The 72,089-nt window shown below is 41.1% G+C and overlaps 2 protein-coding genes across 2 annotated transcripts; one reads left to right on the top strand and one right to left on the bottom strand.

Moving 5' to 3' along the window:
* Positions 1-22,958: 22,958 nt before the first annotated feature.
* On the top strand, positions 22,959-66,523 carry LOC117539281 (activin receptor type-2A-like). Its single transcript, XM_034205326.1, is given in 13 exon segments — positions 22,959-23,596; positions 23,599-23,636; positions 23,813-23,892; positions 41,142-41,349; positions 42,524-42,657; positions 44,699-44,853; positions 54,813-54,956; positions 55,541-55,684; positions 59,644-59,789; positions 59,888-60,002; positions 60,628-60,766; positions 60,861-60,991; positions 61,164-66,523. Coding segments are annotated over 13 exon segments (1,701 nt in total). The 5' UTR covers positions 22,959-23,524; the 3' UTR covers positions 61,359-66,523.
* Positions 66,524-67,192: 669 nt separating this feature from the next.
* On the bottom strand, positions 67,193-71,647 carry orc4 (origin recognition complex, subunit 4). Its single transcript, XM_034205327.1, has 14 exons — positions 71,571-71,647; positions 70,330-70,403; positions 70,168-70,244; positions 69,669-69,759; positions 69,474-69,549; positions 69,186-69,271; positions 69,052-69,100; positions 68,823-68,974; positions 68,557-68,730; positions 68,397-68,483; positions 68,074-68,182; positions 67,889-67,984; positions 67,735-67,802; positions 67,193-67,632 (listed from the first exon to the last, which is right to left on the bottom strand). Exons 2-14 carry the CDS (start codon positions 70,384-70,386, stop codon positions 67,450-67,452), a joined length of 1,305 nt encoding a protein of 434 aa, XP_034061218.1. The 5' UTR covers positions 70,387-70,403; positions 71,571-71,647; the 3' UTR covers positions 67,193-67,449.
* Between the last annotated feature and the right edge of the window lie 442 nt (positions 71,648-72,089).

Raw genomic sequence — 72,089 nt, 5'->3', positions numbered from 1 at the left:
CCTGTGCACAAATGATTGCAGAGAAATATCCACGATGGATGAGCATGTCTGCAAGTGAAGGTGGAGGTTTAGTTTGCAACCAATGTTTGTCAGATGTTTTGTACTTAATTTGTCATGGATTACTTTTTTGCCTGTAACAGCTGAGTTGTAGGCAACAGGTAAAAAGAACCTACAAACACAAAAAAGACACAGTTTATGTATGTGCTCGACCTTTTTTCACCATAATAATGTGATATATAATTTGCATTATTAAAGGGGCCCTATTATGCAAATTGTCAGGTTTCATTTATATGTATTACCTCTACTGTGACATGTCAAAAAGCTCTTTATTTGTACTGCCTGTGCTGCAGCACCTCTTTTCACCCTCTGTCTGAAACCAGAGCCCAGTCTGCTCTGATTGGTTAGCTGGCCGGCTCCGTTGTGATTGGTCAACCGCTTAGAGATGTCTCGCCCCCAAGTCTTTCACAAATAATGACCGCTAGCCAATAGCAGTCACCATGTTACAGAAGTTAACAAAGGAGGTCAATGGAAGTGTTTCAGGCAGATTTTAGCATTTGCAGACCATTTACATGCATAAAAACCTATAGAACACACTACAGGAAAGGGAAAAAACCCAACATCATCATAGGACCCCTTTAATTTTCTTTATATAAAGAAGAAAAACACATAATTACAATTGCTGAATAAAAATGTGTGTTGATTTCCAGTACCCACAACTTCCCCTTTTTTTTTAACTTTCTAGTTTCCACCATGCATTTGAATAACTACATCATCTCCATGTTGGATTATTATGAAACACAGAAACTGTCACATTGACTGTGGTTGGAAGCGCTATTGAGAAAATGTTGATCAGCATGTCGGCTGGCACCGGTCCTGCTCAAATCTGTTCGGAACAGAGCGAACACACTTTAAATCGGCAGCATAGGGCGCTGTAGTATCACATTTTCGCAGGTTTTACTCCTCAAACAGCAGGACTCTGTCAAATGCAGTTTCAGTTACATGTTGGCGCTGGAGAGATACAGATTTCAGCATTAACTGAGTGGTTTTGATTAGTTGAAATGTGCTCATACCACCAAGGAAGTTTGAATGTTGGCAGTCTGCGCTTCACAAGAGACTCACACATTTTGGGCTCGCTGTGAGCCTAACGAGACGTTAATTGTTTGGTGATAATTTCCTGGGTTATATAATTTGTTGTGTAAGTTGTTGGAGGAGGAATTGTTGGATTTGTACCATGTGTTGCATCCAGAAATCTCTACAGTTCCTTCAAGAGTCTGTGGGGCAACTATGGCAGGAGAAATTGATGAACACACACATGTAGATACACAAACAAAGCTTTTAGCGTTAGCAGGGTGCTAGTATTTGCTGTATGGTGGTGGGTCAGGCCAAGACAGAGTGTTCCTTCTGAGGTGAGATATCACACAACTGAATCAGATGCATAATGTGAGGCTGAGGAAAAAATATGGAGAGGATTGGACTAAAAAAAATTCTACATTCTTCTTATTGTCTGCAATCCATTATGTGTTTGTATCACAGCCTTATCTTATTTCTCAGATTCATATAGCTCCATTGTTGTCCAAAAACTATTCAGAACACATATACTGTCGTTTTTATTTTACTCACACCCGCATACTCTGTCCTGCTGTACCCAAAACCCACCAAATGTGCATTAATGTACTGGTTAAAGTAGTCTTAATTCAGCGTAAAACTAGAAAGCTGTAGGATTGCCAGTTTACGCCAATGACTTAGCATTTAGCATTAAGAGAAACTATATGTTCAATTATATTTATAGGTATGACGTTTCTTTGCAGACCAAACCAGTTTGTTGCCAGTAGGTGCTTTCACACCGGTGTACTTTTCCCAGAAATAGTTCCGATAGTTCCTGGGATTTTGCGTTCACACCAAAAAGATCTGGAACTAGAAAAAAAAATTGCGAACCTTTGTCTCCCCAGGAAAGTCCCTGATCTCTAGCAGGGACTTTCCTGGGGAGAAAAACGTTCGCAATTTCTGATTGGATGGGCGAATTGCAAACCACGGCCCGTAAAACTCTGAAAAGTTTTTGTGAAGCCGCCATTTTATTTGCTCGCATTAGCATTATCAGCATTAGCCCAGTGCACCAACGGAGAGAGACTAACTTATGACAACACAAAAGAAAACATGGGAGCGGTGGAGATGAGGAGGTGTCGGAGTTCTGGCGATTTACTCGGAAGGAGAAGCCAGTCCCCAACTACGGGGACTTCCGGCCGGGGACTTCGGGTGGCGCCGTGAAGTTGTTTGCGGCCTGCCAGTAAACCCGAAGAAGAAGAAGAAGAAGACGACTTTTTTTTTTTTGATTTTTAAAACAAATTTTATTTGCATTTGTTTTAAACATACACCCACCCTGCAAAAGAGTCGGAACAGAACTAATACATTACACAATAAAATAAATAAATAAACAGATTTTCATGACAACCAAATAAATATCATTTGAAAATGTTTTACCCATTTAAAAACATCCTCTTTTACACACTTTAAAAACAAAAACTACACCTATCCTTTAAAACTTCAATATTAGAGAGTCATTCTCCCCCAGCGAGCACAGAACCTGCCCAACAGCCCACACATCCAGAAACCCCTGCAGATGATTGATCAGCGTATATATAGTACGCATGCTCCACCCTCAGACGCGCTGCCACCAACCCCCTCAGACAGAGCACTGCATCCGTCCATCCCACTCCAGCAAGTTGGTTCTTCCTACTTTTCCAGATTGCTAATTTTGCATTAGCAAACAAGAAATTCATCAATAGTAGGGTTTCTTTCTTTTTCAGGATGTATTTGTGGCCATGGACAAAAAGTGGTATGGAGAAAACCTCCCCGAACCCTTCCACCCACCCCTGTAACATTTTTTTAAGACCAGCCAATCGGGGACAGGACACGACTAAATGCTCCAATGTTTCTGCCATAAAACAGAACGGACAGCCTCCCCTTGTGCCTGGGTCAAAATGAGCTCTGTATTTGTTAGTGGCTATTGCACCGTGTATAATTCTCCATTGGATGTCAGCCATCCTTTTCTCAACCGGAGATTTATACAGGATCCGCCAGCTGCCCTGAGGGGAAGAGCCCAAGCCAAACACATCCGTTTAACACCTTTACACAGCTAAGGTATAGCTTCTTCCCATTGCAGGAGGTGAACTTTGCAGGTGTTAGAGTCCCCAGTGATAGCAGGAGACCATCCTCCTCTCTCCATTCCCCCACCGCAGGACCCACACTCAAGGCAGGAAAAACATAATCATGTCCCTTTCTCCACTGGTCAGCCAGATCTGCATCCAGAGCAAAAGTCCGGTGGGATGGCGACAGCGACTGCCACACCTCATCTACCAAGTTCTCCAGAACTCGGGTTGATCGAATGCCCGTCACCTCAGCCAGTTTTTCTGTGGAGACCCCCGTCAAATGGCCAAGTTTTACCACTCTTGCTTCAATGAACGCATTTTTTAGGGTGGCTGAAGAGAAAAGGGTTCCAGAAAGAAAACCAGTGTCAAACAGTGGTTCCTCAAACAGCCGCATCCCAGGCCGGGGGTCAGGTGGTCTGGTAAAACTCAGAATCTTCCAGGCATTGATGACTGAGCAGTAAAAAAGTGTAAGTCCAGTTATCTTGTACGCAGGGGGCTTCAGCAGAAACAGGTGTTTATCAAAACCAAAGCCCCCTGCCCTCCAGAGCAACAGCCGGGCCATAGCCAGCCAGCAGGGAGAGGCACCATACAGCAGCCGCTGAGCTTCCTGCAGTCTAAAAGCAGCAGTCCTTGCAGTAATGTCCACGAGGCCCTGGCCCCCCTCCACCACAGGCAGGTACAGGACCGATGCTGGCACCCAGGGATGACCCGACCAGAAGAAATCCACGAGGAGCCGCTGCAGTTGTTTCATGAGGCCCGGCGGTGGGGTTAACACCTGGAGTCTGTGCCACAGAGACGAGGCAACCAGATTATTGGCTACAAGAACTCTTCCCCTGTAGGACAGCTGGGGTAGCAGCCATTTCCATTTGGCTAATTTTGCTTGCACCTTTCCCAGCAATCCCTCCCAGTTCTGTGCCACCATGTCCTCAGACCCCAACCAAACTCCCAGGACCTTTAAACCCTTGTTTCCCCAGCCAAGGTTACCAGGAAGACTGGGCCTATTTTCTAGACTCCACTGACCTACCAAAACTGCCTCACTCTTCTCCCAATTAACTTTGGCTGAAGCAGCCTTCCTATACAAAGCTAAACTGTCCTGTAGCTCCTGGATATCTCGCTGACCCTGGACAAAAACACTGACATCATCAGCATAAGCTGATACAACCACCGGGGGGGCCTGAGCTGACTCTGGCAGACACAGGCCCCTCAGACGGTTTCTAAGTCTGCACAAAAGCGGCTCGATGGCAATACTATATAATAGGCCTGAGATAGGGCAGCCCTGCCTGATCCCCCTTTTAACTGGTACAGGTCTGCTCAGCCCTCCCCCTACCTTCACAACACAACATGCATCACTGTACAAACACTTCACCCAGGACAAAAAATGCTCCCCAACACCAAAAGCCTGCAATGTGGCAGCCAGAAACGTGTGATCCACACGATCAAATTCCTTCTCCTGGTCAATAGAAATAATACCAACATTTATATTATACAGTTTGCAAACATTAAAAGTGTCTCATCAAAAACAAATTGTCCACAATTAATCTGCCAGGGATGCAATATGTCTGATCAGTACCGATAAGAAGTTCGATAAAACACTTCAGTCTGTTAGCTAAAACCTTTGACAGTATCTTATAGTCCGTACATAGAGCCACAGGTCTCCAATTCTTCAGCAGGGTTAAATCTCCTTTCTTAGGCAACAGTGAAATCACTGCACGCCTACAGGAAGCTGGAAGAGTCCCTTTCCCAAAGGACTCCATCAATACTTCCAGCAAGTCATGTCCCAGAATACTCCAGAAATGTTTAAAAAAGTCTGCAGGTAAACCGTCTATGCCCGGAGCCTTGCCGGAGGCCATCTGTGTCACCGCAGAGGTCAATTCCTCCAGCGTAATGTCAGAGCCCAGGGTGTCACTTTCGGCTGGACTCAGCTGTGGAAGACCCTGAAGAAGTTCATCAGCAGCTTCCACGTCACAACCTTCGGCTTTGAACAGGTCTGTGTAGAAGGACACTGCATGCCTCCTCATCTCAGCAGGTTCAGAGGTGACCTGTCCATCGGGGAGACGCAGACATACCATCTGCTTCCTTTGGCCCACAGACCTCTCCAGGTTGAAGAAAAAGGTGGTTGGTGCATCAATGTCTCTCATAGAAGTAAAACGGGCTCTGATCAGAGCTCCCTTGGCCTTCTCCTGAAGAAAACAGTTAAGCTGTTGTTGTTTTAGGAGGGACTGTTCTATATTTCGAGCAGACACACTCTCTAACTCTCTGATCTCCCTCTCTAACTGCTCTATAGCTCTCCTAATGTTTGCAGTGGAGTAGGCTGTATACTGTTGGCAGAACACTCTAATCTGAGCCTTTCCTACCTCCCACCACTGACTCAGGGAGGGAAAAGACTCTTTCTTTGATTTCCAGTTGATCCAAAATAATTTAAAATTCTCGCAAAAAGTCAAATCTTGTAAAATGTTAACATTAAACTGCCAGAACGATCTCGGTTTCTCTGTGTTGGATCAAACCAAATCTAAAAAAACTAGCTGATGGTCTGTAAAACCAACAGGTTGGATGTGACAGTTCACTGCACGAGTAATAGAAGAAGCAGACATGTAAAATCTGTCTAGCCTGGCTGCACTGACGCCCCCATCTAGCATTCTCATCCAGGTGTATTGTTTAACAGAGGGGTGCTTCGTCCTCCACACATCCACTAAGTCAGCCTCTCTTATCACCTGTGACAGTAAAAGGGACGACTGAGGATGCGGCTCCCGTCCTATTCTGTCTAAAGTGACATTAGTGCAAGCGTTCCAGTCCCCCCCCAGTATAACACACTCCCCCTGTACACTAGTGTCTAGCTCGTCTTTTAATAACTGAAACACAGATACACGTGCAGGGCCCTGATTGGGTGCATAAACATTAATAAAAGTGAAAAAGAACTCTAACAGTTCCACTTTCACCATCAAGGCTCTACCTGCCACTATCTCTGTGCTGGATAAAATCTTAACATTTAGAGAGGGGGAGAAAAAAACAGCTACTCCAGCACTAAGGTTTGAGCCATGACTGAGTACATACTGACCCCCCCCACCACATTCCCCAGTCCGTCTCATTCAGGCTATCACTGTGCGTTTCCTGCAGAAATATCACATCTAATTTTTTCTGATTAAAGACCTCTAACACTAAAGCTCTTTTCTGTGCACTTCTACCCCCGTTAATGTTTAAAGAAGCAACCCTTAAAGCCTGCATTAGAGGAAGGAGATAGAGAAAAAGAACAGACAGGTACACACAGCAGAGAGGAGACACCCAGTGTTGCATGATCATTTTGAAATTATTTAGACATTTTCAGTTTCCCCCCTTTTTTGCTTCCTTTCGTAACTTTTTTCATAGTAGTTACATGCTTCCTGAGACGATAGCGTCTCTTTTCATCCAGCAGGTCTAACCCTACAACTTTCTGAAGAGTGCTCACTGTATGAAGAAACTTGTTAGTGTCAGGGAAAAAGTCTCTCACTTCCACTGCCTTGCCAAAGGACTCATCTAAAAAGACATTAATCTCTTCCAAAGAATATATCTCTATGTTCTGAGAGAGACTATCTGCAACTGAAACACAGTCAGAATCCCCCTCACCGTCTGTGTCCATCTCTGTCACCTCATTATTGTCTGCAGCCTGTTGAAGCTCTTTTTGCCTCCCAGAACCAGACGGCAGCTCCTGCTGTGTGCCAACAGCCTCCACCTGTCCCACAGCCCCGGTCCTCACCTGTCCTACTACATCACCTCCCACCCGTTTACCTGTTTCCACATTTTTTCCTCTCACACTCACCACACTCTCTACAATCCCTGTTTCATCTCTCACGATATTCATCCCTACTTCATCCGCAGCCCCTGGGGCCCCGGCGGGTGCACCAGCAGCCCCCGCGACACCGGCCTCCGCGGCCGCTGACCCAGCGGCCCCGGCCGCCCCAGCGACCGGCTCGGCGGCCCCGGGCTCGGCGGCCCCGGGCTCGGCGGCCCCGGGCTCGGCGGCCCCGGGCTCGGCGGCCCCGGACTCAGCCGCCCTGGGCTCAGCCGCACCCGGCGGAGCGGCGTGCCGTCTCTGTGGACATGCAACACGTTTGTGACCCGACTCTCCGCACTCAAAACATTTTACGTTCCCTGAGCTCGCATAAACCATATAAAAACCCTCTTCGTGCCTCACCCGGAAAGACACATCTAGTGTCTGAGTGGGACAATTCAGAAACATGAACACCTGTCTCCGCAGAGATTGGACATGTTTTAGCTTTTCATCCTTACACCCCAGAGCAACAGTGCGGAGAGTACTAGCAAACTTACCGAAACGCTTCAGCTCCCGTTCCAGCGCCTCATTCGGGAGGCTGAGCCACCAAACGCACTGCGCGTAATTAGAAACTAAAAAACAGCATTGACAATGATTGAAAGGGCAAAAAGAAGGAGAGAAAGCCTTTATAAATGATGCACCACGTTGGATATATGCAACTGATCGATGGCTTTAAGACGCAGGTAAATACTTAAAGAGAAGAACAAGTAGAATCCAAAGAAAATGAAAGAGAGAAAAATGGCACCTGCTTGTAGAATACGGATACTAATAGATTGTTTTCTGAATAAGATGTCAGCATACAGGATGCAAAGAAGATCTGTGTTCATCCATGGGCTTGCTGGGATGTTCACTATAAAGCCCTGTTTGCATTGGAGCAGCGTTATTTGGGGATTTCATGTAAGTCATGATTTATCCCCTAATCTCTGCAAAAGGTCAGGGCTCTCCTCCTATGAATCATCCTGATGAAGAGGCTGGAAATGTCACAATTTGTTCTCTTGGAATCAAAGAGCAAAGGAAATAATGGATAAATGGATATGTGAAGTTTAATCAAACAAGACAGAGTATATTTGCACACGGGTGTCTATATTAAACAATGCTATTTGCACCCGGGTGTCTATAGCCACTTTAAAAACGCCTTTTTAATAGTTACATTATATAATTGATTTACATTCTATATTGCCACATACACACACCTTTTCAAATATACAATCCTTTGCATCACTTTTTTTTTAACTACCTGTTCCTTGGAATCTTGTGAAAAGAAACTATAATTATACCATAAAGATAATGATTATTTGCATCAATATTGAAAACATGATTATTTATTATGATTACTCGTTGGTGCAAGTGACAAAAATAATGTGAATGCACTAACACGTTGAAATTTCACATTCACATGTTGTGCTACAGTCCTACAAATTAGGGCGGCACAAGCCTGTTCAGCTTTGAAGAAACGATGTGAAGATGGGATTTTTGAAATGCTTGTAAGTCAGCAAGAAATATCTTTCCAAATGTCGAACATAGTTTAGTTAGATGAAAAGACTACAGCTCTGATCTTGACACCACCAGTCACCAGCTTCATCCAGTCATTATATGGTCAAGAAATTATTACTTTTTCAAAATCTCCAGATAAATGACTTTTAGATTCTCAATTTTGCATGAATTCTGGTGTTCTGTTTGATTCCCAACGTCAACAACAGGTTATTGACTGCACCACAGCTCTGATGGCACATAGCAAGGGGCAGCCAAGGCTCATGGGTATTGTAGTATTTAGAGCCACCTGCCATGCCACATTTGGGGGAAATTAACTGTCAACATCTATTAATGCATGCATGGGAAAACCATTTCTACAAAAGCTGCTCCTCACTTCTCATAAGATAAAGATGCATTTAAAGGGTCTCTATTATGCTAATTTCATAATTGTATATTTTGCCACACATGCTTCCATTCAATGTTCAAAAATGTATTTTTTTCATACTAGAGATGTCCCGCCCTTTAGCCTACAGCCAATAGAAGTTCAAGTGTTACGGAATGATGTCACTATGTTGCGGAACGACTGCAATGGAGTGTGTGGGAGAGGAACTCCATCCAGAGGGAACTTTGGGATGTAAGCTTTTGAAGACCATTTACATGCACTAAAAACTATATAACACACTGTAGGAAAGAGAAAAAACCCAAATAGCAGGGTCTAACTCTAAAAACTAACCGTGTCTCTATGAGTCATTCATCTTTGGGAAAGTGTCCCAAATGTTTTTATTTCTCCATTAGCACTGACAGCTGCATCTAGCTTTGCAAGCACAGTGAAAGTAATCTCGATGTTTTTTGGCTTTGCACTTTACATTTCCACCTTTGACAACTTGTACAAGTAATGCAAATGATTTTGTTGGAGGTGGGAGTGACATTTGTGCAGTAAGAATCAACTGATGGCACGATAGATGTTTCAAAGTTTAAACAAGTCCTGTAAAGGTTTGCCCTGGGGCATTCTGCGGAATGTAGGAAATCACTAACTGAATTAAAAGTTTAGAGAAGGAGAAGGAAATAAATCAAACTGCACGGCAGGATGTTGTGTTTGAGCGTTGATATATATAACAAAGGATATTGTCTTTGAAGTGTGTGCTGAATGTGCTTTAAAACCATCTTCTATAGCGTCTCCTGTTTCATTTTTGATCTATCGAACACAGACAAAGAATGAAAACAAATGACTTATTATGCAGCTGACATGGGGATCTTATCACACTTTTTCACCCAATAACATGATGAGTTTACTTAGCCTACAACAATCCCCACAGTTATAACATATCACTGGAATATAATTATCCCTCATATTGGTGCAGGAGAAATTGATAAAGCCGTCCTGCGTCAGCGAGGCCGTGTGAAAATGAGCTGCACAGAGAAAAGAAAGTACATTGTGTAATATCACCCCATATGATTCATGTAGTATTTCTGTCAGGCTCTTGGCATGATGCATCAAGTCCTCTGCTTTCTATTCTGCAGAAAGAGTCAATCTCATTTCCAATCTTCAGCCTTGAAGGAGGAGAGGCCTTGCAAGGGAACTGAACAGCATGTACACGTTTTGTTTTTTAAAAATCTTCAGATATACAAAAACATGTATTGTCAGTCCCAGATACGCAGCATAGGCATCATTCCATTCCATTAAGACGTGCATTTATCAGGAGGTGAATATTGACAGCTTGAAAGCTATTCTTAACATTCCTGCCACAGGAATAAAAATCCGTCATCCAGACATTGTTTCCAGGAAATTAATGGTAAATGTTATTGATGTTATTGCGCTATTACCTACGAATATCTATTATGTTAATGGTGCTTTGTTTTCAGTGTCCTGTCTTTAGTGTTTTATTGATTGTGTGCGTTGCTTTTAGATCTGCTTGTCGTGCGGGCCACATCCCAATGAGCTGCTTAACAATTTGAAATTTAAAATCTAAGAGGGAACAATGGGACACATAGAACTAATATTTTCAGGGGGTATCATGTCTCAGAGTTGTCACACCTCCACACAAGATGTCCATCGTCGTAGAGAAGGTGGAGGAGGAAGAGGAAGCTGCACTCTTCCTCGTTTTTGATAGTGCTGAGGCGAGGAGCAGATGGCGCGAGAGATTGGAAACATCGTCTGGAGTCGGACAACCCAGGGCTAATGGCAAGCTGTGCTGGCAATGTGTGAGAGTGTGTGAGAGAGTGTGTGAGGGCTTCGAATTGTCCTACTGTGCATAGCTGGCTTGCAAAAGTTCATTACTATATGTGTGAAGTTCAGAGTCTTTAGCTTTTGAAATGTCACCATCAAGAGTTGTTCAAGGACGCCAATGAGGAGGAAAAACAACCAGTCATTATGTCTGTAAGCCTATTCAAAATTCACTCTCACACCAAAAGCTTAGGCGCTTTGATTAATCATACTTTGGAGGATTCAAAATAAGCATTTAAAGTGTCAGCGTGTGCGACGGTAAACAAGCCAGAGCAAGTAAACGAAAGGCAAACAGAGGTAATTTATGTGTCACCGTTAAATCCTCCTCCTGTGATGTATACTCAAAACCTTTCTAAACCAAGAGAATCACTTCAATAGAGTCAATTTGTGGATGGATTTCAAAAACAAACAGCTCCAACTAAAGGTTCCTTTCTAAAATGCATTCGATAGGTGAAGTTCTAGAAGGCATGCACAAACACCATATTTCCTCTTTTCACTTTGAGGATTTGTTCGTAGTCTAAGGTCTATCTCCAAAAGAAAATACACATTCCATATCGTCTCATCTCAGCGTTCTGGCTTGTTGTTTTAATTTAATTGCATTTCCAATGACAGCATGGGTCGCCTTTTTCAAACGCCTTGTTTAGGTTTCTCGTGATTAATGATCTGTTGCATTCGTGAGAAGAATGATCGTATTGGGTAGGGTTGGAATATTTCTTTTTCAAACCATGATCATTTCCATGCTGAGCTTTTGCACACAAACGTATTCTTTTTACCAATAGACAAACTAATGCATGAAAGAAAACAAACTTTCAGTGGTGAGAACATGTTGTTCTTTCAGATTAAAGCCCTCAGAGGCTGCAGATTGACATTTTGTTAAGCAGCTACGGTTTTGCTAACACTTTACTCCTTTTGTACATTACTAAAGTGTTTTTCAGGATTGACACCAACGCTTTTTTGAAACCTTTTCAAACATGCAGAACTGGATATGCACAGTGGTCACAGCAGATCATAAAACACTAGGTGTTTTTTTATTTAGAGTGACAAGTTTGAGATAGCAATCTCTTACCCAACCGCAACAACATGCATCAGATACTCAGAGGAAATGCATGAATCAGTGCGGGAAGCCACACTCTGATAACTAAGAATCTGCTGGTATCCAAAACAACCTGATAGGCAGGTTCCTTACTGGAAACAGAACCTCACAATATGAATCATCATTATCTCATTTGTTAAGAGTAGGAAACAAATCAATAAACAACCAAACTTTTGCTTTCTCTGTCCCCTTTAAAGGTTGCCTGAATCTTTTTAGCCTGATAGTGTGTGTGCCGTCTCAGGAAATGCCGGGACAGCTGGGAGATCCCGGGGAGATAAGTGGCGCCAAAGGCACCGCTGATGTCACCGTCTCTGGACCCAGAGCCGCCCCCCCTCCCCCCTTCACCTCCTGCACTCTGACACGAAAATGCCATGGAGGAGTTTGATTCCAAAACAAAGTAAAGCTGCTCCTTCAAGCTCAAAACAATCCGTATTAAATTCAATCCAATCCAACATTAGATATAAGCACATTTAAAAAAAACTAATGTAAACACACGAGACAATAAAACTATACTTATGTTGTACTGTTGGATAAGCCTGCAACTTGATTTTTATTATCAACAACTTGCTGCAGCTATTGTTCAAATGACAAATAGTCCTACTTTGCAGTGCTAAATGTGTGAGTTTAACATTAGAATAAGCTTTTTATGCACGTGCACAATTTTTTGTGACCTCAAGAAGCTTGAAAGCTACTGTAATATCCAACCTACACATAAATAAACAACATTTGCATGTACACAAGGGATAGTAGGGCATAACTGCATATAAACACATATCATTAATGCATGGCAGAAATCAGAACTTGGACTGGTAGAGACTGTTTGATGCAACAACATGAATTTGATGTTATTCTCTCATATTTCACAAATGATTTGACCATGTTTGTATTCGAAACATAGTCCAAGCAAGTTCTTAGTAACAATTGTTTGCAGGGAAACATCTATATTTCTGCGTGTTGCTGAAAATAGTTCAGTCAGTTGAACTCAAAAACATACACAGTTCAGTGTGGAGTGGATTTTTTTTAAAGATCTACCACTAAGGTTGGCTTTGTAAATGTTACTTTATACTAGTACAGGTGATGCTTATGTGTATACCATGGTGTGTATACAGAGGCCACATTATTGCCTGTGTTCAACTCCCACATGGGGCCCCAGTGCATTATGGGAGTGGGGGGTGGCAGAGCGCAGCCATCTGCTGCATGATAACAGCAACATTTTATCTCGGGAGAGAAAGAGTGAGGCACACAACAGCAAAAAGGGAGAAAGTGAGCAAAGAATAAAGACAGTTCATATGAAGAAAAATCATAACTACAAAAAATAAAAAAAGTTGCCTTAGATTTGACAGAGAGACAAAGAGAGACAGAGGAAGGCCTTGGCAGAGCCTTTACAGCTGCTGAGTGCTGTCACATTGCTCAGAAAGGCCAGCACTATTATCTATGACCACACACACACACACACACACACACACACACACACACACACACACACACACACACACACACACACACACACACACACACACACACACACACACACACACACACACACACTGCAGGGATTAAGGCAGCGACGACACTTGAATAGACCTCGCAGCGCTTGATTGGACACAAACAGGAGGGAGTCATTTATCTCCAAGTCGTGTAAACATGTGTTCAGCGAGTTCCTCCTGACAAGTGGAAGAGAAGTCCAGGCTGACGAGCGACTGTGTGCAAAACCACACACACAGTATTTTCACACATGTACACAGCGAAGACACTAATGTGTTGCTGTAAGAGCCTTCTGTGATATGTTTGCCTTCAACAAGAAATACATTAAGATGCCATGGTGCTCTGAACAATCAGTTTAACTGTGATTATAAAATAAAATCAGTAGTGGACTAATTAACCAGTCAATCGGCAAAAACATATTGTTTGTCGGTTAAGAATGTATTTTTGCAAAGTTGACAGATGATGCTGTTTTTAGCCCTATTGTGTCAGAATAATAAGAAATGTTGTGATGGGGTTTACTTTTGACTTCATCAGCTTTAAATGAGAATTAAGTTCCGTCTTTTATGCAAAAACAATAGAATATGCTGTTTTAAGCCTCTCAAATATGTATAATATGCACATACATATAATATTAGAGTGACTATCATCACCGTGAACTCTGAGGAACTAAAACTGACCTTTTTTTTCCAATGTTGACCAGGGGGGGTATACTACGAAGCAGGATTTTCGCTTAGCCGGCTAACTTCAGGGAAAACTCGGGGTTTCCGGTCCTACGAAGCTGGTTCTCTTTTTAGCAGGCTAGATCTCCATGGTAACTTATGCGGAGCGGCTAACCTGCCCCGGAGCAGGTTAGGTTGCAGGTTCCAGGATAAGTCACCATGGAGATCTAGCCCGCTAAAAAGTGAATCAGCTTCGTAGTACCGGAAATCCCAGAAGTTATCTTGCTAAACGAAAATCCTGCTTCGTAGTATGTATACCCCCCATGTTAGGTTGCAGGCTAAGAGCTCAACTCAGTGAAAGCACTGCCTGCTGACCAATCAGAGCTCAGTGTGCGGAGTTTAAAGCGATCAAGTCATATTACAGGAGAATGGAAATACAGAAAGAAAGTTTGGGGCTCTCTGCTGGAACTGCTACCCCCGCGACCCGACCACGGATAAGCGGGAGAAGATGGATGGATGGATGGAAATACAGAAAAGCTGCCGTTGCAGGAAAGACGGCCGGCAAAAATCACCGACTGTGTGAACGTGAACATTAATAGAATATCACCTCCCATCTTCAGAGCGATCTGACTATTATAACATTAGCGTTAAGAAAGCTTACTTAAATATCTGCCACAACATAAGTAACCGGATCAGAGTAACATTAAGTAGCCTACAGTCCGCGGCATATCACTTCATAATATATCATTTTCCTTATCTGAGTCAGCTGAGCCGTATCTGGCCGTGCAACACTCACAGTGTCACATAGCCTACTGTATGCAGAAGTATTATTTTAAGCAACACATTAAGTTGACGAAACACTCGAGACAAATGTAGGCTAATTAAAGTCAGATCCACTCGTGTTTTAGACGGGGCCGTGATATCATAAACCTGTTAATGTACGCATTCAAACACTTTTTTCTTTTACCAGCTGTATTCACCTTGCAGGTGCAGCTATGTGGCTTTTATCCTGGATAAAGTGTTTAAGTCATGGATGTTTAAAGTTTAACTTCTTCATATGTCTAATATTATAGTTGACTTTTAATTCAGGAAGTATACGCTGAGCTGTCAGTATGCTTCTCCATGTTTGTGATTGGTCGAATGCTCCAAATACCACCCCTTTCAAGTGAACGCGCACCTAACTAGATAGGACACGGCTGGCTTGAGCGATCCACTTGATAACCCGCGTCGTAGTACCGTTTAGCGAGAGCGCGTATGTTTTGGATTAGGCCAACCGGCTAACTCAAACATATCCAGGTTAGGTTGAACCAGGGCCCCTGCTCTCCCAGTCTTCAGTGTAAACAACGAGTATTAAACAGTTCTTTAAACTTGTTGACCCAACATGACTCTCTATTTGGGACAGCATCACGTCACAAAAGCCCGTTTTAGAAAACGCTGCTAGGCAGAGAACAGAAATAAGCGAAGAGGGGGTCAGTTGTCCTCGTAATGATTTCATAATTGACCTTCCTTCCTGACCATGTGTGATCTTTTGAACATGAGGAAACATCTCATGGCAGGCACCCTTTTTAACTTGTGCTTCTTGTTACTGCAGTCTTTTATCTTGCAGGTGGCAGGCTTACTGTGCGAGTAATTTCTATTAAAAGAACAATTAGATTTTATTTTTTTATTGCACAAAATGGCTGCCTACTTTATTCCTTTCCTAAAAAAGCTTGGATAAAATATGAAAACATACCAATGAAGCCCATTTTGTATTTTTCCTATTTCATCATTAGATATGTGCACTTAAAATCAGAAGACATGATACGTGTTTTATTTTTCCATTTTCTATCTGATTTTAGAGTAACATGTTTCCCTTTAATCTAAGGTTTTCCTTAAAGTAAGGAGATGCACAGGTGTACCCAATGACATTATTAATGGCTTCTGCAGAAACAGCTGGGGGAGGGTCATCAGTAATATTAGCTGCACCTGTGCTTCACTGCTGTAATATAAGGTGGAATGACTGATGGGGAAATACAAATTAATCTAACACTTTCAACCTGAAGTACAGGAGAAGGGAAAACCTTTAACAGTTTTAGTTGATCAGAAAAATATTAGAACATTACTAGAATTTAAAATCACTTCATAATCGTTTTGTTGCCTCTCAGAAAAACCTGTTATTTTGTAAATACTTTATGACATTCTGGATCTTTTAAAGACAAGCAATGTGCTTATGGTTTCTTAATCATTTTGGCAGGCATTGATTCAGTGTTTAGTCTCTTAAATTCCTAAAATCTGCTTTTAATAATGACCCCCCCCCCCCCTTCAAAGAAGCTCTGGTTTTGGAGATGGACAGCTGCCAGTTTCCTCCCCAAACCTTGGCAACACCTTGTCTATAAATGTTTGAGGGTATTGAGTTACATTCCCCAAATATCCCGCTTTCATTGTGGGATTGCATAAGAGTCACGTCATGCTCGGGGCATGCAGTTTAAAGTCGGTGTTATTTTCAAACCAGCCTGGTCATGCACATGCGTATTTCTGGGCTACTGCATATTACATTCAGAGCTGTCAGCACCAGAGAGGGAAATAAAGAGGAGAAGAAGACATATTTCAGGAGAGACAGTCCACTGGAGAACTTTTCTTGTACTAAACAGAGCATTTTTACCATTTAATACTGCTATTTTTACTTAATAAGAGTACTATTTCCACCTCCACAAACTTTAAATGCCTCCACATAATTATAATCTTCAAGGAAAATCTGCCTTCAAAGTGTTATTTAATGGATGCGAACTGGAGAAGAAGATGTACAGTATTCACATAACATCTTGGCAAAGGTCAAGATTTGCATATCAATTCCAGGCATTGATTTGTGCGAATAGGACATTGAGCTCTGAACACAAAGAACGAAAAAAACATTTAATGGCGGAGCTCACAATAAATGTGTCCTTCGTGGAGTTTATACCATTCAATGTGCTTTTCTTCACCGTGCGTCATCGTGTGGTTCAAACGGTTCAATACGTTCATCAATGATAGAAAATAGTCCCTCCATTACCGCAGTTTTTTTGTTGTTGGTTCGAGCACAGAAGGTTGCACGCTCTTTTTTTTCCAACGCCTACTTGTCTACAGCGAGATGCATTCATAGAAGCAGTGCCATGGCTTTCTTGGTCCTCTTTTGTAACTGATTCTCTTTTTCTCTCAGATCGAACCCGTTGATCCCACCTTTCCGTGCTCAGGCAGTTCCTCTCACTCCACAGCATGATGTTTGGAGGCTCGGCCGCTGACAGCACTTTCATCTCAGGGTGTAAAAACAGTAGCTGCTGCAGATCAGAGCAGGCACGCAGGGGATTAACAGGACAGTGATACCTGCCTCTATGACATAAGCGTCAACTGTCAGCAACCATTGACGATGTAACTGTAGATTGAGCGTTGTCTTTCTTTCCTACATCCTGACCTTGAAAACATTTTCTCCACATGGGAAGTAGTGCAGTACAAATACTTTGTTATTGTAACTTAAGTACAAAAATACCTGTACTTTCTACTTCTTCCATTTTCTAAACAGGCTGGTTCCTTTAGTTTGAATGTGTGTTTGGTGGCGTGATCATTATTATTTAGAGTCATTGCGTGCCTATTGATTTGAACACGATCCGTGTATCCATCATTTCCTGGTCTTCTCTAAAGAAGAGGGACCAATGAAAACGTTGTCATGTTGCCGTTGTTCAGCATGGAAACATTCATTAGCTAACAATGACATTATTGTTCTATTAATATAAAGGGAGGTCAGGTAAAACAGCTGGTAGTTATGGGTACTTTTTACTTAACTACATTTCAACGCCCATACTTCTTTACTTTTACTTGAGTAAAGAAGTTTAGTTTAGTTATTTTTAAACACGAGTATCTGCACTTGAATAAAGGATGTGTGTACTTTTGCCCTCTCTGTCCTCATGTGCTGCGTTGGACAGCTCCAGGAATGAAGGCTCATTTTTAACTCGCTAATGCCTCCTCTTCTGCGGTTTGCTATGAGTTCGTGCGAGGATATGGCACGCAGCTGGGTGCCAGATGAGAACGGTAATTAGGCTGGTATCCACCGGGCTTTGGTTACAGGTGCAGAGCTGCCTGCAGGGATGAACAAAGCTGTCAATGGAAAAGATCATTCATGCTGAAACAACAGAAAGGAGGGGAGGGAGAGGTTGGTTGGCTCCTGCTACAGAGAGCCAGAGCCAAGACAAGATAAATCGCTCTGAGTGGCATCGCGACAAGCCCAAAGCAGGCGTATAAATCATTTTCCGGGGCGCTTTAAGAGCAAAAAGAGAGGCTTTGATTTCAGCTGGAGAGCCGACACCGGCCTCGCTGCCAGGCCCATGAACTACCTGCTCATTCCATTGTTTTTCATCCACAGATTCAAATTAGAGGCTTCCGATGTCATGTTCACTCTCAGTGGAGCAGACATATTATACAGTGATGCTGAACAATCCCAGAAAGGATCGGGAAGCTTATTGGACTAAAGGAAATCACTGCCTCTTTAATTTGACTGTGATTCTATTCATACTGCACATTTCTTGCAAAACAAGTCAGTGGTCTTTTAAGTATCATTAACAACAACTTGTGGTAGTGACATATTTCCGGTGATCATTAAAGTGTGTGTGCTCTACGAACAAAATCATGTACAGACTTCTGTGCAACAGTGTGCTTCCAACTTTGTGCCAACAGCTTGAAAAAAGGCCTTTTCCTGTTTCAACGTGCCTAAGTAGCTCCATAAAGAAACGATCTTAGAAAGTACAATAATTGCCTCGGCATGTAGGGAAATAGAAGTATAAAGTAGCAGGAAATACTGCTCAGCATCAAGGTATGACCACAGGAAGTCACACAAATGAGAATGTATGAGTGTTTATTAACCCTCTGCTCCTGTGATGCAATCAAAGAAAACACTGAGAGTAGATTTCAAAAGGCTTTTTTGTTTTTGTGCACATTTCACCTTTGAAATTACCTTCTGCATAAGCGACAGGACGTGACAGCCCGATGTGAGCTTTGTATGGGAAAATTCATCTCACCATTCATCATTCATACATCTTTAAGTGTCCACTTGTCCTTGGTGTTGTCCTGCAGCTCTCTTCATCACACACACACACACACACATTCACATGTTGCAAACACACACACGCTCTCTACCTTCAACTATTCACCATGCTCGTCGTTTTAGATGTATTTACATCCTTTGTTGCTCTGCGATGCACTTTGCAAGCAACCTGCTTTTTGTTAAAAGCACTTTGTCGATAAATTTGACTTCCCTCGACACTCAATACTGAGTCCATTAAGCTGCAAAGCCACGGGGCTACTCTGTGCACAAGGGCCACTGGTTCCAGTAAGGTATATCTGCTGAGCTCTCATTAGCAAGCATCATCATACGTAATTCTGGCACGTGTAATGCCATTAGAGGGGATTTGGCATCTGATAGTTGAGTAATGGGATTAGCTGTGCGGTAAATCTCCAGGGCCAGAAGTGGAGGTCTTCCCCACTCAAAGGAAGACAGAGAGACGCACAACCCAACCAGCCTTTTCCATGAGCGGAATGCAAGTCATCCCTAAGTCTGAATACTAACTGAGGTTCCGCTTCTTTACATCTTACAAAGCTCACTTAATTAAGGAAGAGAATTTATCATTTCATAAAGAAGTAGCTGACATGTTGCCCAAAGTGTTTATACTTGATCTGATTTAAAGATGTCTTTAAATGGGGATGATGGTGCACATTTTACAACGGTCTCCTCTGGAAGGAAGTTGATCCTTCTCGCTTGAAATCATTCAAACTAAGAATGAAGAACGTTTTTGGGAGGTTACAGAAGTAGCCAGATACAGAACACATAGTCGGTATATGGTGAGGGTTTTCAAACATATTCTTCTGACTGAGTATACTGGCCCCTTTTATGCCCACAGTCTAAGAACTAGTGCATGTACGGACTTAAGTTTTAAAGCCACAAATCCTTAATACTGTAGTATTAATCTTCCTTTTGTGTTTTTAAGCCCCTCTTTTGTTCCTCCTAGCTCATTTCCCCCCACACGTACACATATGTATTGCCATAAAATGAACTAACAGAGACATATGCATGGGTTTATTCATTACCTTATTCCACGTTACAGAACGTCATTTACATTGGACAGTTACAGTATGTACATTGGCTTTTAATTGGTTTTTAAGTTGCAACAATTTCCTTTGATACAAACTGTACAGAAATGTGAAATAGATGTTTTTATTCCACCACATATGGAGAGGTTTCTTGCATATATATATATATATATATATATATATGTTGAATAAAGATTTTACTTATGCTTGGGTTCAATTGCACTTAACTTAGCTTTGTTTCTTCTTTTAAACGCTAGAACTCATTATTTACTTCCACTTTATATTCAAGTGGAAAGCTTTTGAAACCGAATAGCTTCTCATCTCTCTCACAATCAGCCATTTTAAGTGCTGAATAAGAAATCACTTCAACATCAGGAAACTCTCCTTCTATGTATATGTGTACCTGCATCACTGCAGCTGTATGACGACAGTCCAACACTGCGTGGAGACTCAACAAGGCTCAGGAAGAGAGAAGCGTGTGTGCTTAGCTATCAGTGTGCCGTGCTATAAGATGTAAGCTCCTGTTATTTAGGTTGCATGACAGTGTACACACGCTGCTAAACAAATTAAGGTGGACAGATTAACAGAGAGAGGGCAATGTACTTTCTCTAAGTATTAAAAAAGCTTAAAATATTGTGCAGTTCACTTTATTTATCCACAAGTACTCCTTTATCCTGCAGGCATTTCAATATATATATAATTATAAGTTATAATAATAAATAATGAGATGCAATTTTTAACTCACTGTCATATGATTATAGGCAATGGTGTTACACTTTCAAAAATTATGTTTAAGTTTAATAAAAAAGACATTTTAATTCAGACGTAATTTTGCTTATTGTGATATATACAGTAATCTTAATTTGTATCGATTTCAACTCCATGCAAGGTTTAATTCTGCAGATTTCCTATTTATTCCCGAAAGATAATAGCTTACAGTAAACCAATTTCTGATGATATGTTTTAGGTCTCCTTGATTTATAATATCTGTCAAGGAAGATGTGTTAAAATAGATGCATGACACAGATTTTTAAATGAAAATTGATAGATACAATTATCTTAAAATCCTCATTCATGACTACAATCCTGCTACTTTTGCTTTTTCAAATCCTGCAGGGTAAGTGAAGAGTGAAGAGTTCGTGCAGGGTTCAACCAGAATTCCTGTTATTGAATTAGTTCATCGCAAGACAAAGGAATGTAACAATGAGATGTAATCTAATCATACCGTGATTGGAGACCATATTGACAATGCCCTTATGTGTAATCAGCTGTGTTTTGGATGCATGTTTTCTCCTTGGTATGATAAACATTTCCCGGACAGAGGCGAGGACTCCTACTCGCCCTTTCCACAAAGAAAGGTCAGTTGTGATGAAGGTTCAAAATCACTGCCAGGGGGAAATCATGTACAGGAAATGAACTCAAGCTCTAACCACTAAGAGCTGCAGGTCCGTGTGTTCTGAAGATGAAACACTTCAATATAGAACAGGTGACTCAGCTTCCAGCTTGGCAGAGAAATCCCTGGAGACCTTTGACCTCCTAATCGTTTAGCAGCGCTTATGGTTGGAGATCTGCTCCAGGCTATTAGAGAGATTAGTGTCACGCAGATTTGGGAATGGGCCAGGCCTATATCTGTACTTCATGGTATTCTCAGCATTTATTACTGAACACCCAACAAATGTTGAAATCTGATACATGATCATATAGTAGCACATACTGTTACAGCGTGAGGCTATTTGTAGGTGCAAATGTATGTGTTGACCTACATAAAGTCTCAGGCTACATATTGTGAGCATGCTGATGAGTAAAAATAGACATTTTGTGATGTAAACCTCATGAAACATCACTATAATTGGCTATGGATGCTGTTTAGGGTCTCCCATAGCTGTTGTTTATGTGTGCTGTATATTGTGGTTGGGAAAATGCATATGCCAATACAACATGATATTATTAACACATACACACACTTTGTAGCCTGCAATAACACTTTACTTGTATGTACAGTGTATGTTATGTTTGTTTTGGGGTATTCCTTATTTTTTGAAAAGATGACCGCCCCTCTTCTTGCAACAGCACACGCCATAGTGCAAAACGAGCCGCCTTCCAGAATAAAAACAATCCATAGCTCCTAAAGCAGATTCATCAAGTAGTTTGAAATGAGTCAAGCTCATACCGGAAATGGAACATTTTCGGCTACAAAATGAAGATAAACAAATGTGTAATAATTGGCAATACTAAATACAAACGGCAACATGTTATGAGTGCAAATTAGAAACAATTGTGTTCTCTCCTGAAACTTCCCACACAGCTAACGGGCAGCTCAGTAAACAGAAGTGCCACAGAGAAAAGGGGGTGTGTATTTCACTCGTCTCGGAAGGCCATTCTCCTGTCTTGCTTGGTGGTGAAATGGTGAATAATCACGTCGTAGAATATCCCACCAGCCTTCCACAACATTAGAGTCAATATATATTTAGCTAGCAACTAGATGCTGAAGTTTGCACTACCAGCTAGCATCTCCGTCCAGACACCATTTTCGCCAGAATCCCTCCGTACGAAGCTCTAGTAGTCTGGGAGTTGGCTTAATATTTAATTTTGAGTCGCTATATCATTTAGTGAAAGACATTTTTTTAATGTTTTAAAATTTGAACTCTCCACTCCATAACTGCACTTGCTAATGTTGTTACTTGCTAACAGCGTTGTTGTACGCTGTTAAAGAAGAAAGAAAATAAATAAAACAATGCACAGTTTGTAATATGCCCTACATCTCATTGATAATGAATCTATATTTGCTTTTAAGGGTAATTTGTGTGCATGCCTTGTTAACATGCTGCTTTTAACAAAACAACTTGGAATCAATCAAGTATATCTAATCTAATTTCACATTGCATTGAGACATTTTACTTTGAAATACTCTACCGGAAGCTTCATACATGAGTTTTGTTGACTTGACATTGGTCAGTGACGCCATCTTGAAATTGTCCCGACCAGAGGAGGCGAGGAGGAGACGGACTTGGGAAAAGCAGCTCGTCCTAAACTCGATAGCTGCATTAGCTACACGGATTAGTGGCAGCTTTAGGGGTTATTGCAAACATATGATAGTGTTTCCACTTGTTCATTCAAGTCATTTCGACGGGAGAAGGTTGTTTGGCCCACTTTGGAGAGGGCTAACACGGTGGAGGGAGCCTCGATTGTTTCCCTGTTGGAGCGGACAGAGCTGCCCCGCCACTATCGGCAGAAACGGAGGTTTACACACGGAATATAACAACAAAATACACGTTTTCAGCCTCCCGTTGCCGCGGTAGGAGAATCTAAATGATTATTTCAACATCGTTTTAAAGCTATGCGATCGAGGGTGTCGAGGAGAAGTTTGATGGGAGAGCGAAGTGCGCTTGATTTCCAATCCGATGGATGTTAGCCCTGCCCGGCTGTGGCTTGGCTCTCTGCTCCGCTGCTGTGAGAATAACACAACAACAACAACAACAACAACAACAACACCACGTCTCTTCATAACAATGCTGCACACACAAGTATATGACAACCCCGGCTTGAATGCCAACAAGACAGCCTCCGTTGCTTGTCTGTAAACCTGGAAATACCTCCAACCATCCCCTCTGCTTCTTCTTCACCCCTCCTCTTCCTCCCTTCTTCTTCTTTTGGACTGGTAAGGCTTGCATTGCCTGGGATTTGTGGATTTAGCCTCGATATTGACATTTTGAAGATGTCCTTTTTGCACAGACAGAGCTCGGTGGAGCAGCAAGATATTTAATTTGACTCTTGAATTTGAGATTGTTGGGCTTTTTTTTAGTTTTTGCTTCTTTTTTAAAATTCTCTTTCTAGTGAGAGGATCAGATTCGGATGGAAAATGGGAGACGCCACCAAACTGGCCTTCGCCGTTTTCCTCTTCTCCTGCTCTTCAGGTGGGTGTGGAGGGGGGGGGGGGGGTAATGCATGGTTTACTGACAGCTGTTGAGAAGTATATTGTTCCCTCTGCAGAGTTGCAATGCTTGTTTTTATCTGTGGAGAATGCAGTGCATAGGGGGAAATCTGCCACTCAGAGTATTATGCATCCTCCATGTGTGTCTGTCTATACATTGTACATGTGTTTAAATATCAGTAGTGAGCCCAAGCTGGGGCATGGGGACCTCAATTGGTCCTTGAGGGGCCTCTCATGGGACATACCAGTACGAATTGGGTTTTAAGCTAAATTCCATTACATAACTACTCTATCCTCTCTGTTATTTTACAAGTTGCAGTATAAACAGATGTGCAATTAATAACATTAGTCAATTCTAACATCAGATGAATAAAGATGTGGAGTGAAAATAAAAAGTGGTTCAAACCTAAGGGGGTGGTCCACAACCTGTATGATAAAAAATAACAGTGGCAACTTTGCATTCATAGCCACTTAATAAGCTTTTTATCTTTGATTTGTTCATAGCTGCTAAAATATATCTGCTCAAAAGGTCATGGACATGTTGGTTGGTAGGTAATCCAGGTGTAGGTGGGTTTAACCTTTTTTTAATTGTTATACAACACACAGTTCAGTTTAAGCCACTTTTATACCATGTGTAATTTTAATCGCCACAGCAGAACCATTTTCACCCTTCATGTTGGAGAACATTCTTTATTTACCCCTTTCCCAGGGGTGGATGCATAATAAATGTCAGTGGGGTCAGTGAGGTGATAATAAGCTGCAAAGGGCTGTTTTTCCTGCACAGCACAGACAAATATGGTATTTTTTCTGTTACTCAATGCCAAAAGATATTAGAAGTAATTATGTTAGAAATACAAGAGGGCAGCAGTTGATTGTCGCAGCCCTGTTCCACCAGAAATAAGACAATCTATCCTCAAGGTGATGTGAATAACCAGGCACTGGTGGGTCGGTTTCACAATACATCAATGTGATGTTTACTTCATTACTTGCTGAAAAGGTGAATAATGGTTTCACTATGCTCCATCTGTTGACTAGGCGATGATTGACAGGAGGCAGATTCTAACGCAACCACAGATTGCATGAGTTGAAAGATGAACAACATTTGACCTGGAGGCAGCATTCTTATTCTTGTGTATAAACAGAAATGAGATTACTGGAAAAGTGCATTATTATTAAAGAGGACCTATCATGCAAAATGCACTTTTTGATGTCTTTTATACATACATATGTGTCCCCAGTGTGTCAGGGACCACAGATATGGTTTTTATATATCTGAGACCCATAATACATGCCTAAAAATAGCATAATAGGAGACCGTTTAACAGATAAGGAAAACATTGTACTGTCTGTTATGTGCTTATGAAACTTAAATCTGTATTTCTGTGCTGCTTGGAAATGATCTATCTTGCTTATAAAATATCCAGTGTGTAAAAGTAGTTCCAATTAAAGGCTTAGAAAGGTAAAATACAAATCTGAAGTCGCAGTGGAGTTGTCCTTTTACAGCGAGCCCAGGGGTGTCTTTGAGGAGAAATTAAAAGGCTTCTCAAATACGGTAATAGTTAGGGTTGGTTGAAGTGTAAGTGCTGTCTTTATTTATTTATTGCACAGTGCAGCAGATGATTATTCCGCTCGCTCATTACTGTCTGAAGTGGGGAAATGAATGGTTCCTACTTGAGGTGGTATAATAATCCTCGATGAAATCCAAGTTGAATTGGAAAAGCTCAAGACGCCACCAAGAAAACCTGCGATAAGGGAAAGGCTCTCAGCCCACAGTGCTTCATTTGACGAGGAGCCAAAATATTCAAGATAACATTGAGATTTAGATTCAAAGACGCCGAAAACCCTGTTTGTCGCTCTTTGGCAACTAATAACTCAAGTGACACTGTCTTTTTATGAGGTTATGTAATGCTATGTTGCACAGGGAGTAAGACACTATACTGGTCCTTAACAGCAAGGAGTAAGTGCTTTATCCTCCAGTTTAAAATGTTATCAAACAGACAAAAGCAAGCATGCTTAATCAATTAGTCTATTGACAAATTAATTAGCAAAAATGGTGATCGATTAGCTGTTGTCTCGGCCTCTTGGACACAAAGATTTCCTGTTTCAAGTTATGTTACAGTTCATTAAATATATTTTCTGTTTGCACAAAACAAGCAATACGTGAGTATCACCATGGCCTATGGACTTGTTATCTTTTGACTATTTCCTGACATTTTACAGAGAAAACAATTAGTTATATATTGACCAAGCATGTGGCAGATTAATCAATAGTCAATTAATTGTTGCTTGCAACCGTGAATAGTTTTAAGAAACTGTGCCCAGCTAATGTCAATTTCTTTCTGAGGCATACCTTAACACTTACCTACTTATGTAATCATGAATCAATAAGACATGTCATTGTTAATAAGTGTTACGCGATACATGGAGTTTCTGGATATTTATTAATACTCAAAGTGTCTTAATTAAGCCTTAAAACCAGACGGGGCTTTTGGAATGGAGGGTGTCTGTTTCCACACAGAAAAGGCATAGATGTGAAATGTGACCTGGTTTAATGTTGCGTTCGGCAGCTGCCGAGTGTTTTGATCAACGCTGGCATGTGTAAATGCTGCCGTAACACATGGCGGGTCAAGGTTGTCTGCCAATGTGTCGATGTGACAGGATAGTAAACGGGTTTCATGTGTGAGTTTTGCTACTTTGGGCTCAGTTTTGAAACTCCTGCTGAAACTAGAAAGAAATACATTTTCATTCTAACTGATAAAGCCACACTGCAACAGGCGGACGTTGAACCCGGGTCATCTGTTTGAAATGCGACCTCTGCCTTAGATCTCACGTGGGCATAAACTGCAAATAGGTAAATATTTACTGTGCTGCCTCAGGAGTTATGGCAGTTTAGATCCTCTTAGATTCTATGGGACTGTGAGCTAGGAGAAATTGCGATTTAAAGATTGTGTTTATTTAAGCCTTGATTGAAGGGTGTCTTACGTGAATCAAAAAATAACCCATGTCATGCTAACAAAGTGAATTATTGTGTTCTCTAAAAGCCAGCAATATCTGTCATTTGATATGGTTTTAAGCAGCAATATGACGTTTGACCCTTTCCCTAATGATGTAATGAGTATAATTAGTCTAAGTTGAAGCAACAACACTCTGGCCTGTGTCTCCTCTTCATGATCTAAATGCAGCTCAGAGGTCATACCCGTGAGTAAGTCATGTTTTGCCCGTAATCTGGGGGGAAATGGCTGTTTAGGTTTCTGTATACATCGTAGGGCTGTGCAATTAATCGTATTTTAATCGCGATTACGATTATGGCTTGCGACGATTATGAAAACAGCATAATTGACAAAATACGATTATTTTGCTGGGTGCGCTTCGCCCCTCCCTAAAAGCCCACTCGGCCACGTAGGAGTGATATGTGTTGTGAGTGTTCAGCGCGAGCGAAGATGTCAGAACAAGAGCAGCAACTAGTTAAAAAGAAGGGTACAACTATTTCCACTATTTGGAAGTACTTTGGCTTTCAGGAGTCCGACGTGGAGCAAAACAAAGTACAGTGCAGGATTTGTTACCAGGTTGTGTTGGCACCACACGCTAACACAACCAATCTCTTTAATCATCTGAAATACAACCACAAAGTGCAATACGACCGGGCAGTAATACAACAAAAAGCAGATGCCCGCTCGACTTCATCCACCACATCATCACAGTCATCGATTCAGGACGCATTGTACAGAGCAACGGCCTACGCGACGAGCTCGCAGAGACACAGAGATATTACAGGTGCCATTACATTTCACATCGCTAAAGATATGTGCCCAGTTAGCACTGTTAGCAACCAGGGCTTTAAGCAACTTGTCAACACGTTGGACAAGCGTTACGCGATGCCGTCTCGGTATTATTTCATTCGGTATTATGTGACAAATGCCGTGGGGATGTTGAGAGAGATGTGGCTTCAGCTGACTACTTTGCTACCACAACAGACCTATGGTCTAGCCCAGGGGTGCCCAACCAGTCGATCGCGAGATGTGTCTAAAAATAGAACAACAATATTCTGTTTAATGTCCTGTAACATAATCTTCCTGTGCCAGAATAATGCACTTGAACGCATCAAAGCTTTGTGATTGGCCGGCGTCACCCCATGTGTCGGGGCGTGGCTGAGGGTCTTCAGTACAGGTGGCAATATCGTCACCTGCCTGCGCTCATCTCTGAAACCAGACCATGTAAACAGGCTGGTGTTTATTGCAAAAAATCTTTAAGAGATGACATGAGCAGCCCTACCAGCATTTGCCATGGTGGCCTAAACGTTTTTATTTGGTCTTAAATTGTAGTTCAACATTTATTTCCTGTTACTTCTGGACCATGACGGTTGGCCAGCCTTCAACGTTTAACTGAGTGGAATATGATGAATATGTTTTACCAAAATGTTGGCTATATGTTAAGGAGTTTTCAGTAGGTTGTGACAGTGCACTGCAACATGTTTGATTTCATTTATTTTGGTCTAATTTATTTTTATTTATCATATTAATAATCTATGTTTATATGGTTTTGGAAGTGCGCTCCAACATATTTGTTGATCTTGTTTATTGGTAAAATATTATTTGTTTTAAAGTTCAATGAATAATCGTCAAAATAATCGTGATATCAATTATTGACCCAAATAATCGTGACTATGATTTTTGCCATAATCGCACAGCCCTAATACATCGTCCTCTGAGATGATAGATGGCGAGTCTTGTGCTCTTCCTTCACATGTGGCCTCCTTTTTTGTACACTGCAGCAGTTTCACACAGACATTGATCCTCTTGCACACCAGTGTAAGGTTACATCGATATGGCGAGGCTGAAGCAGCCCCGGGTTTTAAAAAAAAGAAAGAAATCCTCAGCAGCAGATGTGATGATTCAGTTTCAGCTCTGCTTCGTATCAAACTTGAAACAGGATCTGAAATCAGTGATCAGACCAGAGTCTCTGTTCCGTCCCATTGAGCTGGGGTTAACTTACATTATCCAGTTTCTATAAATGGGGGAATTGTTTGACTGCAAACATTTTTGTTGACAACATTTTTGAGCAACGCGTATCTGTGTTTGTCTGAATAGACCCTGACCTTTGACCTCCTTGCTGTGAATAGAAAGAGATAAAGATAGCTTTTCCTCCAGCATGCAATTCATTATCAGATTCTCAAACTAAGCATTGGAAGAAAAATGAATACATTCTGGTTGTTTCTTTTAGCCAATTAACTATTAAACTGCTATTCAAATGCGACTTAGTTGTTCCTGGCAAAGGACACCCTTTTTCACAGGCATGGTTTATTATTAGAAGACATTTATAGCCTTCTTTTTATCCTAGAAACACTAGGTTTGATAAAGACTATCTGTGCTTTACTTTAAATTGCCCTTAAATAGTTTTTAAGATTACAAGGTCATTGAGTTGATAGTGAAATCAAAGAGTAGAAAGTGAGAACCTCTCCATTTGTGAAGCCTTTGTCAGCCATTCTGAAAACATTTGCATTTTTTATGGCGGGTGTGGTCTGAGTATATAAAAACGGTAATTTCATTTAATGTGTCTTTGAATTGAGATGGGGACGCTCCGATCGATCGGCTGCCAATCGATATCGGGCGATATTCACTCTCTGCCGATCGATCGGTGTTCTCTATAAATGCCGATCGGGAGAGCCGATCGCATGACGTAAAATTATGACGTAAAAATACATGACACTTTTCTCTGTGCGCGGCAAAACAAGCTCCCCAAAATGGCTACACCAGTCTGGCACCCCCCCACTCGATCTGATCGGTATCGGCCGATACTGATTCCGACGATCGACCCCAAAATTGGCGATCGGAGCATCCCTAATTGAGACAATTTTCACGGTGACTTCTTACCATCCTGTGCCCTCTGCTGCAGCGTTTTGGGTGTTTTTTGGACTGGTCTTTGTCCTATTTTCTCCCCTATCTATTTCTAAAATGTTCTCATGCATAATGCATAAGCCTTCAAAAACACAGGTGTATTTGTTAAGGCCAGATGTAGCCTCGATTTCCCATTGGGCCCAACTAGTCAGACTTCTTTGCAGGGCCGTGTATCATTCTGTGCTTTAACATCATAAAAACTAAAGGGCCGTACTAGTTCATGGTCATGTTCATGTTAGTAAAATGGTAAACAGAAACAGCATGTTGCCAGATCTGTGCCGGAGGAATTATGACCCTCCTAAAATTAGACCTTGGCCAGGTGTTTTGTGCTCTGTGCCCACGGCAAGCTACTTTTTCGTGTGCCATAGTCTTATAGTTGCATTTATTCAGTGGAATCAACTATGTGTGTAAATATGCACATACGTGTGGTTGAAAGACAGTAGAGTGTTCAATCGTTAAAGTTGTGTTTTTAAAATTGGCTTTAAAAAATTGACTTGGACCCAACATTGGGCCAAATACATTTCCTTCCAACGGAGGAGGCTGTTGCGAAATCATTTATTTTGATCTCCTTATCTCTATTATTTTACATTAGACTGCATTACTACATCTAAATCACACTGGAAAAAAAGAAAATGGCGTATTCAACCTTCGTAAAGTTCAGTCGCAAACACTATTCCTCTTTTTGATTCCCTGCTCACTGAATTATTGGAAATCATTCAACTGATGGTCAATTGATTGCCCTAGTTTATCATGTGTGAAAAGCATGGTAGGTAATCTTTTTTATAATTACACAATGATGTTTCAACTGATTGTAACGGCCTAGGGCTTCTCTTAAAGCACACTCACCACATTAATGACTATCTAAACTTTCACTACAATTAAGAATCATCAAAATACCATAATTGCTGTCGAGGGGATTTTCTTCGGCAGCAGCTATTGTTGCAACCTGCTTCTGGTATCACCGGGTTCAGCATTGCCACACAGGACAAAACAGAGGTTAAGTAATTAGAGGAAATCGTTTGGGTTTAGTGTAGTTTTCTGAGGCTACAGATGCAGTAAATCTTCCAGCTCAAAGCCAATGCAAGAGATTTCTTTTTGCAAATGATGTAATGCACTGAATCTTTTTATTACAGCAGTGATCGGACTGAAATAAAATACATGTTTAATTCAGCTTTTCCTCCTTGGAGGAAGCAGAGATGTTGACAATGATTAGACAGTGTAAGACAGTAAGAGCTACACTGATACTGATACATCTGCTCAATACGGTACTTATTCATCATAATAATCAGACTCCATTATTCTCCCGGTTTGCCACTAAGGAGTCTTTTTTGTTGTCTGTACAATGAGTGTAAATGAAATCATACTTACGGAACATGGATGACTATAATACTGATCTACGACTATACCTGAGTAATTGTCAGGTCTTAGGAGCGTGAGGGTCAACCCCCCGTAGCTAAAAGGTCACGTGTTTGACATCCGCTACAAGCATTCATCCTGTCACTGCCTGCGTCCTTGAGCATAACCCAATCTGCTCTTCTTTTTGTAAGTCACGCAGGATGAGAGCATCAGCTAAAAGCCTAACATGTAAATGCGGTCCGAGCGCACCTCCTAAATGGGAAGCCGATGAATTGCCCGTGTAACCATTACTGACTCTAATGAGAACAAATGACAGGGATTCCAAGGTTGAAAAGGCAACGTCACCTTTGGTGTGTGTGTTGTGGCGATTAACTCAAGATATTTAGATCAAACTATTCAAATATACACGAGACTATTTTATTTAAGTGTGGTCCAGATTGGTCTTTTACTGTAATTAATGCATCCTGCAGATGTTGCTTTATGTGCTTGGGAGCGTTTCAGTCTAGACAGGCTGGCTGCTCAGACTGAGAAGCCTGGCTTTGATCCTTGATTAAAAACTGCGAGCTGTACATTCATCATGCTCTTGTTTCAGGCTCTCTCGAGGGTCCTCGCCTGCTTTGCGCTCCCTCCTTCCTCTTCGTCTTCGCCCGTCTCTTGCCAACATTCCTTATTGTCATGAAGGTCGTGCTAACCTCTTATCACCAATCCCACTAAAGGGTAATGGTGTCTCGCACACACTGTTCGCCTGTGATATTGGGGGTTCTGTTATCCGGCCATTATTGTTGCTGTCCCTTTGTGTTGCTATCTGATGAACCTCAAATGTTAGGATGCTTCGAGAAGCAGCCATATGGTGTGCAAACACATCAACAGGTATTTCGTCTGACATTTATCGCCCCTGTTATACACGTTTACAAAAATTGAAAGAAGAAAAAGCCAGAAAAATTCAATAGGGATGTCTACAGAAAATATAATGGAAGAGTAGCTACTCAATTCACCTTGAATATTTGGCTTTTCAGCTTTTGTAGCCGTCTTGTCTTTTGACACTGGCTGCTCACTTGTAGCTCAAACCTTTTATATGAGGGGATTTGTTTGGTCTTGAAACTCTTGGTTGTCTGACAAGTTTTTTCTTCCGAGCAGTATTGACGGGAAAGAGAGTTTTGAAATGTCAGCAGTCACTGAGTCATCTTCGGTTTGAAGAAAACTTTAAACCCTGCCGATATTATTTATTCCCTGCATGAAGGGAGTCAAACATTTACTGCACCTGTAATATAATATCATTACAAATACACACGTTTTATTTGGGCTGTGAGGGGCCTTGTGACCAGTATGTGTCATTACTTTAAACTAAATATAAAGACGAGGCAGTGAGGTCGTCTGATGGCTGCTCAGATGAAAAAGAGGGATTTATTAGCTCCCGACATTTATTGGTTTGTCTCGTACAAATGTGAAGCCGGCGAGTGCAAACAGTGAGCGTAATTGAACGTCTTGGCGGACCACGTGAGATGACTCATAATGGAGCGGTGCATTAGTTACACACATCAGCAGCAGTGTGGGCTAACCTTGACCACAGAGTGTATTTCTGTACACTTTCTCCCCTCTTTGCGTTTTCTAATGCAAGCAAAGCTGCAGAAGCTGAGCGCTATGGCTGCAAAGTATACCAACATTTAACCAAAATCGCAATATGGATGCAATTTCAGTCAAAATAATTGCAATTAGTACTTTTTCCATATCGTGCAGCCACACTAATCAACATTGTTTGATGGTTATTTGATATCATATTGTTTTTGAAGGTCTGTATTCACTTATGATGGTTGCCTGAAGCACATTGAATACGTTTCCAGCAGTGGATTATGGGAGATCTCTGGACTGGATTCACAAAGGACCAATCTCCGACTACAGTTTATATCATGGTGTTGTCTGCCAGTCTCCCTCCCTCCTCCCCCCCCCCCCCCCCCTCCGTTCTTCTCTTATTGAGTGCTTGTTTTATAAAAGTGAATTGAAACGCTCGTACCGCCGTACATCACGGCTTTGTGATGTACAATATCACTGAAAACTCAATACGCAGTTCAGCTTTAAGCCCAAGTGGCACTTAACACACCCTTCAAATAAATCCAAACAATTCAAGCACAGAGGGGATGGTGGGGGGAAGGGGATTTGTACAGATCCTTCTCCACCACTAGAGATAACGAGGAGTTTTAAATGGCTCGTCCTGCAAAGAATGTACGGTATGCAGTGGACGACTGTAGCCCATTACCAAAGAGGGACACGGGGTATGTTCTCAGTGTGCAAACTGTACAGCCGGCGTCAATTTAACGGCGAGAGGCTCCGGCAACCGGCCCCATCAGCGCTAATTGAGGCGGAGACCAATGGCCGTTTGTCGCTCGGGCATACCAGCGGGGATTAGAGGGATTGGATTCAGTTGCTGAGTGCTGTGGTTTTTAATGCCCCCCCCACTCACCACGTCCCTCCTCCCGGCCCGTGGAAAGACTGCAGTCTTTGTGACCAGCTCACCCGAGCCAACCCGAGCACCTCTGCCATGTCACGACAGCGTCTGATCCAGCGTTAATGTAGCACTCTGCAAAATGACTGTCTACTGTCAAATAGTGTCTCCACTCTTACCTCTCCATTCATTCAGCTACAAAATGACCACTGTAATGATTCAAATTATACAGCTTTGCCACATTTTCCACTTTCATCCAAATAACAAATCTCATCTGACACATTCGTACACTTTCCCCCCCTCATTTTCTGATTATAACCATTAGACTGTGATAAATATCTCTTAAACACCAATTAGGCACCATGGCTAACTTCTTATCAAACGTTGTGCTATGGGACTTGAATATCCGCCGCTAGCTCTAAGATAATGCTAACCTCACAGTCAGTGGTGTCCCATCATGCCCCTGGCTAGGGCTGCTGGATTATGGCAAAAATCATAATCTCGGTTATTTGGGTCAATCATTGATATCACGATTATTAAAAACGATTATCCTTTTACTTTGAAAACATCCATTTATTGAAAAACAGTTGATTACCCTGAACTTTAAGTATAATTCAACTGAAAAACAAAAAAAAGATTAATTAAAATAAATAAATAATCGTTTTATTTCGATTATGTTGTTTTCATAATCGTTGCAAGACAAAATCGTAATTGCGATTAAAATACGATTAATTGAGCAGCCCCTAATGCCTGTAATAGTTAAACATCTATGAATGATGTAGAAACTCTTTATCAGGAGCTGCCCTAAAGGAAGATGCATTTCTAACCAGCGGGGCCTACTTCTATGTTCCTTTTGATGAGCCATTAAAATGCAGGTTTGTGATTGGTTTGGTCCCAACATGGCTTAATGTTACTGAATCTGTTTGTGCCATCCTACAGGGAAATGACAGACACAAACATGGCGCTTTAATGGATGTTGTAACCTATCCTGGCAAATAACATTGATTTATCTGGTTTTGGAAGACACCTTTTTAGAAGGACAGCTTGATTTGATTGTAGCCCAATCGAAGTGACAGTTTACAAAGTGTCTAAACTCATTTGACCCCAATGCCATATCTATATTCTTCTTCAAAAACTGACTGAAGCACGTTTGCCTCTTTTCCCCAGAATATTTGAAGGGCATTATCACTAACTTTAATCCAATAATGCAGCAATACTACTAAAAATGAAGATGTGTCCAAATGTGCAAATGAAAAAGCTGTATTGAGTTTATCTTGCGTTATTTATACCAGGCATAGGGTGTCAAATTGCATCAGGAGCAACAACAACTATTACTGGAAAGCCAAGAGCTCTGCAGACATCATTTTGACCCCTAGCCTCACCCTACCTTCTTTATTCGACACTGTTCAACAATCACATTTGTTTTTAGCGCAGGTCACACATTTACCCACACATACCAGCGCCCCGTACAACCATACATCAACTCAAATCTATTTCATCTCCGCCTGGACGCAGATGATAGGTTGATCCGTAGAACAAATTCCATCATAATGAACAATCCCCGCTCCTGGCAGCCTCACAAAAAAAGCCTTGATGAATGGGTTGTTTACCTACTTCAGTGCATGTAGTGCCGAGTGCAGGCCTGGCCCGCCAAAATGCCTTTTCATTACGAGGCTGCAGAGCCCTGCGACCAGTCACTGAGAGGAAACTGGATATCGTTTCCTGTATTCCTCAGCAGTCGTCAGGCAAAAACATGCCCGATGGACGCTTCTTGAGTCTTAAATATCACACTGTAATGCAGTTATTGACTGTATTATTATGTTTTTTTCTCGAGTAATTATGCATCTTTGGAGCCGAGTATCAGCTGTCAGTGAAACCAGAAACGTGAAGTCATTGCTTTCAATATGGCCGCCAATCTAATGACAAACACTCTATATTGTGGTGTTAAGCGACTAGCAATAGAAACAAGACAATCATACATTTATCTTGTGTAGTTTCTCCTTTCATAACCCTAAACAAATCATACCGATTGTACTTACACTCAACCTCAATGCCTCTACATTTTAATTAAAAAAAACGTATTTGCACAGTTTCTCAATTTGGAACCTATCAAGTATCCAAGCTAATAGAAAGTGTTAAGAACTGAGGGTAAAATGTAGCTTTTGGCTGATGTTGTTTTTCTCCTATGGCTGTTAAAACTCAGAGGAACACAACTGTTTGCTTTTCTGCCACACAAGCTCAAGGATTCAGACACTTTATCTGTTTCACCATCCAGCTTTAGTTTTTTTTAAGGGTAGAGCGGACCCTCCCCCCCAGGCGTTTGCTGGCTACCTACCAACGCGACTTAGTCGAAACTTCTCCAACGTTTGGCAGGTGGTTGGTGGTCATTTAGCACCCAGCATGCAACTCACTGTCCTGGACCTAGATCAGACCAGAACCATCTCTGCTGCGTTGCTCCAACCTTCTAGCCCTCACACTTTGTGATTAGACATGTGCTAATACACAGGATCTGATGTAGCTCTCCCGTGTGCATTTTGTTTCCTCTTTGGCACTCTGGCTTGTATTTGAGATGGTGGTTGGAGTGAGTGCATGTCATTTGAGTAAGAAAGTGAATTTGTGCCAGCTCAGGCTACTTACTGTCTCATAAAAGGAAATACTTAGAGGAGGAATTGATTATGGTCATATTTCACAATTGGGAAAATACAGTGTGTCGGAGTTAGATGAACAACAAATAATGCCGTATTTTTGTTCCGAAGATTTCGAAACAAAAACTATGTATCAAGTGATTTTTTTTTATCCATCTATAAGAATTACGGTTTAGATTTTTCATCGGCATAAAACGAGTTTATTTCCTGTACTTGTTCAATTAGCAATGGATGTGACTTTATGATTGTATAATGTATTCTCATTGATATACTGTCAATACTCCTAAATAGAAAAGCAAGAGAACGTCATTTTGAATGACTTCTTAAAGCTGCTAACTTAATGAATGTAATCTTCATAACAGCCTTCTGTGTACCTCGCTCCCTAACTTTGCTTTAGTTCATTATCCATGCTGAGCACAAATCATGATTGATCATTAAAGCGCTGGGAGCTTGAATCAATTTTTTGCAGATTTGGTTTCTTTTTGAAGCTCCAGGGGAAGTGGGGCCAGCAGCAAGTTGGGCTGTTTGTCAGCCTTCAGGTCTATCACAGTGCACCTGACCTCGCCATCAAAGAGGGAAGCATCACCCTCTGCGTCCTGCTCTCAGTGTCGAAGGCCTCCACCGTATTTCTCAGATTTGGCTTCTCGGAATTGCCTCTACCTAACACGACCTCTTGGCCGCGATACAAAGATTGCATTTTCAGGGCCGGCAGCAGATAATCAGTAATCTCAAGTCGCAGCATCTCTGCCAAGTCCACAATCTTTTCCATCTTCATATTACACTCTCTAGTGAATCTCCTGTTTTCAGTCTAATTCTTCTCCCGTCTAATTGCCTCTGTGGTTGCAGGAATATCTTTACGTTTATTTCCCGTCTATCAGTTGGGGACTTGGAGCTTAATCACAGTGGAATGGAGCATCAGCTAAATGCCCAAAATGTAAAATGTCAGAGTGAATTTCCAGAGCGAGGGGTGAGGAGGGTTGAAGCAGTTTTTCACAAAGTCCCAGTGGATTGGGAAGTGGGTCGGGTATTTAGACATTTTGCAAGGGGAGGCATTGCTAAATGTCCACAGCTAAAGTAGGTCGTGGTTAACCTTGAAACATCTCACATATAACTAGAAGAGAGATGCAGAAAATGATAAATAAACATGCATTATTGAAGGTATTGTATTGACTGTATTGTGCGCTAGTATTCATCTTGATGAAGGTCTGACAAAGCATTCCTTTATAAATGAAACATTACAATAACTCTGGTTTATTGCAGGACTTTCTCAGAATGTGCGTCACAGTGACGCATTTCTTACATATGAAGTTTAAATAGATATTTTTCTTTACCCATTTCCCCCACATGAGCAATCAGCCATTATTAAATATATGTTACAAACACCGTCTCCTAGAAAACCACAACCTCGCTTTACGCACTTTGGCTATAGTCGCCCAACGCTGTGTTTCTTTCTCGATCGTTCTCTCCAACAAACGTTATTAGGACAAACAATGTGGCCTGTTCTTCTCATGTTTGACATTTCCAAGCGTGAAATGTCTCCCAAGACAAAGAGCCTTCTCTCTTTATTGCCTGGATATGTGCCTGTGGGTGGAAGCCCTATTGTATGTCCTTGCACAATTGCTCGTGTAGGCTCTGCACTCACTGACTTTATCCGCTTTAGTGAACTCTGAGCTTGCGACTGAGTCAGAAGATTGATTTCTCCGCTTTATATCCTTCATATCCGCCATACTGCCCACCTTTGGCACACTGCGCTATAGGCAACCAGCCTGTATTGTCACCTCAATTCAGCGCCGTGATTGATTTGAGCTCTTAACGGCTGTATTTACACCACAGCGCTGTATTTGCAGTTCACATGGCTCGCAGCTCTTTGACACACAGTGTAATATCTGAATGGAGGCGTTATCAATGGAGCTGCTGAGGTGTTGCGGCTTGCCTTGGCCGAATAGAACAAAGACGTCAGGCTTTAGTCATGCTTTTTGTATTTGAGCAATTTTCAGGAAAGCATTAGGCAACAACAAAATGTAAGAATACAATTAAAATCCTATAGAAAGAGCATTGTGGGATTAAACAAAGCAACAGTTCCCAGCTTCTCAAATGTGTGATATTTCATGCTTCATGTGATTGACTTGTTTTTGTTTCAAAAATGTTGGCCAATTGGATTGTGGGAAAATATGCTAGAAATGTCCTCAAATATTGTTGACATAGTAAAACGATGAATAGACTTTTGGACAAAATAATCTGCAGATTAATTCCCAAAAGTAATCATAAATTGCAACCCTATTCGAAACAATTGCTTGTATTATATTATAAACCAAACCTTTTCTAGTGACCTTCAAGGAACTAAAGGCTCTAAATAAGTCAACAAATGAAATCTTATAACCTCTTTTGATTCTTTATTATGGTTTTATTTATCGAACTCCAGTTCTCTAGCAACACAACGGTGTGGTATCTGTTTCATTTGGGTACTGCAAACTCATTATTTTGAGTTGGATGTAATGAAGTTCACGCAGGAACTTCCTGTTGCATGCATTGTAAATCCCTCCAGTCAAATGGGAATGCGCATGCAGAGCACCTGAACGCATCGTTCCGCGGGGATCAGCGCCAGCATGGCTGATGTTGTTACACCAGAAGTGGCTAATGAGCTAACCTTCCGCTTTACCTCCGCATACCTCTCTGTAATTATCGCCTTCAGCTCCCACGAGAGCCAGTGAAAGGGAGCGGCGCTTTCATCCCCATCCAGCAGGAACAGAAACAATAGAGAAACCAGGCGCCATACAATGGACACTTAAACTGCCCGATGGAGTGGATGCATTTACTAAACAGCTGCTTATTTTGAGTCAACGGATACATCATGTCGTAGCATTATAACACAGCTTAGAAAATAAACTATCCGCACTGTTTGGGATATTCAAAGCACTCGATTTAAATACGGTAGGTATTGTTTGCTTTATTTTCTTATGTTTCCTGCAGCCATTTAATGGTTCCGATTGGAGCAGCTACCTTTGTTACCAACTTCTCCTCATCTTATCTCTACTTCAGGTTTCAGTGTCTAGCTCAAGGGCATTTTAGCTGCAGCTTATGGTGAGAAAACGAGTTAACTTTCCATTTCTTTAGTTTGTTTTTGCAAAGCCTAAGCAGCAATCTAACTCAGATTCATTGTTTACCTTCATTTGGTGCCGTCAGTCGTAGAGAAACTTTTTGATTGAACAGTCCAAGGCTTCCAGTCCATAACTCTTCAACATGCTTTGATTAACTTCAAAGTCTCTCCCTTTAATTGATCAAAATGACGGATGGCCTTCAGATTTTTCAGTCTGTTAAAAGACTTGAGTCAATGACGGGAACATTTCAGTTCTGCCTGTTTCTGTGAAATAATTTGGGACTTCATGTGGAATGTATTTTACGAGTAAAATGCTGCAAAGAGGCAGAGTGACCTCACCTGCCAGTGAAGTGGCCGCTCTCCTCCAGCTGCAGCTGTTATTGAAAAGAGACCTGCAGCGCTTCCATGACCCTGGATGGCATTAGCTGGCTTTACGTAAGCAGCCATTTTATTGAAAAATATCATGATCTACCAAAAAGTAACCTTCATTACGGAAGCTAAGCCCTGATTTCTGGAAGATTATGTGACTGGAAACACTTTCAGGGCGGTCTGGACACTTCTCTTTTGCGAGGTTATTTCACTGGAAGAGCAGAAGTGGATAAGGATTATATAAATCTGAGCATTACTCTTTATTTGTCCTGGACTTTTCTGTTAAAATACGGAACAGTTTGAGTCATTAAGGCAAAAACAAAAGCCAGTAAAGGGAGGGTGCAAATCCTTCCTAGTATGACAAATACAATTTAAAGGAAGTTAGATTGATAAAAACAAGTATAAATACATTTGGAAACTTATTTTTTAACACATTATGATAATTATAGAACTCCAACCGACACACATTAAAGGCCATATAAAATAGATGATGTACAATTTACATATTGACTTATCATAAAAAAGACATGATTCATACTTTGCAAACTTCTTCAGCAGCAATGGGAAGTTTATAACCCTTTGACTCGTGCACTGCCTTCCTTTTTCCATGCTTGATGAGCTGTTTGTCACCCAAACTAGTAAGTCACATCTGTATCAAAGTTGGCTGTTTTTCAGCAGAAATTCAATCCTGTGAAAAGATATCACCTCGATAAGTACCTGAGTAATAAAAACAGCTTTGAAATGTGGTTTCTCAGGTCAAGAGAGGCAACACTACTCACTTGTGTGGTGCACAAAATGATACGTAGGAAGCAGTCCTGGCTTCCTGTGTGTCTGAAACATTTAGCTGCAGTGTTGTCAGCCGTCTAAACCGGACTAACTCTCTGACAGGTGATGAGAGGCAGCGGCGCTAGACTGTCATGCAATATTTTTACCCGGATATCGTTTTGCAAAAAACCTGCTGTCTGCGTTCATCCGCAAGAAATCAGACTCCTTTTATTTTTGGCAGGGAGGGAATGAAATAGCTCACTTCTGTTGCTTTTGTAATCAGGATTTTGATTCCTCTTATTTTTTCTGTCATGCCTGGATCATTTGTATTGCTTACCTTAAACACCATTTTTCATTGGAAGTGCATTTTATTACAAATGCATTGTTGACGACTTCACAGTGTTGCATACTTTGAGGCAGTAAAGAAATGTCGTTCCACCTGTTATTGTCAAATGACTACATTCTCTGTCGATGACCTTTTCACTTGCCTTGTAAATCTTTCAATTGAAAAGGTGCTTTTTTAAGTTAACCTTGTAAAAATATGTGATAGAGAAATTGTTATTAGCAACCGCTCGTTCAGGAAAAGCCAACAATGCTGTCTTAATAATGACACTCCTTGAAATTCAAACAAAACTATAACGGTGTCTCCCTCTCCATCCTCTCCAGGTGCCATCCTGGGACGCTCGGAGACGAAGCAGTGCGCCTACTACAACTCCAACTGGGAAAAGGAGCGAACCAACCGCAGCGGCATCGAGCCTTGCAGGGGCGAGGAAGACAAGCGGCGCCACTGTTTCGCCACGTGGAAAAACGTCTCCGGTGTCGTGGAGGTGGTAAAGCAAGGCTGCTGGCTGGACGACGTCAACTGCTACGACAGGTACGCAGGAAGCAGAAAATAAACATGTAATGCCTGAACAATCTAATGAAACCAAGTCAATGGAAGTTCATCCGTAGGTCTGTTGAATAACTCGTATTTAAAACCATTTTCAGTGACATTTTAAAAAATGAACGTCACTTGTTTATCGTCAGAATAGACTGGTTTGGTGTGTTGTCACTTTTGACAGCATTGAAGAGTTCCTCTAACGCCTCACATGTGGCTGTCAGGGACTTGCAAATCCTCCCTTTTTTAGAAAATGTGAAAACACAACATCTCTTCTGTTGATTATATGTGAAATATGTCATTTATACCTAGTAACAATCTTGGTTTAAGGGCTAATTTGCTCTGAAATGTAAGGTATTTGCCCCACAAACGAAATGAATATGTCAAAAATGATTCAAACTGAATTAAAATAACAGATGTCAAAAAAGTACATTTACAAATGTATCAAAGAATACGAAAAATATCCATGCCGTTTCGCCTCTTTAATCAATGCTTCAAAGCTGTACATTAATTCAAGCAAGCACACCATGAAGAGATGTTGACTCTGTAAACAGTTCAATGAAATTACCAGAGTTTTTGGTTGATTTCCCATCTTTAACAGACCGTGGTGTATTCCTCCAAACACAGAAACAGATATATTATTCTAGTTAGTTCCCGGCTCAAACCTCACCCTGGCTGCTGGTTTGAGCCGGTTCTGCTTGTGTTTGATTCGCGAGCGATAAAGTAGATGGAGCAGCCCGCACAGTTTGGGTACCTCTACTCAGACGGCGCCGCCTCGCCTCCCCGGAGAGTCCAGAGCAAGGCGAGGGCGGCTGCTGCCACTTCCTTTGGCTTTTATCTGATGACTGTGTGAGTGTGAAGCAGAGAGAGTGTGAGATTGTAAGTGTACACGTGTGTCTCTTTGCATGTGTATTGCCGTGTGTAGGAGTCACTTAATAAATGTTTTCCTTTCATGTCTTCCGAGAGGCAGGAGGGGAGTGTGTGTATGGGCCTCGTAAAGCATCTGCAGGGAGAAGTGTGTGAGCACATCAGCGTACAGTTGATGAGTTTGCGCGTGCACTCACTGGCACTTAAATAAAATAAATTGCTTCCCTGTCCTCTGCAATCGTGCAGAGAGGAGGGGATCGTTGAGTTCCTTGTTTTCTAATTCCCACCTCCATGTCTTCCGCAGTAGCGAGTGTTTGGAGAAGAAGGAGAGCCCTGACGTCTTCTTCTGCTGCTGTGAAGGCAACATGTGCAACGAGAAGTTCCTGTACGCCCCTGAAGTGCCCCAACCGGGAGCACCGCATCATTCTACCGCCTACAGTATGTACACTTCAACACACACACACTTTGCACACTAGGGTTGTGTTGCTGCCCAACCTAAAGTGGATTTTGTTGGAGTTGAAAAGTCAACTTTCTTATATTATATGAGTATTTCTGCTTACACCAGGATTTATGAGCAAAAACACCCACGACCAGTAGCAGGGAGAATACGATGTTTTAAATATCGTGTTGCCTCTGCATATGTGTAGTTGGTTTAAACTTTATTTTCTAACATCCCAAAACAATATCCAGGATTATAATTTGAGAACAGGAACAGGTTATTTACCAGGTGGGATTTGACTTGGTGTTGTACATTTGATTTGATTTATTTTGAATGTGTAAAGCAATAATACCCAAACAAAATTAATTAAACATGAGAATTATTATATTATACAAACTTAAGCGGTGTCAAATTGATAAACAAAAATATTACTGACTTACAAATTATATATAAACAAATGATCTACTTAATTACACATCCGAAAAGGGGTGGGAAGAAGTTTCCACTTATTTAATCCCACCCCAATTATTAACATATATTTATATTTATTTAACACATAAAAAAAAAAAAAAAGTAAAAACACTGATTGAATTTTTTTTTAACAAAACTATAATAGCATTAAAAAACAATAAAACGTATAGCAATATTTACATTGAAATAGAATAGAATAAAATATGTGCAGTAATAACAAAAAAATCCTCCAAAAAGTTATGTAAGGTACAAAACTGATCTCCAGGGAACACAGGTGTGGCTTTTTGAAAAGCAAAATGATGTAGCCCGTTATACTCTGTGTGCGCTCACAAACCGGTGACAGTTTGGTGTCCTTGAACTCATCACCTCGCTGCTGAAGGCGCGTCTGTCTTCTCCTATTCCTTTAAATGTGACTCTGTGAAACCTGTAGAGAAAAAAGCTATCTGACAATCGCCCTGAGCGTCCCACCATGCAGCTGGTGCAGCCCCGTCGGCCCCAACTTGTTCTTTCACCCCCCCCCCCCCCACCCCGCGGATGGCGTCCGGGCGTCGGCGCTCTGACAGGGGCAGCCCAATCAGACGCTCACACCTTGTGATGGCAGCACGGGCTGAGCCAGCAGGCATCACCCTGCAAGGGTCACACACAGTTCACAGCTCTGTTATTTTTGGAAGGGCGGATTACGTTATGTCACGAGATGGATTTGCTAATCCGTGGGTGTGTGTGTGTGTGTGTGTGTGTGTGTGTGTGTGTGTGTGTGTGTGTGTGTGTGTGTGTGTGTGTGTGTGTGTGTGTGTGTGTGTGTGTGTGTGTGTGTGTGTGTGTGTGTGTGTGTTGTGTGTGGTGTGTGTGTGTGTGTGTGTGTGTGTGTGTGTGTGTGTGTGTGTGTGTGTGTGTGTGTGTGTGTGTGTGTGTGTGTGTGTGTGTGTGTGTGTGTGTGTGTGTGTGTGTGTGTGTGTGTGTGTGTGTGTGTGTGTGTGTGTGTGTGTGTGTGTGTGTGTGTGTGTGTGTGTGTGTGTGTGTGTGTGTGTGTGTGTGTGTGTGTGTGGTGTGTGTGTGTGTGTGTTGTGTGTGTTGTCCTAAGCACACAGGCTGTAAGCAGGGTTGATACTGCACTTAGAGATGATGCAGCACAATGTCAAACCAATCAGGCAGCTGTGGAACACGTATGCAGATTATTTGTAGCCATACCAAAGAGTAAAAATACTCTATTGCAAGTAAAGGTCCTGCATTCAAAAACCTTACTTAAGTAAAGGTATCAACAACAACATATACTTAAATTGCTTAAGACAATGAAAGCATTTGTTAAGCTTTATGGCTTATTTCTGAATGAAATATATTACAATGATTGAATTTGTATTATTGATGAATAAATCACAGCTGGCATAAGTGTAGCTATGTATAATAGCATAGTATAATTGCTGCTAGATATCTTAACTGATATGTATATGTCAATTTATTTGTATTTAGACGTAACAATGTGATATATTGGATTGTTTTATATTTTCATGAAGATAAAAAAATGCCAATTCCTAACTTGTCATTTTTTGTCAACTCTGTCTCTCCCCACAGCCACCTCCAACCCATTTTCCCAGAAGCCCCAGCTGTTCAGCACTCTGCTGTACTCCCTGGTTCCCATCATAGGCCTGGCCGCCGTGGTCCTCTTCTCCTTCTGGATGTGGAGGCATCACAAACTGGCCTACCCCGCCGCCCTCGTCCCCACACATGTAAGTCTCAGAAAAACTCTTAAAATGTGAAATGAAACCCTCCAACTAAAGTCCACTCCATGACTTCATCAACCCTCATCACTGTGGTGTGTTTCCAGAGGTCACCTGTCAATCAAACGGTGTGGCAGGGACACTGGTGTCGGCTTTCTTCAAAGTTGCTGCTGATGCAGTTAGGGTTTCTCTTTTAGTCCGTGCTTCATCTGTTAATTGCAAACAAAGAGGGAAAAAGTCAAACGCATTGTTTCCTGCGTCGCAAATTACCCACATACTGTAAAATCAAACACTAAAGCTTTCAAAAACACATACAAATAATCAAGATAGGGACATTTAACGCTGTACTTACATAACAACCATTAAATATAACAAACAATACAAGTAAATTGTCATTAGTTTCTCGTGTGAATAAAGACTCTTGTTTTGTTTGGAGTAAAAACCAACCTTCAAAATTACAGCTGATCTAGTCTGCAGTGGGCTGAGACAGCCTTGCCCCCCCCCCCCCCCCCCCCCCCCCCCCCGCCGTGCACACAGAGACAGAGACACACTGTGCACAGAGTTTACGTTGAGATAATTGCTTTTTCAGTTTCTTCTTTTGAAAGTTGTATTGAAGGAGCCCTGGTTTCCTTTTTACCTTGAGTCTCTTTCTGAGCCAACGCTCAGACTGTAGCTCTCTCTGACGGCTCGTATTGTCTCACCTTTTAATCGCACAATTGCGAAATGCAAGTTTGAGGCACATCTGGTTGTGTCGTCGTTCGCTTATTCATTACTTATTCATTACTTTGCCATCAGGGTTTTTCCATAGCTGAAAAAACATCAACTTTTCATGTCTTCACTGGACAGTTTCATCACCTGTTTTAAACATCTTCATCCTCCTAGGGCTGGGAATAACGCTGTTTTGCAGAATTCCTGATTCATATCGTTTTTTTGTTATCACTTCAAGGCAGTTATGAGCCAACAGCAGCAGCAGAGCTATATTCTCTGCAGCTCAGCAGCAAGGGGGAAAAGAAAACCCAAGCAGAGCTTCCACCGTATGGAAGAGGAGTCAGGGGCCTCTGCATTATTGATGAGGCTTTATATAGGCAAACAAAACTAAACACAGAGACGCTCGCAGCTCTGCCTCCGAGGATTGTGGGTGGGTGGGGAGTGCGGGGGCGGGAGTGAGGAGAGACATGCAATTCTTTCAACTTGGTTATTGTATTTGCACAGAGCTAAAGCATAGCAGGGAAGAGATAAAAAGATAGTGGCACAATGCAATCAGGAAACAAATGCTAATGTAAATCGGAAATCAACACTGCTTTATGAAACATCTTACCTGGAGACAAATAAATGAACGACATAAAACAAAACGAGATCATGACCAACGAGGAGTCAGATCAACTCAGAATGCACAGCTGAAATATTCATAAAATCACAGGGGCGGGGGAGAAATGAAATAGCCCGGATGGAAGAAATGAAGTCATGGCGGATGTGTGTAATCGCGTGTGCGTGCAGAAGTATTTAATGCATGAGTAGGTGTACAAGGACAGGAGGAGGAAAGGAGGTCACTCGTACACGGATGTATTTAAGAGTCTGAAAGGAGGTGATGCAGTAAACCCCACCCGCCTGCTACTTGAAGGTGGATAAAACCTTATCTGATACACATCCCAAGGTTATTTTCTAATTGTTTACACCAGGGTTTTCAATAGGCGCTTTCACACCGGAGTACTTTTCCCCGTGCTTTTCCCGTTTAGTTCCGATAGTTCCTGGGATTTTGCGTTCACACCAAAAAAAGAACTTAGTTCATGAGAACTTTTTAGTGCCTGCTAGAGAGGTGGGACTTTCCTGGGGAGAAAAAAGTTCCAATTTCTGATTGGCCGGGCCAATTGCAAACCACGCCCCGTAAAACTCGGAAAGGTTTTTTGAAGCCGCCATTGTATTTGCTGGCATTAGCATTATTAGCATTAGCATTAGCCCCGCGCAGAAACGCAGAGAGACTAACTTATGGCAACACAAAAAAAAACATGGGAGCGGTGGAGATGAGGAGGTGTCGGCGTTCTGGCGATTTACTCAGAAGGCTTCAGTAGAAGCTGCTGGGAGTCCCAGCAGAAGAAGAAGTGACATCAGCGGCTTCATCTGCGTAATCTTCCCTCAGGGAACTTATTCCGGTGTGAACGCGATCTGCTCTTAGTTCCATGGGGGTACTAAGTGCTGGGAACTAATTACGGCAAAGTACTTGGTGTGAAAGCGGCTAATATAGAAGATGGAGAGCTGTGGGAGATGGATGCAGCAGGAGAGGAGATTTATTTCTATGTTCTTGTTTTGGGGTTGTTGTTGTTGAAGAATGCTCCACAGGCTGTATTAAAAAAGCAGGGGAGACTCCGGCAATCACTCAAATGGCTCGCTCCAAAGTCACTGCGGACGGCTTCCAGCGATTCTTCCACCGCTGAGAGCGAAAAAACCCGTCTGCTCCACCGCAGGTTACTGAGCAACACCTGCCTGATGAAGTCACATTTATATAAGAACTCAGGACAATAAGATGTTGAACGCCTACTGTTAAACCTGACTCATAGCTCCAAGGCATTCTCACACATCGACATGTCTCTCGTCAAGCAGAGGAATGAAGACAAAGTCACTAGTGTTGTCCAAAAGGCACTAAACAAATCTGTGTGCAATTGAAATGCATATTATACTTGAATATAAGTTTGTATTTTTTAAAGCGACACGAGTTGCATAACAAACCGACTTTCATTATGTTGCATATTAGCTTATAGCAACTCAATTAGCCCTCAAAGGTAGAATATACTTTATGGATTTAGTCTAAAAGAGCGCAAGTAAGCTGGACTTTATCCTGCTTGTTTTTGTACTACATTCATTAGAGCATAATACACAATACTTACTCATCGCTTTTTGTGTGACGGTAACAAATTGCCCACACTTTTTGCTAGTTAGATCTTATGGTTTTTCGTCATAGGTATTTTTCTTTGTTCTTTTGGCTCACTTTCTACATTTAGCCAGCCAAAGAGTTCACAGTCAGTGAAGACAAAGAAAGTGGCTTCCATTATTTTCTTTGCAAGGTAATGAAACATGTAGTCTTCATGATGCAAAAGTAATTGTTCCCATTTAATGATCATTTAATAGATTCATTATCACGCCTCAGTGATCTAATTTCGAAAAGAAAGACTTTACTAGGGACAGACTAAAGGTGAAGGTATTTGAGTTCATACAGGGTTAAACATTTTAAAAAGTGCATCTTTAACTTTCTTGCACTTACTTTCAAGGCCCTCGAGCCTTAAGGAGATTACATCCAGAGAGAAATGCAGAAAACAATGCAGCTAAGTGACTAAATGGCACGTTGTCATTATGAGGGTGGTCCATCATGGGCTGCATATTCGCCACCAAGCCTCCATTACTCACACCACAGCGCGAAGTGGAGGCAAATTGGAATTGATTGTGTCTGAGTACACAGACCCACCGCTTTCACACGCAAAGGCCTGCAGCACTTACACTTGTGTCTGGACTTTTTTTTCTTCACCTGGATGCTGTTTTCTTAATCTGTCCATCGCCCCGATCGATTCTGACCAAAATCTCATCAATTGCTTTACTATGGAGCTACTCGCATCTGGGTGTAGCTTTCCAAAGAGCCACTAATGGGGCGTCCAGGTGTCCTGAAAGACTGCTGACTTTTGACTGCTGCGGCTTATTTGTGATTTTGACTTTTGCTGGGAAAACGCAGCTCATGTGTTGCCATGTGAAATGCAAATCAGATCAAAGTGTGAGCTGGTTGTGAAAGATATACTCGTGTGTGTATTTTTGACATGCTTGGTTATGCTTCAAATTCTCCTTGGGGGTTACTTTAATTTGCTTTCCATTGACTTGTCCCCCATATGGCTGTGAATAAAACATTACAAACTATGTGTAGGTATTTACTAGAAGGGTGAACACAACATCACATAGTGTCTAATTTAAATAAAAAACATTTCCGATTTTAGAATATTTAGTTTGGACTCATTTCTTATAAGGCATGTTTTGTTTTAAATGTAAGATTGAAGCATATGTGAATCTTTTTGAGTTTTTCTCAAAGTAAAAAAATGGCAAATAATACTTTTAGGAAAGACATATTTTTGCTGTTTTTTGTGCAGTATGATCAGTTTTAATTTCAGTTTAGGGGCTTTCGTTCACTTATTTAACTCTACATTTCTGTGTCTTACGTAATCTTTGTGTGTACAATCATGCATCTTCCATCAGGGGGAACTATAAGAACTTTCCTTTTAACACATTGTTAAATCCATTTTCATTTGCTCTGCTTATTAATAGCATCATGTACATTCCTTTATACACCATCTTGCCTTGGTACCATGCTTATTAACACCTTGTGATCCATATGGGATTACCTGTTCCTTCATGTGTCCCAGACTCAATCTTCCCAAGCCTCAGTCTGGAAGGAGAACAAAAGGTTGTTCGGGGACGACCCATCGTTCCCCTGCCCCTATTTCATCCACTAACCGAAGGAAAATAATTTCTCTGTTTGCTTCCTATGTTCCTTTTCAACAAGCACGCCTTTCACATTATGGTGGAGGTAAGAGCAGTTCAATTGAAGTTGAAACTCTATTAGTTTTCCCCCCCCTTTTTTTGGGTTCAGAGCTTGCTTTGAATTCTCCACCTCGATCCCAGACCACCATTTTGTTCTTCTCTTTGCGTCTTGTTTTCGGTTCGAAGCACTTTTTTTGTTCTGCCTGGGTATTATTGCATGGATGGATGTCTTTTGTGTTCCCTGCTGAAAAATGTATTGTGCATGGTGGAAAAAAAGTGGCCGACACGGCTCCGAATGCAGCCCTCCTTTTCTTTTATTCTATGAATGTCCACCTGTGATGTTTATGTAACGTATTGTGTCTGATGTGACCCAGTTTCCAGAGTGCTATCTGCAAGACCTATGGCTCACCATGCAGAGACGGGAGAAACTGCAGCATGCTTTTCATCCTTAAATGCAAAACGAGGAGGAGTGCAGATAGATTTTTGCATAAGTGCGAGAATTGCCACTTAAGTTCAAGGCACCGAGTGTAAATTACTTAAGTACAAGAGGAGCGTAAGCCTCTGTAAATGTACTTTGGCTCAAATTCTATCCTTCTGCAGTAGCAGTATGGCTCACAGAACATTTAAAAATAAATATATAATAGGCAGCTCACTAAATAAAAGTCAGTCATGCTGTCAGAGTTCAGAGCCAGGCTTATTGTGAGCCTTCCAGCTGCACTCTGTTTAAGGTCATGTCAACAACTTTTGATATTACCTCAAGTTCACATCAACAACACAACATGACCTTAACATGTGAGTTTTGGAGGAAAGCTTCTACGTATTTCTAAAAATCAAACTTAGCATTTAGATTCACTTCACCTAAACCCTGGACAAACCAAACCAGGCCTCACGGATCAGTTGTGATGTAACAGATGAAGGTGTAATCCGATTAGGCCATGGGAGATGGTTGAGGGTTGGGAAGAACGGCGTGAAGCAGCAGATTCTGTCTTCCTGTTTCCTGCGGTCTGCTGACTCAGTGTAATGCGCCCCCGTCAGAGGCTACCGTGATCGGACACGGTATCCGGTGACTCCCGGGGGGGAGGGGCCGCATCGTCAGGCTGAAAAGCCCCGGAAGACAGGCAGAAGGTTTCCAGAAACAATACAAAGAGTCCTGAGATAACTTGCTTTTCAACCTCATCAGGATCATCTGAAATGCCAAGAAGTTGTCACCATGTGGATGACATTCACCATCAAATCCGTCATCAAAATCACATCTCGGTTGCCCGGCATGTGCAGGAATCCTCCCCTGGCTTTACGTCTAACGATGACTTGCATTGTACCGTTAGGCAACACCGGCATGTGGAGCACGTCTATCGTCATTTACTCATTCGCATCACGATCGGACGCACTGCCACATATTTGGCCGTGCACAATGGATGCACAGGAATTTGTCTTTGTGACATTTGTGCAGACATTCTGGTGATTCTGTGGGAAAGATAAGACGGTGCGAGAATTGCTGATTTATTAACCACATCGTCACCCGTATCAGAATGACTTTAACCCCAAATACAGACATTTATTTAGCTATTTTAAGGCTGGAATGAATGCCTTTTTAACAGTTCTCCAACTTACTAACAACCTGCAATGTTAATAATCCACCTGAGGATCTTTTATGATATCATTCATGAAGATACCCTGATTACAACACTGGAGCTTTTCTCTGTTTCAGACTCATCTGACATGCATTATAAAACAACTCAATCCAAATCCAAATCACGATCAGAATTTGAAACACTTTTAATTACTTAGCACGATAAACATGCAGGCATTTGAATGGAAATGTAATAAATTGCTACAGAACAGCAAGCACTTCTTGTGTTGGCTGAAAAGACACAGCCCTTGGATAAAACTCTAATTTTCTCCACTAAATCCTGATCAGAATAATAACTGCCTTAGACTCAGAAGAATGTTTTGCTACATTTCCTGCCCATGGAACAGTGATGGCAAAGGGAGTCATTTTCCCTGACAGTATCACAGCAGGTGTACCCTTCTGGTTCTGCTCGCACTTTCCTGTTATTTAATTGCTCTTGGGACAGAATATTCTCTCCCTTTTTATCTCTGTTGTCGGCTCACAGTTTCCTACTGTTGGGCTAACAGTTGGATTTGTTGCTGGTGGCTGGAAAACAGGATAAAAGTGTTGGATAACAACACCATTAACACACTAATAGTACATGTATATTGTGCAAATTGTCTTTCTGATATTGGGATCTCTTAAATGGATCATGCAAAATATATAAAACACAAACAGGAAGATAGAGGGACCAATAGAAATATAATTATTATAGTCTTTACAATATTACAAACCTTATATTTTGACAATTCTACTGTTATATACTTGTCGTTTATAACGACTTGTCGTTGGAGTGACTTTCACTTAAAGTCTTGCATCTACAGTTCATATGAGCTTGTTTCTAATCATAGATATTCCCTTCAAACGTTCAAACCACCAATAATTTCTATGTTATTTTATCTATCTTAAGTCCATTTGGTCTCAATTATTCTTAAAGCTCAAACAGTGCTGATACATGACAGGGTTTCCAAGTATATTTACACAAAATGTTGGAAATTACTGCCTTGGACTTGTGCATAAATTAGTACGAGTCACTAGCTAAACTCGAAGCTAACTTTGTGGTAAGATGAAGTCAGTGAAATGTGAATACAGCCCATTTTCTGATCATTACTTCATTATCTTCTAGTTGTTTGCTTTTAGGATGGAAGACAACTGTACGTTTTTATTCAACTCCTCCTCAGGGATACCTCCAAAGAGTGTATTCTCATGCTTACTAAACAACATTGAGAACAGATAGATTCCTTATTCAGTTGGTACTTTGTGTTCTGGAAGATGTTTTTTAAGGGTGGCAACTTGGGACCGCTTGTGCCGCTCTGTAATCCAACCTCAGCTGCAGCATTGTGGGTAATTTCCCCCGTCATTTGGCCGGCGTTCAGTGTGAGAGCAGAGCGTGCAGACAGCAGGTCTGCCTCGCAGCTCTGTGTCAGAGGAAGGGAAGACTTTAAATACACACTCCAATCCTCCATTCCCCCTTCAACTGGAAGGCAGTGGAAGACACCCTGCTGCATGTTTCCACAAACAAAAAAATGTTTTCTTTTATTTTTACTAAGCTACTTGTTTATCTGCAGCTGCTTCTACACGGATAGTAGTACAAACTCCACTCCTGGATTCAACTTTGTCACTCATTTGGAGTAATGTGGTCATTTCATGAGTTAACAAACGATATACATTAGGTTTTGCAAGACTTATTCGACAGTAATGCTAATTTAACTAAAATCATGTTACTTATTTAACATACATTAGGCGCTTTCACACCAAGTACTTTGCCATACTTAGTTCATGAGAACTTAGTTCATCAGAACTCAGATCGCGTTCACACCGGAATAAGTCCCTGAGGGAGGATTAGGCAAATGAAGCCACTGACGTCACTTCTTCTTCTGCTTTGGGTTTACTGGCAGGCCGCAAACAACTCCACGGCGTATACTGCCACCCGGAAGTCCCCGGAGTTGGGGACTGGCTTCAGTAGAAGCTGCTGGGAGTCCCAGCAGCTTCTACTGAAGCCTTCGGAATAAATCGCCAGAACGCCGACACCTCCTCATCTCCACCGCTCTCACGTTTTATTTTGTGTTGCCATAAGTTAGTCTCTCTCCGTTGGTGCACGGAGCTAATGCTAATAATGCTAATGCGAGGAAATAAAATGCCGGCTTCACAAAACCTTTTGGGAGTTTTACGGGGCGTGGTTTGCAATCCGCCCAGCCAGAAATGGGAACCTTTTTCTCCCACGAAAGTGCCTGCTCTCTAGCCGGGACTGAAAAGGGGGTGAAAAGGTTCTCATGAACTAAGTTCTAGTTCCGGATTTTTTTGGTGTGAACGCACATTTTCGGAACTATACTGGGAAAAGTACTCCGGTGTGAAAGCGCCTAATGTATCAGGGCAGTCCACACAATCTTAACTTCTCCTGGATTAAATGCCAAACTAGTGTTTTTATTTAATATTTCCAATACTTAAACATCCAAATCCAGTACCATGGTGTACCAGTAGGCATGAATAAGAACCTATTAAACTGACAAATCTGTAAAGTCATTCTTTAGGTATAAAATGGCACAATCTCATGTCGCACCTAAGACACTTTTCACTTATCTTTCAAAAAGGAAGTACCTTCTTTTATGTGAACTAAAGGTCACTTGGTTCATAACCACACACACTTTGAAATGGATCAAATCAAAGCTATAAATGCTACTAAATAAGATAGAGTTTGTTTCTGGTGCTACAATAGTCTTGTCAGGACAGGCGGTTTCAAATTATTTGCATATCACCGGTGTTTAGAGTGGGTCTGTGCCAAATCCTCGACAGTAAATCAAACGGAGCGTGCTGCAACTCTTTTCCTCAAAAGAGAGCTCATCTCTGTGTGTTGGATTAAATCTGTAGCAAACCTTTAACCCGAAAGGGGGCATTTTATTGGACGTGAGATTGACAAGCTCTTGTGAAATATCGTCACGCCGTTTGAATGGATCCTGTGGGCCTCGGGGTCTGGTAACTTGCTCCAGCTTATCAAGCACCTTCAGTTCAAGTAAAAACATGAGCAAGGGGGGGAAAGATTTCTTCCCGACAACAACGACGTGGATGTGAAGACGAGATTTTTTACAGGAGCATATAAGGTTGCTTCAAAGGCCATCAGTCATGCACTGGTCTCTCTCCTCTAACTTTTATCCTTTTGGAAATGTGACTCCCATGCTTCCTTTGAACCTCTCTCCTCACTCGCACTCTTGTCCTTCCTGTGGAGTCACATGTGAAAGTGATCAGCTTAACCCCGATCACCAGCTGTGTTTAACCCACTTTACATTTGGAACACTTGCTTTCACTTTTGTTTAAACTGGATTAGCATGAACGCTCAGCGCACGCATGATGATTCACCCCCTCTATGTTTTTATTTTCAACCCATTTTCAAATCAACCTGCTTCATATTCATTCATGTTAAGATCTTGAGGTGACTTGCCCACTTTTCCAGCTTCCACTTCCACTTTACGCTTCTGTAAACTCACGCTGATACAGCCCTGAGGGGTTTTAGTTGAATTTAAAACGAATTAAACCCGCTACATACGCTGTGTCCTAACTGCCAAAAAACACTTCAGTTATAACAATACTGAAGATATACATTCAGCGCTTCGTGAAGCAGAATTTCAAAAGTAATTTAACCATAAAATATAAAGCAAAAAAGCAGCCAGGCACCACAACATAAACAAATATAAGAAATGGGCTATTAAAAAAGTGCATTATCACATAAAATGATATTCTTAACGTTGTGATTTAAGGTGTCAAGATAAGGGCTTCACGATTAGGGATGATGACAAGAATAAGGAATAACGCTGTGTTCTGTCGTTTTTTCTCTGCCCTCTCTCTAAAGGACCCCGGACCCTCACCCCCGTCCCCCATCCTGGGACACAAGCCGCTGCAGCTGATCGAGGTGAAAGCCAGGGGGCGCTATGGGTGTGTGTGGAAGGCCCAGCTCCTCAACGATTTTGTGGCCGTTAAAATCTTCCCCATTCAGGTATAAGATACTGGATATTTATGTTTTGGTTGACTTGTTTTGTATTTATTTTCTTATAAAATATATATATATATATATATATATATATATATATATATATATATATATATTCTTATATAATTTTCACTTTTTTTATTGCATTGTTGTTCATGTTTTTATTTTATTTATTTATGTATTTCTTTGTACAAAACACAAACTTATTTCTTTACAGAGAATTAAAGAAACTAGCCTTATTGTTTGCTTATAAATAAATATTAAAAAGATCAGCCAAATTAATAATTAAACTAATAAATGTAAATTAATATTAATACAAATATCATACTAAATTGAAAACACAATTTGTTCAGATTAGGCTTCAAGCCCCTTTGGAGACGTGTGTAGACGATGAAAAGAAACAGAAAGCTCATAATACAAAATGAAAAAACAATAAACATAAAGGCTTATTTGAATCCCGTTTCAGAAGGTTTATGAATTATTTCTACCTCTGCTTCTCGCCACCTTACTTGTCTTGTACGATTCATATTTGATTCTTTCCTTAACTATTGATGACAGAAATAACATCTGCTCGTGTCTCCCCGCTGTAGGACAAGCTCTCGTGGCAGAACGAGTACGAGATCTTCAGCCTGAGCGGCATGAAGCACGACAACATCCTCCACTTCATCGGAGCGGAGAAGAGGAACAATAACCTGGACCTGGAGCTGTGGCTCATCACCTCCTACCACGATAAGGTATGCAGTCCGTGACAGAGCTCCAACGCCTTTAAAGTTATTATTTATTTTTTATTGAGTCATTTTCTGTTTTATACGTTTTGAGCTGCAGACTTTTTACAAGCAGTGGCTGCACACGACGCAGGAAATAACATGCTGAATGCTGTCTCTTTTGAAATGTAAGGTTAATTGATGACTTTTTTTACATTGATTATGAAAGTCTTTTACAGTACGATAAGACAGAAATGTTCCATTTGCCATTTGCAAAACCAACAAACACATATATTTTACACAAGAAACAAGGAAACAGACATTTAACATAACATTACAATCACTGTAGAGCAGTGTTTCTCAAACCTTTTCATACCAAGGACCACTTAACCAATAAAAAAACACTCGCGGACCACCTAACTCCACAAATATGCAAAATCACATCGTCTTTCTAGAACAGATTACAAATCGCCTGAAAATGGTACAAACAAGTGGCAACATGTGTGACGAAGGTGTTGCGCTGGGCTATATCATGCAATGAAACTTAAGCTCGCTCCATCGCGGAGATATTCCCACGAGAGTGCGGAAAACTTTTATTTATAAAATGTATTAACCAAATTTATTTCAAATGTGAAATGTTACCAATATACTCACGGACCACTAGGGGGCGCTCACTGACCACCAGTGGTCCGCGGAGCACACTTTGAGAAGCACTGCTGTAGACGATATGTCCAAGATCCTTTGACGTAGATTTGATCTGGGATTAATCTCCATATTTCATTTTAGGATTGACTTCAATCTAATCTAATTAAATCCACTGGAAATATAAGAACAAATGATGATATTTTAACACATAAACTAGCTTTACTTTAACAATTCAAACACATTAGGGAATGTATTGCTTTAACAAAGTCGCAGAGGGGTGAAAAAGCTGTTAGTGGTGCATCGTTGCATTCAAAATAATTCAATCTAATATACAACTAAGACTAAAACAATTAAGCACTCAAGTTTCCACAAATAAATAATAACCATAGCCTTTTTCATAAATATGCCGCTGAAGACTCTGACCAGCGTGTGTTCTGGTTTACTCCTGCACAAGAAAACAAATGTGTTTGTTTGTGTCCATGTAAACACAGTTATATATCCGTCGTAGCCTATCGTCTGGCAGCCCGAGCACAGGCAGCTGATAACGTTGTAAACACTGGAAGAGGGGGAAAACATGCATGAAGCCTGCACATTGTATTGATTCTGTTAGCAGCCTTAGGAGCTAATCCATAATTACTATATACTTCCTGCTGTTTCTTTCTCTTTTTATAAGCCCTGTTTATCCAGAGAAGGTGGATTTTTGTAAGCCGCGTTGGGCTCTTTGTAGCATTTGGGCTTTTAAGTGCCTCTGTGTTTTGAGGGGTCATTACCGAGGAAGTGGAGAGGGATTCTCTCGTACGCTTCGCTTGCTTGAGTTTCCCAGCCGGGGCCAAGAATTTAAATCACTGAGCTTAAAAAGACTTTCCCTGCGTGAATAAAGATTGAACAATTAAAGGTTGTGGGTGTGGTGACTCTTAGTTATCCACAAATGTGGTTTAAAGGAGTTCTAGAAGAAGGTCAGCAATATATCAGAACAACATTTTGGTGCCTTGTCAAGCATCCACTGTAATTATTTAGAAAGCAGAAGGCTTTGGAGGACACATAACTTAAATATTAACATACAAAAAGCCTGTCCTTCCTGCCGTTATTTTGTCAGTTTGAGCTGAAACTTGTGCAACACAGCTGGAACACTGATTGCAGAGTTCAGTGTCCTTGACAGCTGATTTATGTCTCCATGTTCGGGACTTTTGAGAGGTTTTATGTCGAGGTTTGAGTTTCCTTTGCATGCAGGAGCTTGCTCTAAAGGATGCATGACTCTTCCAAAAACTTCTTGTAACAGAATCTTAGATCAAATCAAATCAAATTGTATTTATATGGCACATTATGACAAAAATACACTTGTTTTAGGGGCTTTACGGGAAAGAAAATATGAACAATAGATAATCCAAATGACAAATTATCATGTGAATGTTTACAAAATTAAATAAGATGGATCCAAGTGCCTTAACTATAAGATGTAGTAAAAGGTATTAAGCCTACTTAAAGATGGAAAAGTTGTCTGCCTCCTGAACACAAACTGAGAGCTGGTCTCAAACAATTGTTGTCTTTTAAAGGGAGATTGTCTGATTGGTCACCTTGTTTTTTTTATAATTGAACAGCATTGGAAGTAATGAACAAGCCCAGGTAACACTGGGAAACATTCACCTAAAAAAGACTACAGAAGTGATCAGATGGAAACATTTCCACATGTGTTGGAGCTGCTTGCCCTCTAGTGGTGACTCCTGCAGCTGCACCTGCTTTCATGAGTGACCTTGTGTGAAATGAACATACATTATGTAAGACAGAACATGTATAAAGGATAAGCAATGAAACGGGTGCAGCTTGAACATGTACATCTCAGCATTATAATCCTTCCTTGGGAGCAAATTAGATTTCTATACAGCAATATTTAATATAAATCTTCAAATGTGACTAAGAGGCATTTGCCACGATGAAAATGTGTCTCAATAGTACGATAAAATAAGCGGATATTTAAGTATATCCTTGCTGATCAAATCCTAGCAAAGCTTCCCTTGATAAAGACAGAATAAAGAACAAATATCAAGGAGATAAATCAGCCGCATTTATCACAGCGCCATTATTCACCAGAACAATCTATGAGCAGGGAGTTGGCCAGAGGACTTCACTGTGGCTCGAAAAGGACACCCAGTGGGTCGTGTTATTTATCACCCTTCATTGAAATATGAAGCTCCATAAATATATCCCCTTTTTTTCTTCTCTGTGATAAACATCTGTACAGTTACTGTATTGAATATCTAACTAAATGTATTTTACCGAAAGAGCCATTCAGCTGATGTTGTAAAGAATTGGTTTTATTGGTGAAATTCTAGCCACAAGCCAGAGTGACTTTCCGGCCATTAGGGATCTTGCTGTTACCATGGAAACCTGCTCTCGCCATTACTATACTATTATTTAGTATTTTATATCCCTGTAGTCATTTGATTTGATCGTTTCCCTGACGTCACCCATGTTTCTATATCCTCTTGAGACCTGGGAGAAAAGATTTGAGTATTTTAATGATGTTTTTTTATCACACATATCACACACACATTGGGATTTCTGAAACATATAAAGATTTTATTCTCAAGAATTTTAATTTTTATCTCATTAGATGAATATTAGAAATACATTCCCGTCAAAAAAAAAACCCTGCTTTATTGTCTGCCTCACTCCTTCCTCATCTCCTGAGTGCTCAATGTTGATACTCCCTAAATAATTCATATTGTATTTTGACAAAGTATATTTTCCCTCCCTTAGCAATTTGTTTCCTGAAAAATGGATGAAAATAAAAATAAGCAATTGCAACCGTCCACACCTAAGGAAATATATAATGTGTACTTTGAGTGGCTCAAAAGTTATCATATACTTCAAAGAATTTAAAATGGATTAGTTTATACTCACAATAGAATCTATATAGAATCAAATAGATAGAAATCTTTATAAATGTGATCAATTTTAAGACTTTAAATGATCATATGCTTATCAAATGTTAATATAATTTTTATAAATAAAAAACAACATCCTTATAGAGACAAGTAACAATATATATTTGTACATTTGCTCAGTTCACTGCCTGTCAGACAATAAATGTGCAATTCCCACTATTTCAAAAGACACATCCCCATGTGAGTTAATTCCCTAGAAAGCCCAGGACGTGCTTTTCACAGAACATCAGACAAACTGCATGCATGGTTAGAAAAAAAAAAGCCTAAGTGTATTGTCTCCCACGAGGAAAGTTGCCAGGTCTCAGCAGGAGACGAGTGGAAAAACAAATACCTGTACATCACATAGGTCTAATAGATAAATGAAATGACTTCATCTCTCCTCCTCCTCTCCCTCCCCAGGGCTCCATGACGGACTTCCTGAAGGCCAACGTGGTGTCGTGGAACGAGCTGTGCCACATCACTCAGACGACGGCCCGCGGCCTGGCCTACCTGCACGAAGACATCCCGGGACACAAAGACGGACACAAGCCCTCCATCGCCCACAGGTGCGCTGCCCAAATATCTCATAAAAAAACAGACGTATCATTGTGACTGGCCCCGTGAGTTTTGTTGGACTGAATGTGGTTTCTTGTTTGTCTCTCAGGGACATTAAGAGTAAGAATGTGCTGCTGAAGAGCAACCTGACCGCCTGCATAGCTGACTTTGGCCTCGCCCTGCAGTTTGAAGCAGGGAAATCAGCCGGAGACACACATGGACAGGTACAGTTCAACAAGCAGGTGTAAAATAAAATAATAAAAGTTACAGTGCAGTTTTAGTTTTTTATTTGTTAAATAAAAGGCAGCAGCAAACAGAAAATACAAAGCTGCCTTTTCTCTCTATCTGTTCTGTGTCAAACCGGATCCTAGGGTTAGGGTTAGGACACGTAGATTTGTGTTTCTGCCAGATAAGCAAAAAGCTTTGTTACGAGCATCAATTTTGCCGTTTCAGGCCCTCTTTGTGCTGTGTCATGGTTTAATTCTTCCAGTTCAGTTCTGACCTCTTGAGCTGTTCGATCTGAACCTGTAGGTGTAGGAACATTCACTGGGTCTTATATATTTATTTTTATTTTAGTATATATATTCTTTTCTAAAAAATGTTAATGTTTCTTTCAATTTTGTATTTTAATGTATATTTAAAAAATTTTATAGATTTTTTTATTTTAATACATTTATTAAAATAAAAAATATGTATTTATTATTTATATTTGACATTACCATTTTGTAAATTAATTGTTCTATGTTGTAATTTTATGATATTTACCTACAGAAATTAATGTTTTTTTTTTTTTAAATATACAGATGATTTTGGGCTGTATAACTACATTGTGATTTATATTTGATTCAGGTGGGGACGCGGCGCTACATGGCTCCTGAGGTCCTGGAGGGCGCCATCAACTTCCAGCGCGACTCCTTCCTGCGCATCGACATGTACGCCTTCGGCCTCGTCCTCTGGGAGCTCGCCTCGCGATGCACCGCCGCCGACGGTGAGACAGAAAAACGCTGCCATTAATAAGTGCACGCTGTGTTATTTGACTCCAGATGAATCTACAATATGACCATGTGGTTGTGTGTTTTCAGGCCCCGTGGATGAGTACATGCTCCCGTTCGAGGAGGAGGTGGGTCAGCATCCGTCTCTGGACGACATGCAGGACGTCGTCGTTCACAAGAAGCTGCGGCCCATCCTGAGAGACTGCTGGCAGAAACACGCGGTGAGCAAAGAAAACACATTGTCTCCGCTTTGAAGTTGTTCAATTGTTAAATATGTAGTACCAAATGTCACCAAATTCCTTGTGTTACATTTTGAGGCAAACAATCAAATGTACTTAGATTTGATATCTTTTTGTATGTTTTGCAGTAACATTAATGTCTGTTCTCTCCCAGGGTCTGGCCATGCTCTGTGAGACCATCGAGGACTGCTGGGACCACGAGGCGGAGGCTCGCCTGTCGGCCGGCTGTGTGGAAGAGCGCATTGGCCAGATGCAGCGCCAGGCGCCCGCCATTGGCCCCGAGGAGATCGTCACCGTCGTCACCATGGTGACCAACGTGGACCTCCCGCCCAAGGAGTCCAGCTTATGATCAACGTGAAGACACACGGATCAACACGAGGGGAAGAGCAGCCAACCCTGGTTGGTTGGCATAACGATATTTCCGTTTTTTTCCTTTAAGTGCGGGCCGCTACTCGGGCTCAGGGAACACCTTGCGCCCACCTCACCACATGAGTTGATATCCACCTCATTTTGATATGTGTGCCTGAGGATTTGAAACATTTTAACGGTTGAAACTCTCATCACCGAGCAATCGATTCAGGATATATAACGAGGACAAACGGCGTCACCGAGGGCGGACATGCTGGGACGACGACACTCGACAAATACTTCTACCATGTATTGTTTTTATATACATACACACACACACATAGGAGGGTGACCCGTTCTGCTCGGTTTTTCTACGGAGAGAGAAGATCCGGCGGGGAAAGTTCACAGGACTCTCGGTGCATTTTAGTGTAAAAAAGAAAAAACCTGGCTCTGGATACATTTGCTGTTTTCTCGTGTGCGTTTTTCTGAAGAAACGACTATCGTTCTGCCAATAAGCAACGGCTTCTGAATGTTTATAGTGTAATGCTGCTGTACATAGTGTATTATGGACCCAGACAACATGGTAATCAAGCTTATTTTAAAGGGGGAGGGGGGGTCCATTCTCAAGCATTACAACGATAAAAAAACCATAAACCTCCTTCAACCAGGTATACCTCAGTTCAGATGGACACGGTTTAAATTGAACCCTCTCCCTATTCACGGTTCTCCACAACCTTCATGAGTCTGCTGTCAGCCTCACTTATGGGTAATGTAGTCAGCAAGACCTCAATACACATGGCCATACACACCAAGTGTTTCTCCCCTTTTCCTCCCCTCTCTCACGTTGAGGTTTCCTCCATCCTGACTGAAAAAAAGCACCTGTTGTTTTTGTATTTCTTATGATAATGGGAAAAAGACAAATGACCCCCATCCCATGATAAAGTTGTCGTTTAAAGTGATTTATTTTTTTTGGTTTGCCGTGTCAACTGTCTACGGAGTAATAATATCTGTCCTAGTTTTGGCAGTGAGATCTGGATATACGTGTTTATATCTCTGGATTAGCGCTGGGTACCAACTACTGATACCTTTGATATTAAGTAACAGCTCAAATCAGACGGTAGAACACACTTGTCATTTTCATCTTTATGTGCTGATTCTATCTTTAGAAAGTGCAGATTAACATAAAATAGATCATCCGACTCATCTATTTTAGGAGAGGTATCACATTTTCAAGTGAAGGGGTACCCAGCCCTCATTTGGAATAATCCAACCTGTATTTAGCTGAGCCGGTTTGCTTTTGATTTGATTGCACACATCTTTAATTAGTTTTGGATTACTATCAAGAGTTTTCTGCTCTCCTTTGATACACCTCAGGAATCTTTGGTACTCAGCTCCTCCTCACCTCACCCCCATCGCTGATTCTTCCGCTTCCTCTCACTTGGCACTTGTAATGCTTTCACGCCACAAAAATGTATCTTTATTACCAGTCCAAATTCAATTGAAACACTAATCCCACATATGAAACTGTAAGCTTTTACTAGTTCTTGCCCGTCCCTGTTTTGATTTAAGTCTGAGAGAAAGTTTGTCAAGTGTTACCCATACACTTATTTGTACTTATCTTCTGTCTCGACAAGCAAGCCAAAAAAGCTATTTTCTCCGTTTCTCTGCTGTCTTTCTCACCAGTTCCCTAAACTAGCTGGCGTGTTTTATGTCAATTTTCAAAGTACGACGTTAACAGATTTCACAAATTAACTATGTGATCATTTGTAGACATGAACTGCCAGTTAGGGGCAGTTTAATTCTCTCCACACAGGGCTTAATTTAACTCATTTCACGGCTAACCGCAGTCAGACGAGGAATCTCTCTTTTCATCCTGGTGCCATTTCTAAGTATCCATATACTCTTGTAGATGTCAGGCAAAACGGATGTATCTGTCACAGTTGTGCAAGCCACAGTGACATTTTTGACTCTTTATTTCTTCTGAGGGACATTGAACACTGGTGACCTGCAGTCTCTTCTCAAGCTTTGGGAACGGTTTCACAGGACACAGTTTAAAATCAAGTGTTTGGAAACACTAAAAAAACACAAGGAAACTACCAGTACTGTTTCACATTCAGGACCGATTCATAATTATGCTTTCTTTATCTTCAAGCAAACGCTGTACTGTAGTGTTTGAGCAAATAAGAGCTTAGCAAACAAGTTCAGAAATGGATGATCATCAGATAAAAGACTATTGCAACAACACAGCAAACCTGAAGGAAGTTAAAGCCATCTTGTTATTTGCCCACTGTAGCACGATAACGATATTTGCATCAATGTTGCTTCCTTTTGTTGCCGCTTTAATGAACTGCTAAAGAAAAAAGTATTTGTTTGAGGTCCTCATGAAGCTTAAAGTCAGGAAGGATCAGCTCAGCAGACCCTCTGCTCTACCTCACCTGATTTAGGGAAGGAAGTGTGGCAAATAAACCAATCATAACCACGTTCCTCGGATAGGAGTCATTTAAAAAGCCTGTTTGGGGGCTTATTTCTGAATGTTAACTCCCCTTTCTTTCCATATGAGATGAATTACGGAAGCTAAATAAGGCAAATGCATTGTAAAACCTTTCCTTCTTATTAAAACATGCAAGCTAGCACAAACACAGAGGAAAAATCACCAGTATTACCCTTTTTTCCCCCAAGTTTGTGTCCAAAAGTATAAAAAGTACTCACCAGTATTACAGCAGCCACATGGATTTAAAAAAATAGCCTCCGAATGTTAGTCTGCCAAAGTGGCTGGTAGAGTTTAAAAACCTCCAGCCACAGCAAAAGAAAACGTTTGAGTAGTTGGTTGGCAGTGCTGTAGGTAGACGGTGGAACATCTCCAGTGTTAAGACGAAGCTTGAGTTTAAACTGCGCTTGAGAAACCGACCCAAACCAACAAACACCATTCAGGGATTCAGTACTATGCTTTTCTAAGTTCTAGCAAGTTATATGCAACCAGTGCCGCAAATTACCCTACAGTGCTGTAGGATCCTCTGCAGGAGTGACTTTCAATACACACACACAATTAACTTGTAGCATTTTTTTTTTTTTTTAAATCCTTGCATATTGATATGTTGTATTTATTTTTTAATTTACAGGCCTGAGGTTTTGGGGATCGGAGTTTAGGTGCGACAAGAGTTGGCACCATTTCTGGTTGATGTTTGTGGGGGTGGTTGTGGGTGGGTGTTCAGTTGTAATTCAGGAAATTCTTTCATTAAGTCAAAAAGAAAAGATATTAACTGTAAAACGTTCTTCTTTCTATGGACAAACGACCGAGAATGAATGTTCTTCAGAATCCTGGATTCCAGTATTGTGTGTACTGTGGTGGATCGAGCCCGGCCCGGTGTAACTTTAGAGGGCTTCGGCTCGTGTGATTGTGCCCTGTCGCCGTAGAAACTAGTAAAACCAACACATTAGGAGATCCATTCATACACTTAATTGGTTTTACAATTACCTGCTGAAGATCTGATTGAGTACCTGCTCTAATCAGAAAGAAAAGGAACAGTTACGGCAAATGATGTGCTTTCTTTAGGTTGAAAATGAAATATTTAACTACATAATCATAAGGCGGATGTGCAAACAAGTGTTCTCCACACACCAATTGGTATTTATTAAGACAGAAAGTGGGCATCATGCATACATGAGATGGCTGTGTTATAAAACAAGTATGAGATTGCATTCTAATAAGTTGAAAGATAGGTAACGTTGCTTTTAGGTTGTTTGCTAAATTCACTGATTGTGTTATTAGTCCACACAGCATTCTGTAACATTTTATTTTAACGCACATTTATAAAATTATTTAAGAATGATGATTTTTTTTTTAGATGATTAAGGCAATCAGAGTCTTTTCTGTCGATGTTGTCATTTAAAGGTGTATGAATGGGTTTCCTTAGCATGCAGGGTTTACGTTTTTCTATCTCGACTTTTTCTAGCCCAGCACCTCACATTGCTGTGCATATAAACTACCAGTGAAACATTTGTGTCTTGTTGCCCCCACTATTTTAAGCAGTCTAGGATCTGTACAGACATGAGAACATAAATACCTGTATCAACTATATACTCTGAGCTGAATCTTTGTGTGTGTTGAACTTCAGTGTTTCCTCTACATTCATTCATATTTTTCTTGTGTTTTGACTCGCCAGCAGGGCATGGCCTGGCTGTATTAAAAGTTGTCCTTTATGCGAAAAAAACAACTTTAAGTTGAGCTTTGTTTAAGCTAAAAGCTAGAGGCTCATTGGAGTACTTTGTAAGGCATCCAAGAAAGCACTTAAGGGTTCCTTGGCAGAAAAAACAAACAGCTAATGACGATCATTGAGCCCACGGCGTTCCTCAAGGAGCCTACTCGGGTCCCCTGTCGGTTGCATTTTGAAGAATCCCCAAAGCTCTTAAAAATCTGTTGCAATACTCCATGTGTGATAATGCAATCACCCACTACGGGTATTTCATTCCAGCATCTCAATCTCCTCCTTTTCCCACTGTTGATAAGAATTATAGAGGAAACATTGAACTCCAATGACCTCGCCGCTATGACTGTCTTGGCCGTAAGATGAGTCTGGTTGCCAGGCCGGAAATTTCTACAAAAAAATTCCCCCTCGAAAACAAATGTTTTTGACCCCACGTTTCTCAAGGCCCTCGAGTTGCAGTGCTGGTCCAGGATCTGCCAACACAGGCTTTAATGATATTGATGCTCATCGGGTTTCTGGTTTTAGAATACTCATAAATATAATTCTTTAGGGACCCAAAAACGAAAGTGGGTTGTGAAAAAGAAATCGGAAAATGTCTCGTTTCTTACTCCGGATTCATGTGACATTACATTGTATGTTACTTACAAAAGGATGTGAACATGACATTAACACCTGGAAGGAGTTAGTACAACACAAATATACCACATGGAGAAAGGACATTTTTGTTCTCCATAGGTTGTGGTCCTGACCTCATAGCTCCCAGTGAAGGGTCATGGGAGGATCAGAGAAAAGACAATTCCCTTCGCAAAGTATTAAAGCAGAATAAACCTTAAGAAACCCTGAATGCAATATCACAGAGGAGATTTAATCGATCCCTGATCAGCGTTGCAACTCTCGGCTAATGGTTTTTATCAGCTGAAGTGATCCACGTGATGTAAATAAATGTGTTTTTAGATTGTGACTATGATGTTTTTCTTTTGTCTTACTAACAGATTGAGTATTCAAGCCGGCTACATAACAAAAATGCATTGTAATACACTAATTTGAACTATGGTGCACTAGAACAAAGTAATCATGTGTTCAGAGAGTTTGTTTGTTCTTCAAATAGGTGTCCTTGAACGAGACGATCAAAAGGTCTCCTTCAGTTAATAGATAATGGAATTATTATAACTGACACTCTGTCAATCAAATTAATTGAAGGAAGTAATTATACTTTATTAAAAATGCAAGATGTTATTTATTGTTGTATCTTCTTTGCAGGATTTAAGGCCCTCAACAAAGTCCTAAACATGTTATGGTACCTCGGTGTTATAAATAGACCCGTTAACGGCATATATGTACAGTATGTGCAGCGTGTTTTGCTCTGGTATATAAAAAGAAAATCACTGCATTATCCAACATGATTGAACCAATACATGAATATTAAATGTTTCTCCTTAGAAGCACATAGTGATAAGATTCAGGCCAGATTACTGCGTTCTTCCATCTAATGAGGGTCTTTGTCCTTCCTGCTGTTGCTGCAGAAATCCACCACTAGATGGCAACATTGAGCTGATGAAGTGCTGACTCCAGCATGAACTTCCTCCTTTTAAAGTGGAATTCAAGCTGAAATATGGTCAAATAAGTCTTGTTTTATTTATCATTTTATTGAGACATGTATTTATTTAAAATAATATCAATTTCAGAATCATTTTATGTGTTGCTTTTTGGGTGAATTACAGTAAATCCTAACATACAATTATTTTTAACATTTAGAAAACTATACAGTTTTATGTGGTCCTTAGTCTGAGATGCAGTGCTTCCATTTGACAAGAGATCTTCCTCGGGTTTATTTCACACTTTCTCAAACAGTTCTGGCTACATTAAGTCCAAATGGATTTAGAAATCCTAGCCGTACGCCGACATGGCCCACTGCTTGACGTCAGTGGGGCATTGTGGGTATTTCTGCAGGGCCTCCATGACCTGAGTGTTGTCCAGCATGAGTCTCATCAGCTGGTACTCCCTCTGAGTTTTGACTGAGGAGTTGTCCACCGGCCGGATCATCTCCAGCTGCTGCAGGTGCTCGAAGGCCTGAAGACGGGCGGGGGAGTGTCGGTGAATAAAAGTAGTTTTTATATACAAAGATTTTAATATTGTCTATTTCTCTAGGACTTAAAATGTTTTTATTCTCACCTTCATGATGACAGGCTGCTCAAAGTTGTACATGGAGTTGGACTTTCTCTGCAGGAACTTCTTAAACTCTAAAAAAAACAAAGGAGAGTTTATCAATCAATGTTCAGCTCCATCCAGTGTTTTTCTTATTACAAAAACTAGAGTCTTTACTTACCGTTGTGGACCATTTGCAGATTGAACGGCTCTCCTTCGTAGACGTCGTTGAGGTGTTTCATGGCGATGATCAGACACAACTCCAAAATAGACAGACCTAAAGACAAGAGAAAATACAACAAGTGTGAACTAATTGAAAAGTTTAAGTGTCAAAGAACTAATTTTTGTGATTCATTTTTTTTTTACCGTGGAGCATATTGGCCTGGGCGTCGATTAAACACATCTTGCTGGCCTCCAGGAGGTCTGCAGGTTTGATGGCAGGTTTGGCTACAGACACACGACTCAGGCACAACATCTGCACATAAAACAGGTTTTTCCTTTAACCAACTGTAGTTTGTAACAATTCAAATCAAGGGTTCACAAATTGCACATGTCTAAAAGAACATTATATACTTCTTTCCTGGATTTATAAAATGTTAAGGGTAACTATTAGGGATTTAACACCATAAATGTTAGAAGTAGAGTAAGGTACTTTGCAGAATGGGAATCTAAAATGTTGTGTGTTTTACCAGCAACATGTGGTTTGAACGGAAGTTCTTGCTGGAGTTGTAGTGCCTCTGTAAAGCATCCTCCACTGATTTGTCTTCACACAGAGTCTGAATAAAGAGAACAATCTGTTTAGCGTGAGCCACACATTTTGAATTCAACATGTTTGTTCCCTTGCTCCACCTTGACGCTGGCGTTCCAGTCCTGAGCGAACGTCTTGTCGGGGAAGTCGTCCTGCAGGCTGAGTTGTGTTTGCACCCGCTCTAGGTATTGACTAAAGGTGGGGTTGCTCAGCAGGTGGATCTGACGGTGAGAAAACCGCGACTTCACCCGCTTCTCCAGCAGCTCCAGAACATCCTGGAATGGAAATGATGCACCGCGACAAAAAGATTTCAAATCAAACCGCCAGTATGATTTCTGTACGGTGAGGAGGGTGAAGTGAGGCTCACCAGTCTGCAGGTGACACCCACCACAGCGACGGGGGCCTGGGCCGACTGAGAGACGTCGAACAGGTTGTAGAGCAGCGTCTGGTTCTTGTGGTGGGCGAACAAATCAAACTCATCCAGGACGAACAACACTGGGCGGCTGCTGCTGCGATCACCTGGAGGAAAGAAGCAGGTGGCCTTAAATGTAGGCAGTTTAATCCAAAAGTGCGTTATCAGTGTTGCATTTTCTTACCTTTCTTCAATGCCTCCAGCAAGAAAGACAGATTCTCAGCGAAACTTCCCTGGAATTAAGAAGCAGGTATTTAGAGCAGCTTTTTTAGCATTATTAATGGGAAAATATGGATACAACTCAATCCAGATACTTACAAACACTTTGTCCCCGACAACGTTTTCAAGGTGGAGCTGCCGCGTCATTTCCTGAAGTGCTATTTTGTCATCAGTCTGCAGGAGACCTTCAGCAAACAGGCGAGACATGTATCTGGTGATGTGTACTCGGAGACATTTTTAGCAAGTCATAATGGTTTATTATCTGGTTGATGCATTAACCCTGGTCAAATGGACATAGCAAAGGCTAATCCAGCAATAACAAATGTTGTACATATTTACATTATCTCATAAATAACATCGTGTTTGGTGAGGTATCAGAGTCTGTACCATTGAGATGAACCTGCAGCAGATTTCTTTCTACTTCTTTTTCCTCTAGCAGGTCTCTCAGCACACACTTCAGCAGCTGTAGACACAAAAACCCTCCCAGGATTTAAACACACCTCCAACACAATCCATCTTCTTCTCTGCCATTTTTCTTTCTACCCATAAGCCCATTTCAGGCTTCTGGCTGCAGACGCTCACCATTGTTTTTCCTGATCCTCTGGGGCCGACAATCAGCACCGAGTTACTCTCCCCGTGGACGGCCGTGCGCTTCAGCAGCTCCAGGAGGTGTCTGAAAATACAGTGTTTTAACTACAATACCCACAATGCTTCTTTGGTAGTAGAACGAAATAATTATATAGTAAAAGACAACATGTGTCATCTCTCTTTTCCTTTCTACCTGCAGAAACAGCCTCATCTAATGAGTATAAAGGAATTAATGTACTCGTGTTGTGTTCAAGTCAGCTGGGAAATGGAGCTTTTCACACTTTTCACACTTTTGAACTGGAACAGCACCGTTAGCCAGGTAAAGACTCAACTGGGTCACAGAGAATCATCTCTTTTTCACAGATGACAAACCTACTACAGTTTTACTTTTTAGTTTAACAATTTAAATGCAAATTACAGGTAGATTTTTCTACAATAGCAACACACTTTAGAAATTATAAAAAGTGTTAGACTATTATTGAAGTAAACCTACTTGTGTTGAGCCTCCACCCCCTCCGGTGTGTCAGGAAGCTGCTGATGGCAAAGCCGCTTCCTTAAAATGTCCTGAACCTGCAGATAAATGTAGATAAATATAGACGTCATTACAGGGACACACCACCATAAACAAGTTAGAAGATGATTGGCCGATACAAACCTCTGAAATGCATTTTCCTACTGGCAAAGGAGCATCTTTCGCCTTCCTCTTGCTCATGGTGCTGAGGTTATAAGCTGCAAAATGTGGAGATCATTGGTTAAGATGCATGACATTTGTGGGGGAAATGCGCTTCAGGGACTTCCAACGGTCCTAAATAAGACATCCCAAAAAATGCAATCTAGTTTAGTGTGGTTTTATTGCATTAAGCAGCACCATAATATGAGAGTAATTATATCAGAATTGCTCCCTCTGCTGTTGTCTTTCTGCACAATGACCTATTTCCTCACTGTATTTTATCTCATGTAAATTGAAATCTTATATTGTAGGAATATGTCCACTAAATGCACTTACATTGCAAGATGACACTTGCTACGCCAAACTCCAATCTATTAATCGTGAATACCTTACCTTCAAAACCTCTCTTAAAGAGCACCTTCGGGGGAGAGCATTGCAAAACTGGCCCCGGTAATGGTACAAATCTCAACCTGTCGTTCAATGGACAGCTTCCCCCCCCCCATCTATGTATATACTCGCATTTTAGACTCTGTTACTAACTGTATATCTGTAGACTTGGTATGTCTTAAATGTCCGGTTAGGATGTATTAGAACGAAATCTAAAATGAAAATTGTAAATAAGCAATCTGTATGTAAAAAACCACCTGTATGTACATTTTAAATAAGCCATCTGTATGTCAAATATGTCTTATATGTCTTAAATGATATGATGAATTGGAAATGGGGGACCCTGATGTAAACAAGACGAAAGTCTTTCTCTGGTCTGCATCCCCTTAACAATTGTATGTTTTGAGCTGTACTGTACTGTACCCAATATACAAGCTGTTAATACACTTTTCAATCAATCAATCAATCAATACTATGATCTCACTGTGTGTGACACCAATACTAGTTCTACTTAAGAAATGTGTATACAATATAGCCTGAATCTTTACTATATAAACTAATACATTAATATAAGTGGATGATTTGTATGCCGAATAACAAAGTGACTCGTAGCTATTTGATAATAATCGTAATTTGCATTCAAGATCTGTTAATATTTGCAATACACAAGGAGAAACTAATGTGTCCTAATTTACGAATGGAGTTTGGTACTACTTTCTCTCCACGCTGTCACCGGGCTCTTTAGCAGCAGCACGCTCTGTCTTAAATAGTAACACTACTTAGTTAAACACTTAAGTTAGTCTAGCAATGTAAGCATGTCAAAAAATAAAGAGACATACCTTGAAAAACAGTAATTCACTTGCAAAGGCGTTCTCAATCTTCGCGGGAAGAGTGCTTTGCCAGCAGTGACGACTTCCGGCTTTGACTGATTCTCCGGCTCTGATTGGCTGAGGCTCGGAATACCTTCTACTTGCACTGTCACCTAAATGTAAATAGCCATTTTTGTCACAGTTTGTGTGTAATTAAGTGTTATTGTTAATATTTCTGTTTTTATTTTATTTGTAACCATTTAAAATCCTTTGCCAGAGCTTTTGACCACAAATGATTGTCTTCATTGGCATTTGGTGTTAGACATTTCAGCATAAAGTAATAACATGTAATTTGTCTTAAAGCACATTCAAAATCATCATAACTTAAAGTATTGCAACAAACATGTTTCAAAATGTAAGCCTATATATTCAATAACACCCAGGTGTATAGGTTCAAATGTATCCTCTTTACTTTCTTAACCCTTAGATGTCCGAGTGACTGGACCCTACACTCTTCCATAAGTGGGTCAAAAAGGACCCGTATTAGAA

This window comes from Gymnodraco acuticeps, unplaced genomic scaffold (genome assembly GCF_902827175.1).
Source record: "Gymnodraco acuticeps unplaced genomic scaffold, fGymAcu1.1, whole genome shotgun sequence".
NCBI lineage: Eukaryota > Metazoa > Chordata > Actinopteri > Perciformes > Bathydraconidae > Gymnodraco > Gymnodraco acuticeps.
This window is presented reverse-complemented; position numbering and strand designations above follow the sequence as displayed.

Coding starts and splice junctions, on each gene's coding strand:
- orc4 (XM_034205327.1), bottom strand. CDS start 70,386: ATGAGCAAGAGGAAGGCGAAAGATGCTCCTTTGCCAGTAGGAAAATGC. Junction 70,245..70,329: donor TAGGAAAATGCATTTCAGAG/GTTTGTATCGGC, acceptor ATTTATCTGCAG/GTTCAGGACATTTTAAGGAA. Junction 69,550..69,668: donor GAGGATCAGGAAAAACAATG/GTGAGCGTCTGC, acceptor TTGTGTCTACAG/CTGCTGAAGTGTGTGCTGAG.